Raw genomic sequence first — 72,089 nt, forward strand, 5'->3', positions numbered from 1 at the left:
GGTTTAGGTATACTTGAAATTGAGCACTTTACAGTCCTGGGTGGTACTTTACCTTCCTCAAAAGTGCCCCTGCTTTTTGTTCTCCTTTCTAATGTTCCCATCTTCCCTCTTTCTTTCCTATCCATATCCGAACATATAAAATCCCCTCCCCCCTTTCCTTTGGTTATGTAAAATTATTGTTTTATTCTCACCAAAAAGTGGGGGGGGCGGCAGCTTAAGTTTCACAGCACTACAAATATGGTCTATAAATGCTTAGGATCATTTTTTTGGAATATGGTTCCAATTCCAAATACATGTATATGCAGTCTGTACTAATACAGATGTACATTTAAAGCAGAACTAAAGTCTGGTGTAACATATTATTAAAATTCTGTCTACCAACTCCTATCCATCTAAAATTTGCCACAAAGTTATGTCATTCATGTAAAAATCATATTTCTCCCCACTTCACACAGATATACACTCAAAAAGGCAGCATACAATAAGCTACCATCTTGAAGAATAATGTAATATCCAGTTCAATCTGTAAGCATCACAGTTATTTTTTAGACAGCACAGCCACTGCACAGCTTTCTATCGTTGTGTGCATGCTTTATATTCTTTATTCAGCAGCCAAGAGAGTTTCTTGCTGTCTCAGTACTGAACAGCTCAGTGACTGACAGGGTCAACCTAAACCTAATAACACTTTCAGTGGAAATGCCCACTGTAGTTGCGTTCTTTTCTCCTGTGACTCGTGCATAGATTGGGGTATCCATTGTGGGAAGTAGGACTGGCATACAATAGCTCTGAGACCTTAAGAAAGCAATATCCATAGCTCTATTTTCCCAACGGTGTACTTCTCAAAATCAAAAATAGATGAAAAAAATACCATTTAATGTGATTTTTATATACTGCCCATTGTATACATTTGAGACTAGCACAATCTAAGGCCAAGTTAAAATACACAGTTAAAAAAAAGTCAGCCTGTTAGACAAAAAAAAATGTTCTTGGCATTACAAAACAAGGAAATCTCTGTTTTTACTTTCTGCAAACTTGGTCCCGGCAGATTAGGGACAGTCGTTATCTATGAAAGCACAACACCTGAAATGCATCGCCTTTGATGGATATGCCTAGGAAGATTCCCAGTTGTTTCTGAAAGAAAACAGAAGTATTTCAGAGTATTTGCATGATGTGCTGCCAAATGTAAACGTATTAGCAATTCATGAAGGTGAGCTTTGCGGTGTAACTTTTGCTGTTACTGAAATGCAGCTGGATAACTTCCCTAGATCCTTGACTCGCCACTCGGTCCTGGAAGTCTGACATACTTTTTTTCCTAGGGCGCTTCCACACAGCAATTTACTGCACAGGGCCTAATAGTCACAGCTCAGCAAAATTCAGCCATTGTCCTATTTGAAGGAAGTCAGCGTAAGTTGCAGCATTAAACCTTTCATGCAAAATTCATCTTTGTCCTAAATGCCCCTTCCCAATTTGAAATGTATGTGGCATTGAAATAATACACAGTGGGAATTGGCATACATTATTTCAGTCCTCTAATTTGCATTAAGTTTTACTTTAGACGGTATCTCAAACCAGAAGCGTCTGTATTGCCCTCCCTAGCAGCATATTGTTAAATAAAAGCTACTGTTAATGGAACAGGAGAAAAGAATGACTTTGACTTTGGGTTGCAAATTAATTGAACTTCAGTAAAAAGTTAGACATTTTCAGTACATTAGAGGTGAGATTCGATAAGAGCAGCAAAATCAACACAAATCTTAAAAAAAATGGAGGGCTACTTGATTCATGTTAGTCCACAGTGGAGTCGGCACCATCAAGTGTATCAAATACAATATTATATTACAATCTTATATATTCACAAATAAATCAACAGCAAGAATTTTATCAAACCCCCTCATATACAAGGTGTCAAATCGTATTCCTTATTTAGTAAATAAGGAATATATAAGATTGTAATATAATATTGTATTTATATTTTGCAGTTTTGCACATTATCAAGAGATCCAGAAGCTGGAAGGATTACATTGGTTGTCCCATAAAGAAGTTAATATCCCAAGCAAGGTGTAGTACCATTACCGTGCAGCAGGGGGCAGTTGGTGAGTCTTTTCCCTCAAGCCGCTTATCTATAAACATAGGACAACATGGTAGTGACGTTTAATGAGTATGATGCGTAGTTCTGTGGGCATGGATGCCGGAACTACACATACAAACGTCGCTATGGAGATGGGGGCGTCAATACTACACGCCCACTCGATGATGTCAAAAGTCATGTGACTGGTTAGTCACACGACTGTGTATGCATGTTAACACTGCGGCAAGACGGACAGAAGAAGAGGCAGCTGGGGGCGGAGACCACACGGCGGCTCCTTGCGATAAGGAAGCCTAATACACAGATGTATACTTAGTTAATGAAGAGTTTCCCATGCATTTTTATATGCGAAGGAGGGAAGTCTGTAAGATAGAAGGGCTTGAGTGACAGCGCTATGGGAGGTACTAAATTAGCATGTTAGGTGTTGCAGTTCCCCATCAGGTCCGTGGGACACCTTTGGAAGTCCTGATTGGCTGAAGGATCTTTGAATTGATTGGTGTTTTAAAGGTGGTTGGAGTATATAAGGAGGAAAGATTTTAGATGTCAGTAGATGTGATGCTGAACGGCTTGAGAAAGGTCGCATAGACCGAAACAGCAGGGCTGTCGCTGTTACAGATTGCTCATCATGCTGCTTTAAATAAAGAGCTTTGATACACTTGATGGTGCTGACTCCACTGTGGACTGGTAATTGGAATATCGGAGTGTGGAGATATTGGGAGTCTAGGGCACATCAATCAATTCTCTCCTGGGTGCTAGCCCCATACCGAAAAGTGCTTGATTCATGTTAGAATGTTTTATGATTCAAACATTAATTGGGATAGCAGAGGTGAAACAATAAGTGTATGTAGAAAAGTGTAGTCTTGGCACCCTAAGTCTTGTCATCCTAAGAAAAAAAGGACACACAGACAACAGGAGCCCAAATAGCGCAGCTCGTTTGCAGCTAATAGATGGTATATAAAGTAAAAAAAGGGTTTCTTACAAAGGTGGGTTGCAATACAGGCAACCAACCACTTGAGGCAGGTGGGGACAAGGAACCCGACTCCACTCGGGGTGTCCAAGCGGGACAGGATGCGTCCGCTCAACTGAATATCGCAATGGCGTCAACCATTTGAACCCCTCCAACCTTGCAGGGGTGGGGGGTAGAACATGAAAGAGGAGTTGCTAAATATGAAAGGGGAGGCTGAATATTGGGGAAAACACATGGAGCTGCTCATGGAATGGGAGCTGCTGCACATGAAAAGTGAGGCACAACATATTCGGTCTAGGGGCACAAAAAGTATAAATCTAACCTTGCATATGGGCTACAGATTGAAGGCAAAAGCAATAATAGCATTGAATTAGAAATTGACATCTGGATTCTTCTACTAAAGCAGAGTTAAAGAGAGCCCGAGGCGTGCCGCAGGCGGCCAGATGCGACACAGAGGCATGTTCTCCGCCTCATGTCATGCTTTTGTGTCCCCGCCGCTTTCTGCCCCCCCCCCCCACACACACCTCTGCGCTATAGCCCCCTGAAATAAGCGACAATATTTGTCGCTATCTCAGAGGGCAATGGGAGGAGAGGGATTCCCTGCTCAAAACACCCAATAGGGACATTGCTGCAGGCTTTCCAGAGCTGCCATTGGGCAGCTCTCTCTCCCTGGCTGTGCCCCCTGTATGCAATGCATGGATAATGTACATTGTGATTTTCCTGTTCTGTTCCTGCTTTTACATAGAATACAACGTCCATTGTGAACCTGTCCATACCCTTTAAAGGACTCACGAGTGAAAACCTAAATGTAGTTTTACTTACCTGGGGCTTTTTCCAGCCCCTAGATGTCATTTGGGTCCTATCACCACAGGCCTTTCCCGGGGTCCCGCTGGCAGCCTGTAAGGATCACCAACCCCCGAATGGCCGACACTTCTGCGTATGTCATGAGGCGTGCTCAGGCGCAGTACGCACCTGGAGACGTGGGCGCATTTCGTGCAGGGCGGGCGCACGCTCAGAAGGCATTGAGGGTCGGCGATCCTTACAGGCGGCCAGCGGAACCCCGGAGAGGACCGGAGCTGCGGCGAAGGACCCAAATGACATCCTGGAGCTGGTCCGAAGCCCCAATTAAGTAATACTGCATTTAGGTTTTCGCCTTGTGAATCTTGTGAGTTGAATAAATGTGCGCATCTACATAAAATTACATGAAAAGCCACGATTGTCTCTATAAGAAAAAAGGCCTTGGCAATCTTTTGGAACTAATGACATGATAAATAAAAGGTAAGTCTATAAGGCACGGAGATACCTCCCCCTCTTCCCAAAATAGAATGAATAAACAGAAGAGCACCGTGAGTAATATACACAACTACACAACTCCCATTCCCATTAACATGCAGGTGTCATTTTACAACTGTTTGCTTTTTTTAATCCCCTATATTTCAATAAAATAGGCAGTGCAGCTGTTTAAATGCATCGCTTAACTATTCTCATCTTCCCAAGATTTTCAGTCATCTACTAAATATACCAGTCCTCGGTTTTTTTTTCATATTTTTTTTTTTATTAGTGAATCTGTGGAATAAAATAACTACATCTGAAAATGCCGCAGTCTCTGGGGGAAAAAAAGCATTCCTTCCGAAGAGAATAAAATTTAATTCTTCAATCTCCAGCACTATTAAAGGTTGTATTTAAGATGCAAGCAGCATTAAAAAGACATCAAAATTAAAATAAACTCATAAATCTCTGGGTTTAAGGACTTCCTCATACTCAGGCGAACCCCGCAAACAGCTACCCTGTAGCCTAGAAAGTAGTAAATTATGGCCATTTTCTTTTCGCTTTTTTTTTTCTTGTTTTGTTGGTTTTTTGTTTGTTTTTGTTTCTTTGTTTTTTTGTTTTTTTTCTCTTTACATCTTCGTGAATGTTGAAAACATCTTCAAAGAAAAATTGTATTACTGCAGGGAAGCAACTGCCCCGGCATTATCCATTTCTGCACATTGTAAATTATTTTCATTAGGTCTCACAACAGAGAAGCGTTAAGAGCCTTCAAAATATCACCAGAGCAAATGATCATTTACATGGGGAAGGAGTAAGATGAATGCGGGCAGAAATGAGTTTTGTATGCAAAAACGATCAAATAAATCATGATGTCAGTTCCTTCCGCAATAACGATAACGGGCACTCCGCAAACTTGGTGACTCAGAGCACTACAGCCACTTTTTTTCTTCTTTTTTTTTTTTCCACACAGAAAGTCTTCTATTGCAAACCAGTAACAAGGGCTGAAGTGATCCATTGTCCGGCTATAAAACACAACGCAGGGTACGTTTCCACTAGAAGCATGCAATTTGCATGGGCAGCACAGTGGTGTAGTGGTTAGCACTCTTGCCTTGCAGCGCTGGGTCCCCGGTTTGAATCCCAGCAAAGGCACTCTCTGCATGGAGTTTCCATGCTCTCCTGTGGGTCTTTTCCAAGCACCCCAGTTTTCTCCCACATCCCCAAAACATACAGATAAGTTAATTGGTGTCCCCCTAAATTGGCTACGATACATACACTACATGATAGATACATAGACATATGACTATGGTAGGGATTAGAACAGGCATGGGCAAACTTGGCCCTCCAGCTGTTAAAGGACTTACGAGGCCTGTTTGCGCCCAAAAATATAAAAAAAGTGAGATACCTGTGTCAGTTTGTGAAGCACGGAGGAAACAGGAAACAGCCTGTTACGTGGATCGGGGGGTTGGCCTTAGAGCTGCGCAGCCGCACTCGCGGCTATGCGGACTGCGCAGCCGCGGCCAGCTCCGGCGGCCATCTTTGTGAAGGCTGAAGAGCCCGACCCGGGCCGTGCGGTCGAGGGACGTTCGGGGGGATACTGAGCAGCGGGGACCCGGCGGAACGGCACAGAGGGCGCGGACGGCGTCCTCCGTGCCTCCCAAACTGACACAGGTATCTCACTTTTTTTATTTTTTTGGGCGCAAACAGGCCTCGTAAGTCCTTTAAGGAACTACAAGTCCCACAATGCATTGCAGGAGTCTGACAGCCACAGTCATGACTCATAAATGCAAATGCATTGTGGGACTTGTAGTTCCGTAACAGCTGGAGGGCCGAGTTTGCCCATGCCTGGATTAGACTATGAGCTCTGCTGAGGCCCTGTTCACAGTGGTCAGTTGCCTTGCGGAATAAATCTACATGTCAACTCACTGCCCATACAATTCTATGGGCCTGTTCACAGTAAGGGATGAGGTTATTCTACCTTGCTGCATGTAGGCTTTGTATTACAGTCTATGGCCAATCTCCTTTGCAGTTCACACTCATTATAACGCGTGATATGCAACTGACCACTGTGACCCTAGCCTTAGGGACAGTTAAGTGACAAGACAATGTATACTCTGTTCAGCACTGCAAAAGATGCGGGCACTATATCAACACTAAATAATAATAATAATTTTTCAGATACAAAATGTGCATGCGAATTAGCATATGCATATATGCATTTTTATTTACTCCAGTCCAGACACCCAGGAAAATAGTAACACCAATATCCATTTGTTTTGTGGATGTGAATTTCATATCTAGTGGACACCAGTATATAGGAATTTATTGGTGTGCAAATTTGTGTGCTAAAAATGCACACATTTGCACCAAGTGGAAAAGGCCCCTTATACTTTATCTGAGAGAAAGAAAATCCTTAAAGGGGCACTATGGTGAAAAATTGTAAAATTTAAAATATGTGCAAACATAAACAAATAGGAAGAACGTTTTTTCCAGAGTAAAATGAGCCATAAATTACTTTTCTCCTATTATGCTGTCACTTACAGTAGGCAGTAGAAATCTGACAGAAGTGACAGGTTTTGGACTAGTCCATCTCTTCATAGGGGATTCTCAGCAAGGCTTTTATTTCTTAATAAAGATATTCCCTGAAAAGGATTTAGGGCCTGTTTCCACTACACACAGATTCTGGATGCAGAAAACTGACTCCAATTAAAGCCTATGGGAAATCTGCATCAGAAAATTTGCGTTTAGTGAAAACAGGCCCATAGGCTTTCACGAGTCCGTTTTTCTGCATCCAGAATCCGCGTGTAGTGGAAACAGGCCCTTAAACAATGATGCTGGTCAGCTTCCCTGTTCCCTACACAGTTTTTTGGCAGTTGGACAGAGCAACTGCCATTCACTAAATACTTTTGAAAATAAATATATCCCTGAGAATTGCCTATAAAGAGATGGACTAGTCCAAAGCCTGTCACTTCTTTTAGATTTCTACAACCTACTGTAAGTGACAGCAACATAGGAGAAAAGTAATTTATGGCTCATTTTACTCTGGAAAAAATCAACTTCTTATTTTTGTATGTTTGCACATATTTTAAATTTTACAGTTTTTCGCTGTAGTACCCCTTTAAAGAGGAACTCCAGTGAAAATAATGTAGTAAAAAAATGTAGTAAAGAAATCTTTCCTCTCCCTGATTTACATTCTGACATTTATTACATGGTGACATTTTTACTGTGGGCAGGTTATGTAGCTGCTCTTAGCTGTTTTGGCTGTTAGAGACAGCTGTAAACAGCCATTTCCTGTCTGTGAACATTGTTACATTGTGGTAGTTTGCCCATAGTACCGTGGTACTCAGAGCTTCTTGTGGGAGGGGTTTCAGCACAAAATCAGTCATACAGCGCCCCCTGATGGTCTGTTTGTGAAAAGCATTATATTTATCATGTAAAAGGGGGTATCAGCTACTGATTGGGATAAAGTTCAAATCTAGGTTGGAGTTTCTCTTTAACCAAAGTGGAAGTGTGCACCTGGTGGAAGGGGGGTTGACCTTAATGTCTGTTCACTACTTCTCATTGGAAAGGAATTTTGGAGTGAGGAGAATATGGAGGCTGTTATTATAATCTGTTGCTTACCTGAATTATATTGAATATATTTTTTTACAGTGTACCTGAATTCCAAATGCCTTTTTTTCTTTGATTGAAAGTTGTTTGTATTTCCTCCTCTGAAGCAGGATTATATACATGTCTTTACACTGTCACTGTGATGTCTCATTAGTCACTTCCTGTTTGCTGATTATCTCTCCACCCATACCCTCTGATCTCAGCCCGCCTCCTTCCTGTCACCTGATCTACACAGTGTTACCTCGGTGACACTAAAGCTATGTATGCATTTGCCATTGCTGGCACCTGAAATTTAGTGATTGTTTTGGGCATCAGTTTTGGACTGACAGGTGTACAGACATGTTATTAAATTCCCAGCCGAGATCCATTTTCTGTTATAAGAGGGGGGAATGGGAGGACATACAAGTAACCTATTATAGGAACTTCTTTTAAATAAATGCCATCAGAGAAAGGCAATCTATACTAGGTGAGCAGGCTAGCCACATAAGGGACTTCTACACACACTTGTTATACCTGAAAGAAGCTATCAGTAAATAAATTTTGCTGAGTAAAATCTAAAATGTAAACTAGAATCCTAATGACTATTTTGGAACTATAGTTTACTTTGGGGTTGCGGGGAGGTTAGAATATCTGCATCAAAACCACTTGGCACCTGAACAAACATAGATGATACAAAACGACCTCTGTGTAGTTTTGGGGCCGCTGTTTCGGCATTGAGGTACTACATACCTCTGTGCTTGGCACCTCATTGAAGTGAATGTCGTGCCAATGGTGAGTGACAAATCTTGCTCCAAATTGTCCAATACCAAATCCACCTGCTTTGTCCAAATGAAAGTGCCACAAGAAGTTAGGTTTAGCCATGCAACAGCTGCCTAAGCACAAAGTAGGAAAAAAGGGCGCAGGAGCCCTTTTGGTAAAAACGGCGCCGCCATAGACGCCTATAATTAAAGCCGCATTTTACGGCATGATAGGGAAATTTAGGCACAGGGGTCGGCCACTGGTGGGCACCTCAGGGCACTGAATTTTACCTTCTTTGCCTCACATCGCAGCTTTTAGAATAGCCGTGACACGTGGCTATGAAGGTAAATTTCAGTGCACGGAGGTGCCCGATTAGCGCCAAGAGGGGGCAATTTCAGCAGGCTTGCAGAAAAAAATTGGCTTGTGGATACCTACATTGCGGCATTTTTTACATGTATGCACACCACCCAAGTTGCATTGGTTTTGCATGAAGTGAGCTAGTCCATTCATACAGGGACAGGTCTAGGGAAGGGGGGGGGGGGTCAGGCGGGTCTCTTGCCCCAGGCGATTCATTCTGATGCCCAAAGCATTATCGCTTGCCCCACACTGCCGGAGTTTGCCTTCTCTGGACTTGCAAGTGCAAGCTCCTTTTTAATGCTGCTGCTTCCTCCGAAACTGCAGCAACCTGAGAATCAGGCCCATATTGACATCATAGGAGCCTATAGGTGTCCTCGCACCCTAGACTTTGCCCTCTATGAATCTTAAAAACCCCGGAAGTGCACAATAAGTGTGCTGGCTGGCCTAGCTGTTACTTCTCCCTTACTTCCCTTTCCTATCATAGGTAGATACAGGTGGATGTTAGCATTAGGTAGCCAGAGGTACCCTCAGTATTAATTAGCTAGAGGTGCCCCTGACTAAAGGGAGATCTCCAGTGGCGTTGCAATAGGGGGTGCAAGATTTTCTAAGTTGATTAAGCTTTAACAAAAGTGACTGTGGTTGCTGCGCTTGACTGCCGCCAGCCACTAGTGTAGGTTAAGTTCTCATTGTGGGCCCAGTTTATTTCACTTTTCTTTCTAAGTTTTCTCCCAGGAGCCATTTTTTCATCTTCAGTTTAAAATAATAATTGCACTCTGTAATTGAAAAAGTGCCCAAAAGTAGGTGAAAAAGTACTGGTAACATTATTATGAGTATTTTCTTGATTGCTGGTGGCTTAAAGGTATTTTATTTAGAACATGAAAATAATTTTGTGTATGAAAAAATTAAGGAGAAATATGAATTGAATGTGGGCCCATGTGCATTGCATAAGGTCTGTACTGCAACATGTACATATTCCAGTGTGCACTCTGCATGTCTTAACTTGGGCGTTACGGACGAGCTCAGCTCGTCCAGTAATGCCGCGGTGGATTGCTCAGGCCCTAGTGGGCCGATTTGCATATTTGAAAAAAAAACCCCACACAGCTAGCACTTTGCTAGCTGCGTGTTTTCCCACTCGCCGCCAATCCGCCGCTAGGATAGCTACATGAAAAAAAAAAGGTAAAAAAAAACTCCCGCAGCTGCGTGCAATCAAAACACCAGGGAGGTTAATGTGCTCATTATTTTTTTTAACATGAAAATTGTTCAATGGCACCGTGCACTGTAAAAAGGGTGCTAGGATAACGTGGCCCATTACAACCCAGAGATGTGAACATGCCCTTAAAGGGACCCTGAGCACTCACTGAAAATGAAAGAGTGACTTACCTGGGGCTTCCTCCAGCCCACCGTAGGCTGCCAGGTCCCCAGGGTTCCTCCTGGCTCCTCTCCTGGTGTCGGCTGGCGGCTCCCCATTATTGGACAACTTTTGCCTGAAGTCGTCCTGCCTGCTTCCTGCTTCCTCAATTTGTGACATCACGCCGGCCGACTACGCATCATCACGCCAGCCGATGTGGGAGTCCTGCACATGCATGGTTTTCTAATATTGAATCGCACATGCGCAGGACTCCCAAGCCGACCAGCATGACGACGTGTAGTCGGCCGGCGTGATGTCACGAATTGAGGAAGCGGGAAGCAGCCCTGACGACTACAGGCAGAAGTCATCCCATAACGGAGCCGCCAGTCGGGCCGGGAGAGGAGCTAGGAGGACGCCGGGGACCTTGCAGCCTACGGTGGGCTGGAGGAAGCCCCAAGTAAGTCACTTTTTCATTTTTAGTGAGTGCACAGGGTCCCTTTAAACTTTTATGAGCAGTGCGTTCAAATGGAGCAATGCGGCGCGCAGCAGTGTTACCCATCTATTCGTAGTTCCTACTGTGCTCAGACGTGATCCGAGCAAGGATCCCCAAATCTGCAGCATATTTATTGGGTCGTTTTTGTTCTCCAGTCTTAGTAAATCAATCATCCAATCGTATGCAGAAAAGTTCTAACATTTATTAAATGACTGGAGCGGAGTAGATTCTTACAGAAGATGAGGATGCTCTGTGACTTATCCGTTCTTCACAGAGCAGCGCATCTCCTTTAGGCCTCCGTCACACAAACAGCTGCAGCTTGTCACAGGAAGTAAAGGGGCGTCCGTCATACGGAGGCACATCTGGGCACGCCTGCAGCCGCTCTAAGACGTGACATAAGACGGTTTTTGCTTCTGTGTAACTGCACCGGATGTCAAATGCCAACACGCTTGTGGTTACAAATGCCTTATTAAATCAGCGTACATTTACTAAAGATGCACGTTCAAAAATAGTTTTAGATAATGCCGACAGTAGAATTTCAGTACTTTTAATAATATTCTACTTTCCCCGATACCAGATAGCAGAATATCCGTAATTATTCCGATATTCTACTATCGGTCTCGGCAACCTAATTCTTACATGAACCCTCTCCATCTATGCTTAACACTAACCTCCCCCGTTTATGCTTATCACTAAGCCAATAACTTGGCACTACTAAACTAACCCCTTACCTACTACTAACACTAACCTCCCCCTGTATATACCAAACACTAACCTGATAACCCGGTGCCACTATACTAACCTACCCCTAACACTAACCTCCTCTCTCTTTATATGCCTAGCACTAACCTCATAACCGAGGCCAGTGCACCTATACTAACCCGCTTACCTACTCCTAACACTAAACCCGCCCCCCCCCCTGTACATGCCAGACACTAGCCTGATAACCCGGTACCACAATACTAACCTACTTACCTACTCCTAACACTAACCTCCCCCCTGTATATGCCCAGCACTAACCTCATAACCGGGGCCAGCACACCTATACTAACCCCTTTACCCACTCCTAACACTCACCTCCCCCTGTACATACCAAACATTAGCTTGACAACCCAGTGCTGCTATGCTAACTTAACATCTCCTAACACTAACCTTCCCCCTGTTCATTCCAGACACTAGCCTGATAACCTGGTGTCACAATAATAACTTCTTACCTATTCCTAACACTAACCGTCCCCCATATATGCCTAACAATAACCCGATACCTCGGCACTACTAAACTAACCCCTGTTACCTACTCCTAACACTAAGTTCCCCTGTACTTGCCAAACACTAGCCTGATAACCCAGTGCCACTATACTAACCTGCTTATCTACTCCTAACACTAACCTAACCTGGTACATGCCAGACACTAGCCTGACAACCCAGTGTTGCTATACTTACTTACCATCTCCTAACACTAACCTGCCCCCTGTAAATGCCTAACACTAACCTCATAACCGGGGCCGGCCCCCCTATACTAACCCCCTTACCTACTCCTAACACTAACTTCCCCCTCTACATGCCAAACACTAACCCAATAACCCAGCCTGTGGTCAAAGCCACAGTCATTGCTCCTCTGGCTGAATTGCTGATAAAGTAATGCCACGCCCTTTTTACCTTGCGCTCTTAATTAGTTATCTTATTAAATAACCCCACAAAGTCTTGTGTCCTCCTTACACATTCTATATGACTTGGCTTCACAACTGCGGGAAAATACTTACTGAGAACAGTTCTGTCCGGAGCTGAGGCACTTCCCCACCATCAACAATGGTTTAACTTTTACTGAAGTTTGTGTATGTTTTACTGATTCTTTTTAATCTATTTGGAATAATTGGACAAAAACAGCCAAAAAAAAAAAACAAGGCTGCAGAAAGGTTAAAATGTTCTCCGAAAAACCCATTATCCTTCTCTGTTATTGTATCACTTACTATATTTTACTATATGTCATAACACTTCTATTGCCTGCTGTAACACACTTTCATAATAAATTCAATTTATTTTTATAGACGCCGTGCTCTGCTGCTCTGAAGAAATAAAATAATCAATGATTTGCCTTCTAAAAAAGAAATGTGGAAACAATAAGGTAATGTGTATACAAGAAGACCGCAGCTGCCGCTGGATTTTTTTTTTCCTTCCCCCTCTGAGTTTTATATATATACAGCATATAGATAATTTTTCATAAAAAGCCTACAGCTGCTTTTAATTCTGATTCTTCAGCCCTTTTCTGCAAATTCCAGACAGAAGGCAGAATGTTTGGCTTTGGCGCTGAAACGGCAGCCCAGCTTGTCTCCTGAAAAGGACACAAAACATTTAAAAAAAAACACAAGGCCAAAGGTATGTCTGAGCTTCCTCATTGAAAAATAAGCATGCCTGTTGTGGTGAGTTAGGATAAACGCTGTTAGCTCATCTGCAGATGAATGTGACCTATAGTCACATAGGGAAAGCACAGCAAACCTCCCAGCTGCTTGCACAAACAGCTGACGGTGGCAGCGCCAAGGGTCGCCCCTGCTGTGTCCACGTAACTGATCCATTTTTAGTGTGCAACAACACTTCAAAAACACAAATCTCTCTCTTATTATGTTAATGTACTTTGGATTTTTTTGCATCAAAGTAATTTTACAGCAATATCAGCAATGTCACGCAGCACATACCAAGTCGCCAAACCTCAGAAAAGGCATCTCACCCCCATTTTCACTATCCTATTAGTCTGGGAAAGGGATATAAAGGGAATATGTAGGTTGTCTGTTTGTTTGTACAGTATATTTTTATTTGCATTAGTAATGGAATTCAAGATGTTAAAAAATTATTTGTTTTTGTTTTTTTTATGAAAATAAAGCACAAGTTCAAAACATTATTTTACATGAATTGTTAACATAAACCTGAAGTGAAAATAAACTTATGAGATAATGGATTGTATGTCTGGTACGGATGATAAATATAACATTAGTAGTACAGGATAGAGTTTTTCAGTTTTATAACTTTATTTTTAAGATTGCAGCAGACTGTCAGGCAGGCACATAGGCTTTGGCATACTAAATTAAATATACTTGGTGCCCTGATCTCCGCCCCTTAAAACAGGTCACACCCCTCAAGTCATGTCCCTTTTTTTATTAAATAAAACCACATAAGGTAACAGAAATTATCTAAGACAAGTAGCCAGATGTGCACCTCTCCCATATAGGTAGCCAGATGTGCCCCCTCTATAGTCAGATGTGGCCCCTTACACCCATATAGATAGCCAGAAATGCTTCCCTTTCCTACCCTATGGATAGACAGATGTGGCCCCTTCCCCCCCATAGACTGATGTGTGTCCCAAAACCCCTTTAGATAGCCAAAAGTGCCTCCCTCCCCCTCCTCCCCTTTAGATAGCCAAAAGTGCCTCCCTCCCCCATATAGTAAGATGTACCGCCCGCATACATCAAATAAGGACGCCAGGAAAAAAAGGTAAATGAATTTCAAAACGATATTTAACGAAACACTAATTCTTAAAATGAAAAATTTGAGCTGGATAGGTCTGACGCCCTCTATTTATCACCCCACCCCCAAATTTATTCTTTGACACCTGATAGCCAATATATGAGGTGTCCGAATATTTCATTAGCCCCAGGCTCCCACATTTACTGATTCCATACCCCCTCCCCCTGTATAGTCAGGTGTTCCCTCCTCCCCCCCTATAGATGGTCAGGGGTGCCTCCCTCCCCCCATATATTCAGAAGTGCCCCCTATAAGTAGTCAGATGTGTCCCCCTTCTACCCTATAGTCAAGTGTATCCCCCCATATACACTTGCATATGCCACCCCTCTCCACCTACAAATATTCAGATGAGACCAGCCCAGTAAAGCAGTTAGTTCCCTCTCTCTCTCTCTGCAGAGTGGCAAGTGGAGCGTTAATGAGAAGAAACTCACCGGTTCCCAATGTTCTAATCTGACATCACTCCACAGCGGCACCACATGCCCAGCTTCATCTCCTTGGTAACAGTGGGGTCTGCCATGTGACACACACACATACTGACTCAAGCACATGCAGTACATGATGGCCTGTAAGATGCAAATAAATCTGACTTACATGCAAATTTTATGCAAATGGTATGCAGCCTAGACTTGAGCAAATCCAAATCGGTAAACAGTGCATTGTACTGGCCCAATTCCAAGCATTAAATTTGTACAGAAGCTGGGATTTCTTGCATCTCCCTGACGGTCTCTTATTATGACTAAAGGCTGACTGGGTGTGAGCAGAACAGATATATCTCTATTTCGTTTTACAAAACGTGCAATGCTATTTTACAAAAAGTTATATGCATAATAAATTTAAAATAATGTTCTATTAAATGTATATTAAAATCCATGCATAAACTATGCCTTTAAATATGAAATATTACCAATTTACTTATAAATCATTCTAACTCTTCATGTACCTAATATATCCATCGGATAGACTTCATTATTCATGGCAGCAAAGAGCGCTGGCAAAGTGCGCCAGGAAAAATCCGTCTGGATAACGAAATGGTGCCGGTGAATAACGAAATCTCAATAATGATAAACATTGTTAATAAAAATTGGTAAATGATAAATACCATTTTAAAACAGACGGGAGTTGATGACAAAAATATATTAACGTTAAAAATCGTTACGTAATTCAACAATACAGCTTAACCTAACTCCACTCTCACACAGAACCCTCCCCTGGTGGTGTCTAAAACTAACCACTCCCCTGGTGGTGCTAAACCCTAACCACCCCCGCTCCCCCGGTGGTGCTTAACCCTAACCAACACCCCCTGGTGTTGCCTAATCCTAACCACCCCCTGGGTGGTGCCTAACCCAAACCACCCCCTCCTGGTGGTGACTAACCCTAACCACTCCACCTGCAGAAACACCATACACATGGAAACGATAATATCTTTGATAACATAAAACCTGTACAGACAAACAGATAAAATAACAAAAACATTAACGTTACAAGCTTTTAAACTGATAACATACTTCAAAAACTTTAATGTTCTAATGTTGTTAACGATATTTATCGGGCTCCCTTTTTCTGTTTTTTTCGCCGTATTAACGATACTTGCATTAGAGGCTATGGAGGCGCCCTTTTCATCCACTAGGCGCTGGCACCCTTTTTTTATGCTACCAGCTAGATGGTTGCCTGTACGGTATATCTAGCATGGGCTGAGTCTGTTGGTGTGTGGTCACATGGAATGATTTGTCTTTCACTGCAAGGTACCCTGATCTCACCCTACAAGACAAAATATGACTATGGATTTTTGGGGGAATATGAGGTAAAGTAATAATTCCTCTTTCATTTTTGTACTGGAGAAAAATAACACTCTTTTTAACAAAAGTTATATGAACAATTTATTTTTTATAGGGATTTTCACAGATGATATTAGCACTTGAGTAAAGGATCATTCTGAGTGTACAGAGTTGTTTTAGCCCAGTAAAAAAAGTTTAGGAAAGATTACTTAATCAGAGATTAGCATGGGCTGTGTAGCTTTGGAATGCGGCAACAGGTACCTAGTGGTTGGCGACGCAAAGACAGAACAGAAAACCAGATGAAAAACTGATGCCCAATGTAACAAATTAATGAGTTTAGATCAGAAATGGATCAGCTTGGTTTTTATAGGATCAGTTTTTCACCCAGTACAGTGTGAATCCAGCTTTCTAGATAAGGACCAGAAGTGCCAATTTAGGTGTAACAAATGACTGGGCTTAAAAGACAAACAAAGACAAGACAAATAACATTTATATTGCGCTTTTCTCCTGGCAGACTCAAAGTGCCAGAGCTGCAGCCACTAGGACGCACCCTATAGGCAGTAGCAGTGTTAGAGAGACTTGCCTAAGGTCTCCTACTGAATAGGTGCTGACTTACTGAACAGGCAGAGCCGAGATTTAAACCCAGGTCTCCTATGTCAGAGGCAGAGCCCTTAACCATTACACTATCCAGCCACTAGATGGTACTAGATGCACCATAGGACTTTTTGCCTCATACTTTCATTACAGGTGACCAGCACCTGTGTATAATAATTCCATAAAGAACAGTGTGGTTGGCATGGTGCCACCTAGGGTACTTCACAATCATAAAAGACATTGACATTCAGATTTTTGCATTTGCAATTTTGCTTCTCCAATGACTAGTTTGTCTGGGCCCGGTGTCCCCAAAATGTTACCCTTCCTATATGAATTGCACATAGCATTAATTGTACACAGGAAAGGTAAACAAAGCAATCTGACTGTTCTCTGCACTTTTATTCCATGTGTATCAGGTGCTGTATTCTCAGCATTGCATGATTCTGGAGTACAGAAGGTACATGAGTTGTGGCTTTCCCGTGACTTCAGACAGGGACCTGGATGTGTTCCTAGAAGCTCTGGATCTCCCCGTTATCCTGGGTTATGGTCTGCCTAGGAATTCTCATCAAACAGTGATTTGTATGTTTTTGTGCAGCTTTTCTGACGTTGATCCAAGATCCATGCAGAGTTTTGAAACTGGGACAGTTGAATCTTCCCCTATGCGCCTGTGACATTTGGCAAGTGCGTAACTCAGTGCAAAGAGAAATCATTTTTAGAAACTCTTAACTCAGTACAAAGTAGAGAGGAGAGGTTGTTTCTCGGAATTTCAAAAAATTCTATGCAAGTCTATAAGAGTAACAAATAATGTTGATTTTTAACTGTTCATGGAACCAATAAGCAAAAGCACTCAGTTCACCTCTCTTCCCTACGGCTTAAAGGACAACTAAAGTGAGAAGAATATGAAGAATGTGGAGGCTGCCATATTTAGTTCTATTTTAAATTATACCAGTTGCCTGGCAGCCCTGCTGATCTATTTGGCTGCAGTAGTGTTTGAATAACACAAGAAATAAGCATGCAGATAATCTTGTCAGATCTGACAATAATATCAGAACCACCTGATCTGTTGCATGCTTGTTCAGGGTCTATGGCTAAAAGTATTAGTGGACAGTGTGGGACTGGGAGCTGGAAAAGCTGAGGAAATCCACTTGCTAGCCAAGCAGCAGTAATCAGGTGTTTCTGCTCAGTCAAAGTGAAGACTTGCTGTAGGTTTCTATTGGGAGTGATAACACAGGGTTACTGCTGCTTGGCCAGCAGGTTGATTTCCTCAACTTTCCCAGCTCCCAGTCCAACACTGTTACTGGCAGAGGATCAGCAGGATAGCCAAGCAACTGGTATTGTCTAAAAATAAATAAATATGGCAGCCTCCATATACCTCTCTCGCTTCAGCTGTCCTTTAATCTTAATTCACCCTTTTTCTCAGCATTAATTCATGATTGGTTTTTCTTCTAAATGACCATCATGGCTGAATATTTAGAGCAGAACACCAATGCAAACTTTCTTCTAGCTTTAGGCGTAGTGAGCAGAGATGGATCCTCCACAAGGGAAACATAGGCAGTAGACAGTTGCCTAGGGCCAGGGCCAAATCTTACTAAAGAAGCCAGGTGATCATCAGCGGGGGGCAAAAACTGCTATCTGGTGTCAGTTAAAAATGGCGCACAGTGCCAGGGGGATAAAAAGGGCGCTCCATAGACTTACATTATATAACGCTATTTAGCGTTATAAGCGTTACAAAATGGCGCAGGCAGTGTGCCTTACACTTATAACGCTAAATAGCGTTATAAGTGGTCAAAAATGCAGCGGGGGTCGGGGGAGGAGAGAGGCAGCGAACGCCGGAGGGCATAGGCATCGGGGGAGGATGTGCAGAAGCATACGTTACCTTGTCCCGGGACGGCGATCGCTCCTTCCCTCCGCTCCTTCACTTCTTCCATTCGTTTACTGTAGTCCTGCAGCCGGCCAATCACCATGTGGCTTCAGTCTCCGCATGCTGATTGGCCAGATGCAGGACTACAGCAAACTAATGGAAGGAGCGGAGGGAAGGAGCGATCGCCGGCCCAGGACAAGGTAACGTATGCCTCTGCATACATTCGCTGCCTGTGCCCTCTAGTGTCCCGCTGCCTCTCTCCCCCAGCCCCCTCCCCCCCCCCCCCGCTGCCTACACTAGCAGCCCCCGCTGCCTGTACTACCGACCCCAGCCCCCTGCATGGTTTTTCATGGCGCACCGCTCTGCAAAACGGTAAATAGCGTTTTATTTATCGGCAGAATGGTGCGCCATTTTTCTCCCTGCGCCATTTTCAGATGGACCCCTGCTATCTTGCCTAGGGCGCAATTTTTTATCATAATCCTTTTCTTCTAATGAGAAAAGTTAGAACTCCCGTCAAATGTGTATTGTTCTTCAGTATCTCACAGAAGTGAGTACATCTCACAAAAAAAATGTTATTGTATCTTTTCATAGAACAACACTGAAAATATGAGGCGTTAAAACAATATTAAGTAGTCAGTGTACAGCTTGTAAATTTGCTGTCCCATCAAAGTAATTCAACACACAGCCATTCATGTCTAAACCGCTTGCAACAAAGTGAGTAGCAGCTTGACTGTGGGCTAGACACATTTGTCTTTGTACTCCTCACCTGGTTGCCACCACAAACGCCTGACACCATCGGAATCAAATACAAGAGACCAATAGCGATAGAATCCCACAACCATTTGAACATCACCGTGGCAATCAATCAGAAATGATTGGTTGTGCCCAATACCCATTAGCAGCTGAATTTTCACCAACCAGACAGAATTGATCAGTTTTCAGATTGATCCCATTGACAGATCACATGGACAGATTATCATTCATAGTCACCAGTGTGTACAGAGCTATGAACAACTATTAAACACTGTTTCCGCAAAGTCTACAGCGCTTGTCGCACGTTATGCATAGTTTAACAACCATATCGGAAAATGATTTATTTAGCATTGCAGGTGCAGGTATCTAATGTCGTTCAAGTCAAATTGGTGCAATTTGCACTACATAAATCATGGAACGATCATTCATCATTCATTACCACAAATTGATCGTTTGGTGTCTATGTAGCTTAAAGAGAAACCGTAACCAAGAATTGAAGTTCATCCCAATCAGTAGCTGACACCCCCTTTCCCATGAGAAATCTTTTCCTTTTCACAAACGGTTCATCAGGGGGCTCTGTATGGCTGATATTGTGGTGAAAACCCTCCCACAATGTGATGTCAGGACCAGGCCCGTTTCTAGGGCCGTGCGGCCCGTGCGGGCGCCCTGGGCACTGAAGGAGTGTGGGCGCAGTAATGGAGGGGGGAGTCAGCCGCGGGGAGGGCAGCCCGACCTCTCCCTCCCTTCCTCTCCGGGCACCCTCTGTGCTCCCCCCTCCGAGTGTGACTGCACAGGAAGCGCTGTCTACAGAGCGCATTAGCGCAACTCACCTCCCTTCCTGGTTCTAATTGCCGCCGGTCTCCTCTTCTCTTCATAGCCGCTGATAGATACACACGCTGCTTCCTGTTTAGCCGGAAGCAGCGTGTGTAACTGTATCAGCGGCTGTGAGGAGAAGACAGAAGAGGAGACCGGCGGCGATTGGAACCAGGGAGGGAGGTGAGTTGCACTAATGCGCTCTGTAGACAGCGCTTCCTGTTCAGTCACACTCGGAGGGTGGAGCATGGAGGGCGCCCGGAGAGGAAGGAGGGAGAGATCAGGCTGCTCTCCCGGGGGCTGACTCCCCCCTCCATTACTGGGGGCGGGAAGCTACCTATCTAACCACACTGGGGGGCAGCTACCTTTCTAACCACACTGGGGGGCACCTACCTAATCTAACCTATACTGGGGGGCACCTACCTAATCTAACCTATACTGGGGGGCACCTACCTAATCTAACCTATACTGGGAGGCACCTACCTAATCTAACCTATACTGGGGGGCACCTACCTAATCTAACCACACTGGGGGGCACCTATGTAATCTAACCTATACTGGGGGGCACCTACCTATCTAACCTGTATTGGGGGCAACTATTATGACTCCCTATATTAGAGGCACCCACCCAGCTAACCGGTACTTGGGGCACCTACCTATCTAACCTATACTGGGGGCAACTATACCGGCTACCTATACTGGAGGCACCTACCTGGCTAAATGGGGGCAACTATACTGGGGCACCTATGCCTGGCTACCTATACTATGCCTGGCTACCTATACTGGGGGGACCTATAGCTGGCTACCTATACTGTGTGTAACTAGACCTGGCTAACCTATACAGCGGGCATGTATACCTGGCTCCGCGGGGGGTGCAATTTTAACACCCTTGCCCTGGGTGCATTTTAGCCTAGAAACTGCCCTGGTCAGGACCATGGTTCAGACATCACACTGTGGGAGCCTTGTTGCATTGTGGGAAGTAACAGTGTTTGCAGCTGTTTCCAACTGCCAAAAAAGCAAGCAGCATCTCCTTCCAGTGACCTCACCTGCCAGCAGTAAAAATGTCACCATGTGATAAATGTCAGAATGTAAATCAGGGAGAGGAAAGATTTTACAATGGGCAAACACTGACTAAATCATTTATACATAATTATTTTAAAAATGAAGCATTTTTTATTACATTATTTTCACTGGAGTTCCTCTTTAGGTTTACTTGTCCTCAGAAAACGGTTAAGTTTTTTCTTGTGCATCAACTTTAGAAGAGGCTTCCTTCTGGGATGACAGTCATGTAGACTAATTTGATGCAGTATGCAGCATATAGTCTGAGCACTGACAGTCTGACCCAGCACCCCTTCAACCTCCGCAGCAATGCTGCCAACACTCATATGTCTATTTACAAAAGATAACCTCTGGATATGAAGCTGAGCACATGCACTTAACTTATTGGGTTGACCATGGCAAAGCCCAGGGGCGTTTCTAGCCTTTTTGTCACTCCAGGCAAGAAATCCTGTGTCACCCCCCTCTCATCCCTGCCGGAAAAGAAACACTACACAGTAGAGAATATACTATAAACCATGTGCTGTATAGGGTGGATGCATAATACAGGGAGTCCCTGAGATACAAACAGCCCGTTGATCCTGTCGCATTCTGTTGCACACCCCCTACCTGCACTACCCCAGCTTAGTTTGTAACTGCAGAGTATAGCACAGCAGAAGCTGTGCGCTCACCTCTCCGCTGGATGCCAGTGCTGTGCATCTGCCTTTCTGCTCACCACTTGCTCTAGTGCCCAGCATCCTCTACTGCATGCAGCGTGAGAGCCAGCACTAGAGGGTGCAGAAAACAGACAGGATGGTCGTTGTACAGGTACAGCACTGGACTCCAAAGGGGGGACTGAGCACAGCTTCTGCTGCGCTATACTCTGCCTTCACACACTGGACTGGGGAAGCACAGGAGGGGGACGGGAACAGATAGTGGGACAAGGGAACCGAGGGAGGCACAAGGGGGACAGAAGGAGGCACAGTGGGACAAAGGGAGACACATACAGTGTTCTCCTTCTAGAGAATCAATTCTGAGGGTTTTAGTGGTACATCTTACTTGGTAGAAAAGGTCAAACATGGCTTTATCTCACTTTTGGGCAGCCTTACTGAGTCACTGACTGCTTTGGGCCTACACAGTATAAACAATCACAGCAGGAACAGAAAAAATAGAAGTCCTGGTAATTCTGGAAGCACTCTAATCATGGTTCTGGGTTTTGGGATTTGTGCATTGTACAGGCACAACAGACTCGCACCACACCCACGGGGTGACGTTCAGACGTAACATTTGGTAAACTGGTAAACAGCAACTCATAGTTTACTCATCTTCACTTCACTCTTTCTTTCCATCTGAACTTAGCTTAACTATTGTTGCTGTAGCTTCTCTTAGTGTAATGAAGCTTAGAGAATTTTCTTAAAGATGAACCTAAGTCAGGTAATAGGACTGGTTTAGATTGCAATGCAATGCCAAGATGTTATTCATATTCGTGCTTTGCTGATGTAACAAAGATTGCTGATGATTTTCGCACTTGTATTCCTGTAGAAGCCAAAGTTCCTTAATTACTTGAGTGGTCCACTTCAAAGTATCTGCCAAAGCTGTGAGAATGTCAAGCCGACAGGTGGTTACCCCTGGCATCCACTAAATCGCTTTCTTTCAGTCACCTGTAAGGTCTTAGATTTTCACCCAATCACAAAAGATTGTCTTGGACCTCTAAAATCTACCATCTCTACATAAACTTAATAAAGTAGGTTATACAGTATATGCTACAGATAATAGACTGGAATCACTAGCATGTGCACATGTTGAGCTGAAACCTCCACAAACCAACCTAGATGGGTGTCCAAGACTTTAAGGATGTGCAGAGGCACCAACCCAGGGGAGACAATACTACCTTGCGTATTCCATCTCTGAGCACATGGCTTTCACAGTCTAAGCAGGAAGAACCTAGTACCTGTAGTCTTTAAAGGACCACTATCGCAAAAAAGTAGGCAGTTCAAATCTGACAGAACCGACAGGTTTTAGGCCAGTCCATCTCCTCATGGGGGATTTAAGGGTTTTCTTTGTATTCAACAGCATTTCCTGAACAGTCATTGCAAAGTCTAATTGACAAAATAGTGTGCAAGTGAGTAGGGAGGCTGGCTGGTATCTTACTATTTTGGCAGTTAAACTGCTGTTCAGGAAATGCTGTTGAAACCCTGAGAATCCTCTATGAGAAGATGGACTGGCTCAAAACCTGTTGGTTCTGTCAGATTTTAACTGCCTACTTTTTTCATGGTAGTGGTCCTTTAATGACTCTATTCTGTATTAGGGACAGGTAAGGATCTGATGATGTTAGATAACCGACTAAAGTTTACAGAACACTGCTATTCTGAAGTCCAACAGCAACTAAAGAAACATGCAGTAATACCCAAACAGGCCATAATACCAGCACACTCATTCTAAAAGCTATTCTAGGGAAATGCCTTTCTATACTTCACCTGTGTATTTCAGCATCTGCATGTTTAACTTTTTTTGTTTGTTTGTTCCACATTTTCTACGCATTTGAAGTTTCCAAACAAAGCTCCATTTATTCAGGTCACATCGGATTGCATTTCATTTTGCCCCCTTTTTTATCACCCTCTGCCTCTTTTAAAAAGGAATAAAAAAAAAATTCAAAGAAAGAAAAACGTAATAGCAGCGTGGAACAAAGAGCAGGAATTAAAATTCATTCCCGTTTATTCCCGATTCCCAAGAGCTGTAGTGTTATGTGTAAATTTTACATAACATTAACAACGGTGAGGCTTTCAGGAGTTTTAATTGTCACATCCATCACTTAGACAGAGACAATTTGAAGCTAGGGTGACAAAGGAGAGGATTACTAAACTTGTGAAGCATACCGTATATTACTGAGAATATAGCACGGTCAGATTTACCAGGGTGTAATTATCTGTGTGCTTTGTGAGGAGTTTTAGCAAATGTAATTGTTATCACAATGGCCCTGCCAAAGCTTAAAGCACAGCAGTTAACTTGGAAATATAATCATCACCATGAAATGCGTTTTGTCGTGCATCACGGCTGCACTGTAGATGGACCCGTGGCATTTTTATGCTAAGATCTGCAGTGCTTGATTAGCTCTGTTCTGTATGGACACCCACGCATGCACGCAGGTGCCCTGCAGGGGGTGCAACTGAGCATTCCAGCCTGGTGACAGCAAAGTACGTCGGGTGTGGGCTGCTGCAGAAGGGGTTGACTCACCTATGTCACCCTCCTCTTGCCAACGCGCTGCTTGCCGCTCTCCCTCTCTCTGACTCTTCTGCTTTCACAACTGCAACTTCCCCTATGAAAGTAGAAGTGTCAGTAAAATGGAGAGTGATGTGCAATGTAATATCAAGAGGCAGATGTCATAGGTGAGTTAATAAGGTTAGCTGCTGCCAGGGGTGGTTAGGTTTAGGCATGAGGCAGGAGGAGCCAAAATAAGGCACAAGGTGGGGGAGAGGTTAATGTTAGGCACAAGGTGAAGGTCCTTTGCTGCAACATGTTGAGGTTCTCTGCCACAACACCATTGCGTGTCAAGCGCTGACACGTGCGGTGTTACAAACACTGCTATCCCGCTGCACCTTAATTGCACTTGAATGGTATTCGTGGGTGACTGCCAGGAGGCTTAATTGCCTGACAAGCACGCAGTTCAGCTTCTTCTCATCTGAAAGAGGCCTAAGTGTGCTGTCAGTGGAGTCACAGCAGAGTCAGAACAACCAATCTGTATACAGTAATTAGTACTATTAGTACTACTACTAATTCTGGGTCCCTAAGTTAGAATGTGTTAGACACACAAAATCAACACAACCACCAGGCAGGTCATTTTTCCTTAAAGTGTACCTGAGGCGACATGTGACATGATGAGATCAACATTTGTATGTACAGTGCTAAACTTATTAACCCTTTCGGGACCGCCCGCCTAACTTCCCTTAAGGACCAGGCGTTTTTGCTGAATGGGGGGGGGGGGGCGCGTTTGGGGGGGTCAGGCAGCCGGATACCCTCTGTGGTGTGGTGGGCTGTGTGTCCCCCCCTTTAGCCAGATGTCCTCCCTGCACGCAGCAGCCATCACTCACCTTCCAGGCTCCAGCAACGAGCCGCAGCGGACCCCTCTGTTCCGGCCAGCATCTCTGCTCCTACTGATGCTCAGTTCTGGGCCGCGGCTTGATGACGTCATCAAGCCGGGACCCGGCGCTGACGTCAGAAGGAGTAGAGATGCCGACAAGAGCGGTGGGGGGTGCCGATCGTCACGGGAATGGCAGGGAGGTGAGTGGATCCTCTTCTTTCCCCCCTGCCAGCGCAGTTGTCAAATTGATCACTACGATCCGACAGCGATCGTAGTGATCACATGATCAGCAGCCATACGCGATGGCTGCTGATCACTGAGGGGAGATGTCAGCTGTCATATGACAGCTTAATCTCCCCTCTCCGGTGCGCACGATCGCGTCGGGACAGTTCATTAGCGCAGACATTGAATCAACGTCCAGTCAGGACGGCAGCACCACCTGCTGGATGTAGATTCAAACTATGTCGGTCCCCAAAAGGTTAATAACCAGGCTGTTTTCCTTGTTTTATTTTGCTACCTGAAAGAGTTCATTTTTAGGCATAGAAGTAACAGCTTCTGTCTCGTTGGTCGGGAATCTAGTAAACCACACTGATAAGCACATTATGGACAAAAAGTTTTCCTGACAGATTACAACTACTGAGGGCGGGGAGAGATAGAAAAGGGTCAATAGTTCATGTATTTTAACTCTGAGACACTTCATATCCATTGAGCAAGGACAATAAAACATTAAATCTACTTTGTAAATGTTTAAATATAAAATAAAACCGTGGGCTACCTAAAACTCATCAGTTTATTTACACCTCGCATTCACTTTAAAGAATGTCGTATGTGGTACCATCTATATTCCTCTGTGTGTTTTTTTTTTTAAAAGGCTCTTTACGTTTCTTTTTTTAAAAGAAAATGATCATTGATACATATGTATTCTTAGATTTCATCAAATGGCAGCTGGGAAGACAAAAAAGAGCAGGCTGTAGCTGAGAGACTAGCGTCACTGTGGCACACAGGAAAGCCAATGTCTGTGATGTCATCAAAGCGTGCACATCACACCAGCGTGTCATTCATCATGTGCCACCACCAGCCCGGCGCTAGATTGATGTACCCGCCAAGGATCGCCCTGATTAGATAACAGATTTCCACATACAGAAAGCCATTTTTAATTCACTGTCTGCAGCTGCCAGCCTGCAGGGATAATTCCTTGCAGCAGAATACTTGAGATTATTATGGAGAAATCATATTTGCATAAAAGCATTTTATCTTGATTTGTATGTCAAATCTAACCAATGAATATTGTCACTCGGGTTTTGTGGAGTAAACGGTATTCATGGAGCCACTTCATGTATAGATCAATGTGAAATACATCTGTGAATAGAACGCTGCTGCCGGGAATGGGATTTCGCAGAGTTTCCATAGTTAAAGTATCAAAGAAATAGGCCAGAAGATCACAAATTTTCCAGTTAAAAAATGCAATCTGTCATGAAACGATTTCAGTCTGAACTATGTATGAATAAAGCCAGAAAAGACTCACAGCCTGATCTTTTCACTTGTAGAGCCCATTATAAAAGCTGATATGGGTATTTTTGGCAATTCATCTATGTGTGTTTGTCAAAGTTAAAGGGACACTCCACTTTTCCCAAGAGGGCTGAGGCAGGAGGAGGAGTTACAGATACACACAATTCTCATATTTATGTTTGTCTCATTGTTTCATTATCCTGCAGAAGGCAATAACTAAAATGTATAATCTTCCTTTTTGACCACCACAGTTTTGCTTGGTTTACTGTAGTGCTCAGTGGTGTAGCTAAGGAGCTTTGGGCCCTGATGCAAGTTTTACAATAGGCCCCTCCAAGCACTCTATACATAACAATTGATACAGCGCACCAAAACCTGCCAATGGCAACTACAGTATCAGAGGTGCAAGAAGGGGATGGGGAACACCTGCAACCCCTATTGCTACGCCCCTGGTAGTGCTGCCACCACTAGATTAGTTCCACTCAATACAGTGAAAAACAAGTTGTGACTGTTGTCATGTTTTTTTCTGATTAACTTTCAATAAATATAATTTAGTTTAGGCTGTACATTTTACCTGACTTTTTTTTATTAGATTAGATTTTATGCTGTAATGGAGATGCACAAGTTTTAAATTTCCTGTTTTCCTGGTCCCTCATGTCAACATATAGATACCAGCCTCTCTGAAGTTCATCACAGAGATTTCGCCCAGGAAAGGGCACAACATAGGTGGCTCAAAGTGATACTTAAGTGAAAACAAAGTGAAGACCTAAACAACTGTATCTATCCTCTATTGTATCTATATGTCTTCCTATCGGCCATCTCCTCCTGGATATCCGCTAGGTTCCTGAAACTAAACCTGGACAAAACGGAATTTATGATCTTCCCACCCTGGCCATCCCTGACCCAACCTACATTTCCAATCTTACTCAGAGGTACACACCTAGCCGCTCACTCCGCTCCTCCAATGAACTTTGCCTGACTGTCCCCTGCATCACTCAATCCCATGCACACCTCCAGGACTTCTGAAGAGCTGCTCCAACACTATGGAACTCCCTAACTCCCCCCATTAGGGGTTCTCCCTCCTTCAACATCTTCAATAATGCCCTCAAAACTTACCTTTTAACTCTGGCCTACTCCCCCTCACTGGAGCTCTAACCCAAGCTGAACTCTGGTCCCCTAGCTTTAAGTTCCCTACTTCTCCCTCTAGATTGTAAGCTTTTGGGCAGAATCCTCCTCCTTATGTCTCCTTCCCGTTCATGCACCTCCATTACTGTACACCCGTTATATGGATCTGAGTGAACCTAACTTGCCTAATCTCCATGCTCCCATCCAGTGACTGACTAAGCATTACCTTATGCTCATACTGTGCTGCATGATCTGGTTTGCATGTATTCATGTATTGTCATATTGCTGTATGTCACCCCTAAATATTGTCTGTAACCTTAACTAATGTCCAGCACTGCATAATATGTTGGCACTTTATAAATACAATAAATAAATCCTCCTACTCCTAAAAATGACTTTTAGATATCCCACAGTTTTATGTTATGTTTAAAGCCATTAAAAAAAGCATATTTATTGTTTTGTCTGAGCTGAATGTAGAAGTCTGTCTCTATGTCTCATAGTGCTCAAATATATGAACTATTGACCTTTTTTTTCTATCCTCTCCTGGCAGAGAACTGGGCTTCCAAAAACAAAATATTTTATAGCTGTAATTCCTTATCAATAGTCCAACTGGGTCCCGACTGGAAAAAAACTGTAATTTGCATAGTAGCATATTAACTCTTTCAGGCAGAGAAAGAAGAAAAGCAACACAGCATATTTATATTGGTGCTATGCACTATACATACATATGCCTATCTCATCATGTCACATGTCACTTAAGGTTTCCTTTAAATAGAAAAATAGGTTTACATTTGCCACAACAAAATGCCCTGAGGGAGGATCGACAAAAAGAATAGGCCACAGTAGTATATAATATACTGCATAATATATATATATATCATCATCATCCTATCAGGTTGGAGGGGTGGAACAACCCCACGCGTTATGCAGTCATGGAGTCACCAGTAAAATAGTATAGAGACTGCTTGTAAACACAAAATATCGCATTTCCAGTACACGTACTTTATCAGTTCAATTTTAATCTTTTAATTTCAAAAGCATTAAGGCACCAGCCATGACAGCGTTAATATACAAGACAAGACATAATATATAAAGGGCTTTTCTAAACTGCGGACAGCTGGACAATTGTACTTGAAACCAAACCTATAAAACATAGCTTAACTTTAATGTTTCCCCTACAGCCAAGAAAATATTATTTCTACAAATGGATAAATGTAATGAGGCAAATGCACATAAGGAAAAAAGCTTAAAGTAGCTCTTGTAATAATCATTCCACCTCTTTAGTTCATCATTTTTCACTAGCAGTGGAAAGTGCTATCTGCAGGGCTAATAGAGAACTAATAGAAAGCACGGCTGTATTCCAGCAATATTTTTTCAGGCCAGATTCCATTTAGAACGTTGTGCAGAATTTTGTGTTATACATGTTGGCAGTGTAAGCTCTGATCTGCAACATAACTGGAAGAGGTTTATTTATTTCCATTAGGTATATATCTCCAACATGCTATGTTATACTGCATTGCAAATTATAGAAACATTAAAGGCCAGGCATAGATCTAGAAATAAGATAAGTAAGATCTCAAATGTTATCTTTTAGTGTGAAACGAGATGTCTGCATCTAAAACTCCTGTCTTGACATTTTGATCATGTAACCACAGGCACAAGAATAAGCAGCTTCAGATTCTGTAGGCGGGGCTACTGTAACTGCCTTGATTGCATCAGCTCATTGTACAGATTGCAAGGGAGAAGTGCAAACAAGCATTGAAAAACACAGTAAAAAAAAAAAAGTAAGGTAGGTGTACGGTTTGATTATTAATATGAACAGATTTGCTATGATTGTGTGACAGCTTGCATGGTGTATTTTGTTACAAATGTGCAGTTATCATTCAAGACATTCCCTTGGCTTCTTTTGGGTCCAATTACCACTTGATCATTTCAAATTTAATTTGTACAAAGTTTTTATTTTAAGCTATCCAGGCTTCATAAATAGTTACTTTAAAGGGGCCCGGTACTCTTGCACAGCACACAATGAAAAGTTTTCATTACACATATAGATGCTGTAGAATCCACATATCTGTGTTATGTATTTTAAATATAAGATGAACGTGTCTAAAGCTCTCATCAGCAACTCTGAATAGACTGCAGGAGAGCGCTGCCTTGGGAACTCTGGCATTCTGTAAACACTGAGGCTTAACTCTTTCAGTGCTCCCTGCAAAAATGAAACCAAGTAAAACTTCAGAATTGTTTACATTTTTAATAAATTGTAATTCATTTTTTTACCATAAAGTTTATCATGCTCATTTGGATAATCTTAGTGCAGAGAGGAAGTTCTGAGTTTAGTTCCACTTTATAGTGAACCCAAGGTGAAAATAAACTGATGAGATAAAAATTGAATCTGTCCTCCTACTCCTAAAAATGACTTTTTTAGACATCTCATGGTTTTATTTTATGTATAAACATTTACAAAGTAGATTTATTGTTTTATTATTGCTGCTAAAATGCAGTATCTAAAGCCTGGTACACACCATGCAATTTTCTGTCAGATAGATGGGTCGAATAGATAATTTCTGACAGGTCCGATCTGATTTCTGATCTTTTTTTTGGTCGATTTGCATAGAAGTGATCAGAAGAAAAAAAAAACAATCGGAAATCCAATCAGATCTGTCAAAAATTATCGATCCACCCATCTATCTGATGGGAAATTGCATGGTGTGTACCAGGCATTAAGCACCCCAGAGCAAAAATACATGAACTATTGGCATGCATGAAAAAAGGGCGCAGTGAAAAAAGGGCCCGGCTGGATAACAAAATGGCACCAATGGATAATGAAATCTGATAACAATAAACATTGTTGTCAAACTTGGGTAACGATAAACACCATTGCAGACGAGAAATAATAACGAAAAGGTATTAACATTAAAAATCATTACGTATTCAGCAATACAGCTTAACCCAACGCTACTCTCACAAAGACAGAACCCTCCCCTGGTGGTGCCTAAAACTAACCACTCCCCTGGTGGTGCCTAACTCTAACCACAACCCCCCCCCCCCCCCCGTGGTGCCTAATCCTAACCCCAAACCCTGCCCCCCCCCCCGGTGATGCCTAACCCTAACCACCCCCCCACCCCTCCGTGTTGCCGAAAATGAACCGTCGCCAGGGTGGTGCCTTACCCTAACCACTCCCCCTGGTGTTGCCTAACCACTCCCTCTGCAGAAACACCCTTTTCCACATACTATAATATCTTTGATAACCAAAAATCTGTACATACAAACAAAATAATATGATAACAACTATAACATAACATATAACAACTAAAACTGTCAGTTCCATAGCTGGATATTAACTCTTTCAGGCATAGAAAAAAGAAAAAGGAGCATGGCATAGGTGTCTGTGTTCTTGCCACTGTATGTACACATGTCTATCTCATCACGTCAAGTCATCTCGAGTACACTTTAAAGGGACTCTGTAACAAAAATGTCATTGTGTTTTCTACCATCCTACAGGTTCCTAAACCTATTATAATGTGCTCTGGCTTACTGCAGCACTTTATACTATCACCATCTCTGTAATAAATTAGCTTATCTTTCCCTTGTCAGACTTGTCGGCCTCTGTCTGGAAGGCTGCCAACTCTTCAGTGTGATCTGCTATGCATGCCCCCACTGCAGGCCCCCTCTATGCACACTCCCCTGTGTGTGTGTGTTATTTACATAAGCCAGCTTTTCTCTGCTCTCTTATCTTTTACAAGCTGGATAAATCCTCTGTTCACATACTGATGAGTCACATACTGCAGAATTACAGACAACCAGGCAGAAACAATCAGCTTGTAACTCTTCAATCAGCTGCATAGGGAAACACACAAATGATCTCTTGAGATTCAAAAGGAAGGCTGTATACAGCCTGATTGTGTATGGATGTATTTTCTATGTGTGGACATACTGTACATCAACCTACTTCCTGCTTTGGTGGCCATTTTGTTTGTTTACAAACACACTTTTTAAAACTGTTTTTGACTGCTTTTAATGCGGCGGGGAGCGGCGAAATTGTGACAGAGGGGAATAGGAGATGTCCCCTAACACACTGGTATGTTTACTTTTGTGCGATTTTAACAATACAGATTCTCTTTAAAGTGAACCTCCAGACTAAAAATTGACTCGGCAGCACTGGAAAGGCCTGGTGTTTCTTTACCAGTTTCACAGCATCAGAACTTTGTTTCTCTTATACAAGCCTCATTTTTAGCTGCACAGAAGAAAACTGCCCGGGCATTTTTCCCCTGATGCTGTGCAAAGCATGATGGGATTTCTGATGTTGTTGTTCTCGTTCTGCTGTTTTGGTGCAATTTTTTTTTTTACATTTTGAATTGACATTTGAAGCCTAGCGTGTGCAGCTGGGAGGGGTTATTAGGACACTGGACAGTTGGAACTGTGTCTTCTGCTCCCTATCACCTCCTTTCAACCAAAAAGATGGCTGCCCCCATGACAAAGATGGCAGCCCCCATGAATCACAAACATTTGCCTGTTCTTTTAAAACGGGGTGGGTAAGAGATTATATTACCTATCTATTCTAATTAACATAACTAATGTAACTTAATGACAGTATGTTTGTTTAGGCTGAAGTTCCCCTTTAAGCCAGTTCCTTACAACTGTTTAATAAGCCATACAAAGTGGCAAATCATTATTTGTCTGCAAATAAGCTATGAAATGCCATTCTGGACTTTAGCACACTTGCAGTGTTAGTGTGTTAGTGATTGCTTTACTTATTGCTTAGAGTTGTTTGTTTGTTTTTTCAGTTTAAGTTGATCCGACCTTCAAGGCATTGAAAAAAAAAAAGTACCAGCAGCAGAAGAATGGCCTAAGTAACATAATGTCACATGCTTAGTGTGCAGATACAGGATGCACATCCTTCTGCCTCATTTACTCTCCTAGCACTATGTAGGTTGTACCAGAAGCAATCATGTACACTGAAAACTGCTTTCTGTGGGCTGTATGACATATGCCATGGCAAATTTCATTATTATACGCTCCATTTAGTCCCTCGTTGTATATTACATGTGTATTCCACAACCCATACGCTACATGGAATGCTCAAAATATTTCCTGAACCGCCATTGGGCTTGTTAGGCACAGGAGACAGAGGTCTACCCATCATAGGAAAGATGCCTTTAATGTGGTCTTATTCCATGTGTGGCTGAGAGATCTTCTAAAGCCTTGAAAGAGGAGATTACTCATTCTCCCCTGAGCTAGCTTCAGTGAAATGAAATCACAATTATGCAAATGGAACTATTTTCTCCAAAATTACTGCCAAACAAGCCTTTTCAGCGCTCTTTAAGGCATTCCATTCTAGCGGCAAACTTTGTTTATCATCATTTGGTATTTCTCTTAGTATAATGAGCAGCGTAATTAAGAGGAAAACAGAAGCATTTGAGTTTGCATATGTAATTGATGAGCTAATTGTTTGCATCTACAATCAATTTACAGTCATTCATACAATTGTGTGCATGAACGTAAGAGGAAAACCAACAGGAAATTCAGGGCCGTGCTGAATGTGCACTTCACAACTTCTCGTCTTCAGAGAGACTGGATGGGTTGTATGAAGCAGACTGGATTTAGTTCTGCAGTTTATGATACAGTGTACCCAAAGTGACATGTGACATGAAAAGATAAAATTGTATGTACAATATTTAGGCTGTTCCTTTTTCTTTTCCTGCCTGAGAGAGTTAACCTTTGGGCATACAAGCGACATCTGCTCTCTTGTTGGATTCTTGTAGGATTATAGCATAACCTACTCTGATAAGGAATCACAGCCATAAAACCTTTCCCTGCAGAGAACAGCTTCTGACTGCAGAGGATAGAAAACAAGGTCAATAGTCCATGTAATTTAGCTCTGAGACAATTAAAGTGGACACAAACTCAGAACTTGCTCTCTGCTCTAAAAGACAACAGCATTATAGCCTTTAGGCTAATTTCACACCAGGACGTTGCGTTAGAGGGGGCGTTAAGGTCGCATAACGTCCCCCTAACTCAACGCCTGGTGGTGCTGGATCTGGCCGTCAGAGTGAGCCGCGTTGTGCAGCTCACTCTGGCGTCAGTGATGCCGTGATGCGCACTCCTGTGCGCATGCGGCATCACGTGGTCCCGCCAGCCAATCGCCGCACAGAGCGGCTGCTCCAGGAAGTAAACACTGCACGTCATAACGTGCAGTGCATATTAATTAGCCATGTGCCTGGCTGCTCTCCGCTCCTCCCCAACATTACTGAGCATGTGCAAGCAGTCTAACGCGGCTCAGCCGCGTCCAAAGTACTGCATGCAGTACGTTGTCTTGTGACGCAGCGTTACAATGTAACGCAACGTCCGCACTGTGAACAGCCCCATTGATTTTTCATTACTGTGCGGTGGGCTGCGTTACAGGCTGCTCTAACGTGCGCCTGTAACGTCCCACTGTGAAACCAGCCTTAAAGAAAAACATTTCTTTGTTACAGCTGATACTAATCTTGCAATACATCTGCAGTGTTTCTACTTCCTGCTTTCATGGAAGCAGACATATTCTTAACATCCTGTGTTTCCAAATTAGCAGCTCTGCTGTGGCTGAGGAGATTCCTGGCCTGACACGGCTGAAATATCAAATTACAGTGATGATTAGCCACAGATGAGGGTAAATTAGAAAGTTTTCCTTCTGTCCTGTGCAAGAGTGCAGGTCCAAAAAACAATAGACAATAGAGCATTAAATGTACTTTGTAAAGGTTTAAAGGACAACTGTAGCGAGAGATAAGTGAGGGCTGCCATATTTATTTCCTTTTTAACAATACCAGTTACCTGGCAGCCCTGCTCATCTATTTGGCTGCAGTAGTGTCAGAATAACACCAGAACCAAGCATGCAGCTAATCTTGTCAGGTCTGACAATGTCAGAAACACCTAATATGCTGCATGCTTGTTTAGGGTCTATCCCTAAATGTATTAGAGGCAGAGGATCAGCAGGATAGCCAGGCAAATGGTGTTGCTTAACCACTTGCCAACCGCCCACAGCCGATGGGCGGCGGCAAAGTGGACGCCGAAAGGACCGCAATACGCCCAAGGGAGTTGCGTCCTTTCGGCATGCCGGGGGAGCGATCGCGTCATTGATGACGCGCGCTTCCCCCGGCAACTGGCTCCGCCCACCCGCGACGACAACCCGCCGGCCGCTCGGAAGCGCCGGCGGGTTGTTAACCCCGCGATCGCCGCTACAAAGTGTATAATACACTTTGTAATATATACAAAGTGTATTATACAGGCTGCCTCCTGCCCTGGTGGTCCCAGTGTCGGAGGGACCACCAGGGCAGGCTGCAGCCACCCTAGTCTGCACCCAAGCACACTGATTTCCCCCCCCCCCGCCCCCTGATCGCCCACAGCACCCCTCAGACCCCCCCCCCCCTGCCCACCCCCCAGACCACTGTTTGCACCCAATCACCCCCCTAATAACCCATCAATCACTCCATGTCACTATCTGTCAACGCTATTTTTTTTAAAAATTCCCTAAACTGCCCCCTGGGGACTCCTGATCACCCCCCCACCCCTCAGATTCTCCCCAGACCCCCTTCCGATCACCTCTCCAGTGCATTGATTGCATCTATTTTCCCCTCTAACCACCCCCTGAGACACCCATCAATCACCTCCTGTCACCCCCCCTAGCACTCCTATCCATCAGATCAGGCCCAATACAACCTGTCATCTAAAAGGCCACCCTGCTTATGACCGGTTCCACAAAATTTGTCCCCTCATAGACCACCTGTCATCAAAATTTGCAGATGCTTATACCCCTGAACAGTCATTTTGAGACATTTGGTTTCCAGACTACTCACGGTTTTGGGCCCGTAAAATGCCAGGGCAGTATAGGAACCCCACAAGTGACCCCTTTTTTAGAAAAGTGACACCCCAAGGTATTCTGTTAGATGTATGACGAGTTCATAGAAGATTTTATTTTTTGTCAAAAGTTAGCGGAAATTGATTTTTATAGTTTTTTCACAAAGTGTCATTTTTCACTAACTTGTGACAAAAAATAAAATCTTCTATGAACTCACCATACACCTAACGGAATACCTTGGGGTGTCTTCTTTCTAAAATGGGTTCACTTGTGGGGTTCCTATACTGCCCTGGCATTTTAGGGGCCCTAAACCGTGAGGAGTAGTCTAGAAAACAAATGCCTCAAGATGACCTGTGAATAGGATGTTGGGCCCCTTAGCGCACCTAGGCTGCAAAAAAGCGTCACACATGTGGTATCGCCGTACTCAGGAGAAGTAGTATAATGTGTTTTGGGGTATATTTTTACACATACCCATGCTGGGTGGGAGAAATCTCTCTGTAAATGGACAATTGTGTGTAAAAAAAATCAAACAATTGTCATTTACAGAGATATTTCTCCCACCCAGCATGGGTATGTGTAAAAATACACCACAAAACACATTATATTACTTCTCCTGAGTACAGTGGTACCACATGTGTGGCACTTTTTTGCACCCTAAGTGCGCTAAGGGGCCCAAAGTCCAATGAGTACCTTTAGGATTTCACAGGTCATTTTGCGACATTTGGTTTCAAGACTACTCCTCACGGTTTAGGGCCCCTAAAATGCCAGGGCAGTATAGGAACCCCACAAATGACCCCATTTTAGAAAGAAGACACCCAAAGGTATTCCGTTAGGAGTATGGTGAGTTCATAGAAGATTTTATTTTTTGTCACAAGTTAGCGGAAAATGCCACTTTGTGAAAAAAAAAAACAATTAAAATCAATTTCCGCTTACTTGTGACAAAAAATAAAATCTTCTATGAACTTACCATACTCCTAACGGAATACCTTGGGGTGTCTTCTTTCTAAAATGGGGTCACTTGTGGGGTTCCTATACTGCCCTGGCATTTTAGGGGCCCTAAACCGTGAGGAGTAGTCTAGAAAACAAATGCCTCAAAATGACCTGTGAATAGGACGTTGGGCCCCTTAGCGCACCTAGGCTGCAAAAAAGTGTCACACATGTGGTATCGCTGTACTCAGGAGAAGTAGTATAATGTGTTTTGGGGTGTATTTTTACACATACCCATGCTGGATGGGAGAAATCTCTCTGTAAATGGACAATTGTGTGTAAAAAAAATCGAAAATTGTCATTTACAGAGATATTTCTCCCACCCAGCATGGGTATGTGTAAAAATACACCACAAAACACATTATACTACTTCTCCTGAGTACATCGGTATCACATGTGTGGCACTTTTTTGCGCCCTAAGTGCGCTAAGGGGCCTAAAGTCCAATGAGTACCTTTAGGATTTCACAGGTCATTTTGCGACATATGGTTTCAAGACTACTCCTCACGGTTTAGGGCCCCTAAAATGCCAGGGCAGTATAGGAACCCCACAAATGACCCCATTTTAGAAAGAAGACACCCAAAGGTATTCCGTTAGGAGTATGGTGAGTTAATAGAAGATTTTATTTTTTGTCACAAGTTAGCGGAAAATGGCACTTTGTGAAAAAAGACAATAAAATCAATTTCCGCTTACTTGTGACAAAAAATAAAATCTTCTATGAACTCACCATACTCCTAACAGAATACCTTGGGGTGTCTTCTTTCTAAAATGGGGTCATTTGTGGGGTTCCTATACTGCCCTGGCATTTTAGGGGCCCTAAACCGTGAGGAGTAGTCTTGAAACCAAATGTCGCAAAATGACCTGTGAAATCCTAAAGATACTCATTGGACTTTGGGCCCCTTAGCGCAGTTAGGGTGCAAAAAAGTGCCACACATGTGGTATCGCCGTACTCAGGAGAAGTAGTATAATGTGTTTTGGGGTGTATTTTTACACATACCCATGCTGGGTGGGAGAAATCTCTCTGTAAATGGACAATTGTGTGTAAAAAAAAATCAAAAAATTGTCATTTACAGAGATATTTCTCCCACCCAGCATGGGTATGTGTAAAAATACACCACAAAACACATTATACTACTTCTCCTGAGTACAGTGGTACCACATGTGTGGCACTTTTTTGCACCCTAAGTGCGCTAAGGGGCCCAAAGTCCAATGAGTACCTTTAGGATTTCACAGGTCATTTTGCGACATTTGGTTTCAAGACTACTCCTCACGGTTTAGGGCCCCTAAAATGCCAGGGCAGTATAGGAACCCCACAAATGACCCCATTTTAGAAAGAAGACACCCAAAGGTATTCCATTAGGAGCATGGTGAGTTCATAGAAGATTTTATTTTTTGTCACAAGTTAGCGGAAAATGCCACTTTGTGAAAAAAAAACAATTAAAATCAATTTCCGCTTACTTGTGACAAAAAATAAAATCTTCTATGAACTCACCATACTCCTAACGGAATACCTTGGGGTGTCTTCTTTCTAAAATGGGGTCACTTGTGGGGTTCCTATACTGCCCTGGCATTTTAGGGGCCCTAAACCGTGAGGAGTAGTCTAGAAAACAAATGCCTCAAAATGACCTGTGAATAGGACGTTGGGCCCCTTAGCGCACCTAGGCTGCAAAAAAGTGTCACACATGTGGTATCGCTGTACTCAGGAGAAGTAGTATAATGTGTTTTGGGGTGTATTTGTACACATACCCATGCTGGGTGGGAGAAATCTCTCTGTAAATGGACAATTGTGTGTAAAAAAAATCAAAAATTGTCATTTACAGAGATATTTCTCCCACCCAGCATGGGTATGTGTAAAAATACACCACAAAACACATTATACTACTTCTCCTGAGTACATCGGTACCACATGTGTGGCACTTTTTTGCGCCCTAAGTGCGCTAAGGGGCCTAAAGTCCAATGAGTACCTTTAGGATTTCACAGGTCATTTTGCGACATATGGTTTCAAGACTACTCCTCACGGTTTAGGGCCCCTAAAATGCCAGGGCAGTATAGGAACCCCACAAATGACCCCATTTTAGAAAGAAGACACCCAAAGGTATTCCGTTAGGAGTATGGTGAGTTAATAGAAGATTTTATTTTTTGTCAAGTTAGCGGAAAATGGCACTTTGTGAAAAAAGACAATTAAAAACAATTTCCGCTTACTTGTGACAAAAAATAAAATCTTCTATGAACTCACCATACTCCTAACAGAATACCTTGGGGTGTCTTCTTTCTAAAATGGGGTCATTTGTGGGGTTCCTATACTGCCCTGGCATTTTAGGGGCCCTAAACCGTGAGGAGTAGTCTTGAAACCAAATGTCGCAAAATGACCTGTGAAATCCTAAAGATACTCATTGGACTTTGGGCCCCTTAGCGCAGTTAGGGTGCAAAAAAGTGCCACACATGTGGTATCGCCGTACTCAGGAGAAGTAGTATAATGTGTTTTGGGGTGTATTTTTACACATACCCATGCTGAGTGGGAGAAATATCTCTGTAAATGGACAATTGTGTGTAAAAAAAAATCAAAAAATTGTCATTTACAGAGATATTTCTCCCACCCAGCAAAGAGATATTTCTCCCACCAAAGTCCAATGAGCACCTTTAGGCTTTACAGGGGTGCTTACAATTTAGCACCCCCCAAAATGCTAGGACAGTAAACACACCCCACAAATGACCCCATTTTGGAAAGTAGACCCTTCAAGGTATTCAGAGAGGAGCATAGTGAGTCCGTAGCAGATTTCATTTTTTTTTTGGTCGCAAGTTAGAAGAGATGGAAACTTTTTTCCATTTTTTTTTTGGTCACAAAGTGTCATTTTCCGCTAACTTGTGACAAAAAATAAAATCTTCTATGAACTCACCATGCCTCTCAGTGGAAACTTTGGGATGTCTTCTTTCCAAAATGGGGTCATTTGGGGGGTATTTATACTATCTTTGAATTTTAGCACCTCATGAAACATGACAGGTGCTCAGAAAAGTCAGTGATGCTCCAAAATGGGAAAATTCACTTTGGGCACCATAGTTTGTAAACGCTATAACTTTTACCCAATCCAATAAATATACACTGGGGTTTTTTTTATCAAAGACATGTAGCAGAATAACTTTCGTGCTCAAATGTATAGGAAATTTTACTTTATTTGAAAAATGTCAGAACAGAAAGTTAAAAAAGTCATTGTTTTGACAAAATTCATGTCTTTTTTGATGAATATAATAAAAACTAAAACTCGCAGCAGCAATCAAATAGCACCAAAAGAAAGCTGTATTAGTGACAAGAAAAGGAGGTAAAATTCATTTAGGTGGTACGTTGTATGACTGAGCAATAAACCGTGAAAGCTGCAGTGGTCTGAATGGAGAAAAAGGCTCTGGTCCTTAAGGGGTAGAAAGACTGTGGTCCTCAAGTGGTTAAAAGTAAATAAATATGGCAGCCTCCATATCCCTCTCACTACAGTTGTCCTTTAAACATAAAATATAACATAAAATGGAATATCTAAAAGAGTCATTTTTAGGAGTAGGAGATAGATACAATTGTTGATCTTATTAGTTTATTTTCACCCCTGGTTCACTTTAACCTTCCTGGCGGTAACCCCGTAGTTCGGGGTTCGGGGTAAGCCGCGCAGGAGGTTTTCTCAGGCCCTGCTTGGCCAATTTGCTTAATTTTTTTTTGCTGCACGCAGCTAGCACTTTGCTAGCTGCGTCAGCACACTGATCGCCGCAACCCCGCGCTCGATCACCGCTATCCGTCGCGCCGCGCCCCCCCCCAGTCCCCGTGTGCTGCCTGGCCAATCAGTGTCAGGCAGCGCTGAGGGGTGGATTGGGACTCCCAATGACGTCACAATGTCGCTGACGTCATCCCGCCCCGTCGCCATGGCGGAAGCCCTCCAGGAAATCCCGTTCTTTGAAGCCCTGGGCTCGCTACATGATTAAAAAAAAAAAAAAAAAAACTGCTGCACTGCCTCCTGGCGGAATGAATTTATTAGACCGCCAGGAGGGTTAAAGCCTCGTACACAGCACTGGCAATCATACAAGTATGATCCGGCAGCTTGTAGAGACCACAGTCAATGACACTCATCAGTATCAGCAAGAAAAGAACAGCTATCCCAGAAAATCAAACTTAGCCCCACAGAGTAACATTTTAGCATCCACAGACATGTTGAAAGCCTACTTGATACACAAGGCAGACTTTATCTCTGGGCTCCTGCAATATCTTGATACACCCATGACTTGCACCAACCTCCACCCCTAAACAAGCTACTTAAAGGGAACCCGAAGCAAGGAAAATTATTTAAAATAAACACATGATGTAGCTGCAAATGAATCTTACATACTAACCTCACCGTCAGTTCCTCTCAGAAGCTCACCATTTTCTTATTACAGTGATCCCTTCCAGTTCTGACAATATTTTCTCAGAACTGCAATATACCAGTTGCTGTCAGTTATATATCAGCAGCTGTCAGTTACAACTGAATGTGGAAGGTAATGTCCATGTTTCCCTATGGCTCGAGTGGGCAATATTACAGTGTGCTGACCAGGAAGCTGTTATGGGGTAATGGCCATTTTTAAAATGGAGGACAGAGAATTCCATTGATCACAGTGGACAAATGGGATGCAGAGGAGAAAGAGATGAGGAGTAGACTACACAGGAAGTAATTATGACCCGTGTATGGTTATTTTGACTTTTTATTTTCAGTACAGGTTCTCTTTAAAATTGCATCTATGCACAATGTTCCCTTAAAGGATACCTGAAGTGACATGTAACATGATGAAATAGACATGTGTTTGTACAGTGCATAGCCCACAAATAACTATGCTGTGTTCCATTTTTTTCTTTCTCTGCCTTAAAGAGTTATATATCAGGTATGTATCAGGTAGGTATCAGTCCTGACACAGACAGGAAGTGACTACAGTGTGACCCTCACTGATAAGAAATTCCCCTTTTTATCTCTTTCTTGCTCACAGAAGCCATTTTCTGCTAGAAAAGTGTTTTATAGTTGGAATTTCAGTAAGGGTCACACTGTAGTCACTTCCTGTCTGAGTCAGGACTGAGTCAGCCAATTACATACCTGATATTTAACTTTTCAGGCAGAGGAAAACAAAAGGAACATAGCATATTATTTGTGTGCTAGGCACTGTACATACACATGTCTATCCCACATGTCACTTTGGGTATCCTTTAACCATATTAAAAATCCACTTTTTTATCAACCATACTATAGGAGACTAATGTTGGAAATCTATGAAGAGCCAGTGTGAACCTGCAAATCTAATGGATTCCATTATAACTTATCTGCTACTGGATGGAAAAGTCTGCAAAGCTCTCACTTGGGACATAACAAATCACAGTGAGGGCTGCCAAAAGGAGAGCGAATACATGGTTGTGCAGTTGCAGTAACATACACACACCTGTGGTGTGTGACACACATCCTGCATAGGGCTATAGCTGCATGACTGCTACAGAAGGGACCCCAGAGTTAGAGGATAGATAGACATTTGGCAGCCTCTGCATTGGTGCAGAGGCCAGTCTATAAAGCATTCACAAACAAAACAAGAGAAGTCTGGTTAAAGCGGGATGGTCTGCCACAAAATCAAATTCCATTTACTCACTGCTCTGGGTTTGTTATGTAGTCTACCTGCAGTCTGCATTGCAAGCATTCCAATATAATTATAAATGTTTCTGCTGCAATGAATCTTGTCTCAGTCAGCCTGACTCTATTCTGGTATCTGGTTATCTCCCCTCCCACATTCCTGCACCTTACTGATTGGCTGAGGGAAGTTCAGTGTGATACGATGCTGACAAGGGAAATAAACCCCACCACTCTGCAGAAGCTGCTGAAATCCAATCTAGGTGTTTACAAAGCAAGCTAGATATGACAGTGCAGTTTCTAGGGTAAAAAAAAAGGAGTAAGGGAGGAAATGACATCAGGATGAGCTTCAGTCAGAGGTAGTAAAGGTGAAAAAAATGCCTGGAATAGTTTTTTCTTTATTTACTAGTTATTACATAAAATTCACATAAATCAAAAAGTGAACAGTACAATATATATGTTATGTAAGTAGAACAAGTATTTATCTACTTAAAGAGGAACTTCAGCCTAAACAAACATACTGTCATTAAGTTACATTAGTTATGTTAATTAAAATAGATAGGTAATATAATCTCTTACCCACACTGTGGGCAAATGTTTGATTTCATGATGGCAGCCATCTTTTTGGTTGAAAGAAGGTGACAGGGAGCATGAGAAACCGTTCCAACTGTCCTTTTTTTCTTTGATGGGTGGAGCTTAGGTAAAAATGCAGCTAAAAATGATGCTTTGGTAAGAAAAACAACGTTCTGATGCTGTGAAACGGTTAAAGAAACACCAAGCCTTTTCAGTTCTGCTGAGCAGATTTTTAGTCCGGAGGTTCACTTTAAATATGTTTTTTTTTCCTGGGATAGCATGGCTGTCCCTTGTGCTTTAAAGAAGGCATAATTATGGTGGGAGGGAGAGTGGCTGGCTGTCCACAACAAGAAGTTCGAATTAAGGACGAACACAGTGAATCCAGCGCAGGAGACTTGAGCGCAGCCGGCGCCACCATAGGCTGTAATAGGAATTACAGATATAGCAGCGCACAGGGAGTAACTTTGGCGCCATCAGAAGACAGAGCTGAAGTTACTTTTAAAACACAATAATTCGGCTTTGCAGCAATTGCTGGAAGCCAAATTATTTCATTCCCCACCATCGATGGCGGTCTGGAGGGGGAATAGTATTTAACACGGCCGGGACTTGTGCAGCAGCAGGATCAGCCATATAACGGCTGTATCCTGCGCCCAAGTCTCCCGCGCTGATTCCTCTCGTACGCAATTAAGGGATCTACTTGTACTCAACATAGTTCCATTAGTACTAGTGGGGGAAGCTGCTGAGGTGATAAGCTTGCATAGCACACAGTATTTATACAGTACCTGTTATGTTAACAACAGTTGCTTTAAGGTCATCTCTTTTCTACGTTAAACCATTGAAGTAATAGCAATTTCTGCAGTATGTTGCTTGTTCTTGCAAGGCAGCCATTCAGCTCCTGCATAGAGGGACCAGGGATGCTGATTTGGATTCCGCTGAATTTAAATTTCTGCATTTCTGATCAGAAATTGACAGTTCACTAATGGAATTTGGAAATCGGAAAACGGAATTCTACAGAAATCCGATTTAACGCAACTCGGTAATTTTAGACCAACCACAGAACTCGGAAGCATTGGACCAATCAGAGAATGCAGAATTTTTCAGCAAAACTCAGATCACTGCAATAATTTTAGACCAATCACAAGACAATTGATTTTCCATTTTTCTAATTGCCGTTTTTCCAATTTTTTTTTTATTTTTTTTTGCATTCTCTGATGCAAAAATGACTAACACTAGTAAAAAAAATCGGAAAACGGAAAGTCTAAAAATGGAAAATCGGAAATCGGAAAAAACGGAAATTGGCATTGTCGAAATTTGGAAATGGGCATTTCTGAGTTCTGACCATCCCTAGGAGGGACTATCTCAGTAACAAGTGTACTTTTCTAAGTATTTTCTACAATATAGAAAACCTCATTAAACAATGGAATTTTACATCATTCCAGAGTGCCCCTTTAATAATCCCATGCATATGCATAAGTGAAAAGTCATCCCTGGGGACCATAAATGGGAAATCCAGCAACAGAGTATTAGAAAAAACGAGTATTTTCTGTGAATGCCTGACCCCTTTTGTTTACTGCAAATTATACAGTTCTTAATACCGCACTGTATTCCATAAACTCCAGGGAGGTGAACTATGAAAACATCATTCGAGTATCATTCCTCATCATTCAATAGTTTTCCAGCCCCTTCAAAATTACATTGAAAAATCCATATAATGTGCGCTCAGATTAATGAACTGTTTGAATTTGGATCAATAAGCACTCAGAGACTTGAACTGTTGACACTTGCTGGAATCAGTTACATGGTTGCTTTATTCACTTTAAAAGTGATGAGTACTCTGTAACTACAGGGGGACCACTTAATAAACACACCATCTAATATATGGCTGGGGAAGATTACGTCTGCTCTGCTGTGGAGTCAGTGAATAATCAAGACCTAGATTCTTCATCATTGCCCCTTAATGGCATGATCATTTCCCCATTAACACCTAGCGTTAAACATCCAAGGAAGTACTTACATTGCTATAGATAAAGTTGCAAATGGTGATCACTCTATCAGACAAAAGCATCAGCATATCATCCAAACACGGGGCAGATTATTGTATATACAGTACCGTCAGGGCTAATACTTGACCCTCACTATTTTGAAACTAGAGAGGCTCAAGTAGAAGTTTATAAGGAATCAAGTATGACAAGTAAAGCCCCCCTCCCCAGAAAAAAAAATAAAGCTCTGTCCCTCATAACAGTGCGTCCCAACCCTGTCCTGAAGGCCCAACAACACCACATGTTTTTTGAAAATCCACAGAGGTAACTAATTAATCACCCCACCTATGCATGTTTGCAGTTTTCTGAAAAATATGTACTGTTGGCGGATGGCCACTAGACACCAGGGAACTGTATAGGGGTGGGAGGAGGACCACTAGACACCAAAGAACTGTACAGGGGAGGGAGGATCTCTAAACACTAGGGAAATGTATATGGTTGGAAAGACCACTAGACACCAGGAACTATATAGAGGAGGGGGGTCACTACACACCAGAGAACTGTATAGGGGAGGGGGTGGGGTCACTACACACCAGAGAACTGTATAGGGGGAGGGTGGGGAGGTAATTAGACACTAGGGACCTTTATAAGGGAGGGAGGGGACCACTAGACATTGTGGTTGGCCTTGCGACTTGGTCCCAGTGTGCAGTTTTAGCCCACTTTGTATTTGAGTTTGACCCCCTGGTTTAGTTAAAACAGCCTTCAATAAGATAATTTAATTTGAACCAATTTGAATTTAATTTGAACCAATCCAGGATAAAATCTTAGGACCTCATAGTACAATGAATCAGAAGCAATCAGTATCCACTATCCACACCATTATTTGACAATATAGTCAAAATGTACTCATAGCACTGGGAATTCCAATCAGCAATGAACACTCACATTGTGCCTGCTACAGAATTTAAAGTTTCTAAATGATCTAAGAATTATAAGCACTTTGTTAATTTGATACTATTATTGATACAGGTGCAAGATGCAAAGATAATAGTATTAATAGTCATATATATGTATAACTGTCCTGGAATAATTCAAATTAGTAAAACAGTAATTTACTATTAATGATACAAAGTGTTAAGTGACAAAAATACTGTATGGTTGGGTACTTACTGGTGCAGAAAGCTCTGACTTTGTCAGTACTTCTGTATTCTGCGTCCAGCAGCCAGCTGTCCCTGTGTCCCAGGTTTTTTGTTACTGCGCATGTGCGCAGTAACGGACAGCTGGGACCAGGGAGCTGGAAGGACGAGCGAGGTGGGCGGGTGCGGGCGTGTACGGGTGGGAAAAAGACCAAGAGCCCGTTTTTAAACGGGCTTGGGTCTACTAGTATATTATAAAAGCCCTAAGAACAAGTGGCAAATAGGATGGAGGGCAGGAGTAATGCGAATAAAGAGACTGAGCTCCCTCTGTGCATCCCAAGTGACACAAAAAGAAGAAGGCATGTAATCTTGCCAAGAAAACAAATGATAAGACAAATGATAAGAGACTATTTTTGACAACCTTTGCAATCTACATAGTTACAGTACAGCAAAGGTCAGAGTCAGAACATTCAATTTCAAAAGGGCCCCTTTCATACACCATACAGTTTAATTTTCCTTTAAAGTGGACCCAAATTAAAAATACAAGATTTCCGAAATAAAATCTATTTTCTAAATGATTATAATAAATAGCAGCCTTTTTTCAGCTGCATGATAACAAATATAAAATATTTTACATCTATTGGAGGAACCCCTCCCTTCCTTTCATATTGCCGGGACAGAATCCGGCAAACTGGTGGAGGAGGTAAAAAACAAAACACAGGCTGCTACTGATGATGTCACAGGGAAGGTGATCTCAGCTTGTGTGAGATTTCACATAGATAACGCCCCTGTGAGGGAGGGTAGCTGATGACAAACACACCCATGATCTAAAACCTCCTACTAAGCTCAGAAGTAATGGCTGCCACCTGTATAACCCTAGTTATGAAAAGAGAAGGGTGAAAAGCATGCACTGAAATGCTCATAGGCTTCAAGGAGTGTTTATTTATCTTTGTATGTGTCAGAGTGGTGAAACTAAATATATTTAATTAAAAAAATGTTTGCTTTTGCCTTTGGGTCCGCTTTAAAGGACACATTAAGTAAGAGGGATCTGGAGGCTGACACTTATTTCCTTTTAAACAATGCCAGTTGCCTGTCTGTCCTGCTGAACCTGTGCCTTTAATACTTTTAGCCATAGACCCTGAACAAGCATACAGATCAAATATTCTGACTGAAGTCTGACTAGATTAGTCACACGCTTGTTTCAAGTGTATGATCAGATAGTACTGCAGCCAAATACAGTATATCAGCAGAACTGCCAGGCAACCGATAATGTTTAAAAGGAGATAAATATAGCAGCCATCATATGCCTATCAATTCACATGTACTATAATTTTTATTAAAGTAACGCTACTGACCACTTATGGTTTAAAATAATACTAACAATAATACTGGCCACAAATATCAAAAGTGCTATGGAAAAGCCAGACTGCAGAAAACTTGAATAGACAGTTTATAACAAAAATATGCTCATCCGCCTTTTATGCCTGTTTGTAATGGTTGTGACATCACTATAAGGAACTCATTCCATGCAACTAGCAGAGGGCAGCGTTGTGTGTGAATTGTGAGGCTTTTCTGGGGGAGGGGTATTTATGCGAAATAATAGGAAAAACAGGGGGTGTTCCTAGTACATATTGAGGAGAAGTTTGCCACTAATTGGTCCTTTAACAGTTCTCACAGCCCATTACACAGTATACTGACACCTCCAAAGTGTGTGAGAGATAGACACCGCACTGGGACACACATAACGACAAGTGAAACTTTGGCATCAGACGGCATTGACGCTAGAGCAGCATCCCGCCACCCTGCCCTCTCCTTCCCCCACGGCCACCGCTTATTGCCTTGTGAATATGTCAGGAGAGCGGTTCCCCTGGTAACTGCAATATACAGGAAGCAATGTGGAATGCATTGCCACAGGAAGTCGTTATGGCAAACTCTATACCTGCATTTAAAGGGGGCTTAGATGCTCTCCTTGCGTTGAAAGACATCCATGGCTACAATTACTAGGTAATGCCTAATGATGTTGATCCAGGGATTTTATCTGATTGCCATCTGGAGTCGGGAAGGAATTTTTCCCTTTAGGGGCTAATTGGACCATGCCTTGTAAGGGTTTTTTCGCCTTCCTCTGGATCAACAGGGATATGTGAGGGAGCAGGCTGGTGTTGTACTTTATAGTGGTTGAACTCGATGGACGTATGTCTTTTTTCAACCAAAATAACTATTAAACTATGTAACTATGTAACTATGTATGCGCCGCTACGCTATAGGAGCTTCTATCATGCCTCCTCTTCAAAGCAGCACTGCGGGTTGCCGCTGACTGATGTCTATTAGCCAGGGGAGGACTGGGACTCTCATAGAGGAGGATTACTGTCTACCTATATTGTGGGCACCTACCTGGCTAAACTATATAATGGGGGCAACTATACTGTCTACCTATAATGGGGGCAACTACCTGGATAACCTATATACTGGGGGCAACTATTATGTCTACATATACTGGGGACATCTACCTGGCTAACCTATATACTGGGGGCAACATTATTGTCTACCTATACTGGGGTCACCTACCTGGCTAACCTATATACACCGTCCTGCCCCCTATATGGGGACACCTATACCTGGCTACCTATCTACCTATACTACTGGGGGTGATTATTGTGGGTCACACTGCATCTATAGTGCAGGGCAAATTGTCGGGTGCTGTTCATTCCAAATCGGGGGTCGGGGGGGGGGGGGCGCCTCCTCACAGGTTTGCCTCAGACAGCAAAGTCTAGAACAAGCCCTGGATAGACAAGACTGCCACAGTTAACATACATTTCTCATTCACTCTTAAGATTTAATTCATGAATGAAGGCGCTGTTTATTTGCCCTGGTTCACTATCACTTTAAAATGAAAGTGAGGATTCCAAACAAACATTAACAATACTTACCTTGGTAGAGGGAAGCTTCTGGTTCCTCCAGAGGCTTTCCATATCCCCCCCAAAGATTGCGGGCATGTGGCCGCACAGCACCTGTGCGGTACCACGGACTCACTCGGGCCTTGGGTGGAAAAGGCAGAGCCTGATCAGGTCCATGCTACTGTGCAAGCGCTGTTGTTGACAGTTTTTGGTAGATGCAGCACAAGAATGGCCCAATGAAGGAGGACAAGGGAAGCCTCTGGATTATACACAGGCTTCCCTCTATTCTATGGGTACCCATTTGGGGTGTTTTTCCCCCTACAGTTACCCTTTAAAGAGAGACGGTAACCAAGAATTGAACTTTATTCCAATCAATAGCTGATACCCCCTTTCCCATGAGAAATCTATTCCTTTTCACAAATGGATCATCAGGGGGCTCTGTATGGCTGATTTTGTGGTAAAACCCCTCCCACAGTGTTATGTCAGCTCCTCACAGCACTGAGGTACTGACATCACCCTGTGGGAGCCTTGTTGCACTGTGGGAAATAACAGCTGATTCCAACTGCCAAAAATGCAAGCAGCATCTCCTTCCACAGACATCACCTGCCAGCAGTAAAAATGTCACCATGTGACTGTTAATGTCAGAATGTAAATCAGGGAGAGGAAAGTTTTTACAATGGGCAAATACTTACTAAATCATTTATACATAATTATTGTAAAAATTAAGCACTTTTTTATTACATTATTTTCACTGGAGTTCCTCTTTAAGCATATGCTATAAAATTAATAATTACGTTTAAGGTGTCTTTTTTTTTAGCTCTCCCCTATTGCAATAATGTTGGTTGGCTCAAAAAAGTAATTGAAAACAGCTAAACTGAAGAAGTGTAAAGTGCAGCCGCCCATACCAACTAGATTTTTGCTTATTGCAAGAAACTACTGAAGATTAAATTCTATCTGCTTTTTATTGGCTACTACACTTTGCATTTTTCCTTGTTGAACAGGTTTGTGTGTCTCGTATCTGCTATATGGGAGGTGCACTTTAAACAGACTGTATAGCTTGCTCTGTGTGGATAAGCACTGCAATTACTATGATGTTCAGCTCAGTAAAAATGAAGAGAAGGTTGATTTAAACACCATGTTCTCCTCCAGCCCATTTGTATTCAGTTGTGTTGTGCTGACTGGCATTTTAAGTTGAGTACTTATTTACTTGTGTATGCATGTGTTTATGAAGCATTATACCCTGAAGAAATGCATTCAAATGTGTCTCGTTTTCAAATATGTGGATATATTAGAGTGGTATCAGCGTTTTACACATTCAAAAGACGTACTCTGTTTTTTTAATAAAACTAGAGTCCCTGGTAGGAATATGTTAAAGAAAAATCTGTGAATAACCAAATCTGCAAAAATGTGGCAATTTACTATGAAGTAACATAGGCATGTTTGCCTTATTACTTATGCCTGACAGCGGATTCCTGCTGCCTGTTTTCACTCTGCATGCAGGAATGTCAGCACTGTGCATAACAGCTTTGCAAAACCCTGTACATTCTCTCTCTCTCTCTCTCTCTCTCTCTCTCTCTCTCTCTCTCTCTCTCTCTCTCTCTCTCTCTCTCTGCACTCTAATGTTACCTTTTTATTTGAAGCATCGGTTTCCACTTTCAACGCAGGTGGCCGTGGTGAATGATGCATGGCTCTGTGTTGCATCATGATTATATTAGAGGTGCCTGCGATCCTATTCATTTGCAGTGAATGGGATTCGTGTACCAACGTGCTGAAACGCATGCAACCATGCGTTGTGATTCCGCGGTGAATGGCAACGCATGTATGGAAACATCAGACAGAGCAGTCTAAGTACTTCTGATGTCCTTGCAATCGTGCATTACGATGTGTTTCCAAAATGTGGCTAAAATTGTCCAGATGGAAATGAGCCCCTAAGGTGCATACACACCTTCAACCAGTGTCACCCATAGGGATCATGTTTGAGCCTTAAAAGACCACTACCACAAAAAAATTGTCCCATAATAAAATGCATTATAAATTACCTTTTTCCTATGTCGCAGTCACTTACGGTAGGTTGTAAAAAATTGACAGATGTGATACGTTTTGGAGTAGTCCATCTCCTCATGTAGGATTCTCAGAGATTTCTTTTTTAACTACCTGGGGACTGCCTAACGCTGATGGGTGTGGCCACGGCGGCAGCCCCAGGACCGTCTAACGCCAATTGGCGTCAAGTCCTGGGGCTGCAGTTTCCCAGGGAATGGCCATGTGCATGCGCGACCGTTTCCTGCCACTTCACAGAACAGAGTTCCCGTGATTAGCCTGCTAGCCGCGATTGGCTGTTTCTAAACGAAAGGGGAAAGAAATTCCCTTTGTGTACATCCGTACAGGGCTGCAGTCTCCAGCAGCGCTGTACAAGATCAGTTAAAAAAAATGCTTACGGAATGGTAGTTGCTCAGTCAAACTGCCAAAATCTTTGAAAATAAGTATGGGACACCAGTCACCGTCTTTTTATGGATCTTTTCCAGGCTTTTGTAAACAAACAATAAATACTGAAAATACCCCATGAGGACACTGACTAGTCCAAAACCTATAAGATCAGTCAGATTTTTACAGCCACCTGTAAATGACAGAAATATAGGAGACAATTTGCATTATATTTCTATGCAAACAAGAATTACTAGCATCTTATTGACCATCTCTATTTTGCATTATTGACAGTACATGCACCAGCACCATGCACAGAACAAACACTACATGAAATCATCAGTACTTTAGACAGAACATGCAGCAGGCTTAGAATCAGCAGCATGCACAGCACAAATACTGCGCAAATTCAGCACCATGGACTGTGCATGCAGGAGACTTAGAAACAGCACCATGGACAGTACATGCAGGAGGCTAGGAATCAGCACCATGGACAGTACATGCAGCAGGCTTAGAATCAGCACTATGGACAGCAAAAATACTGTATGAAATCAGCACTATAGACAGTACATGCAGCAGGCTTAGTATCAGCACCACGGACAGTACATGCAGCAGGCTTAGAATCAGCACTATGGACAGTACATGCAGCAGGGTTAGTATCAGCACCATGGACAGTACATGCAGCAGCCTTAGAATCAGCAACATGCACAGCACAAATACAGCATGAAATCAGCACCATGGACAGTACATGCAGGGGGTTTAGAATCAGCACCATGGACAGTACATGCAGCAGGCTTAGAATCAGCACTATGGACAGTACATGCAGTAGGGTTAGTATCAGCACCATGGACAGTACATGCAGCAGGCTTATAATCAGAACCATGGACAGTACATGCAGCAGGCTTAGAATCAGCACCATGGACAGTACATGCAGCAGCCTTAGAATCAGCAACATGCACAGCACAAATACTTCATGAAATCAGCACCATGGACAGTGCATGCAGCAGGCTTAGAATCAGCACCATGGGCAGCACAAACGCTGCATGAAATCAGCACTATAGACAGTACATGCAGCAGGCTTAGATGTGATAGTTGTATGATGTGTGATCACAGTAAACTGAGAAGTGGCACGGTCCACTGGGGACACAAAAGGTTTGCTTTGCAAAGTGGACCTTATAATGGGCAGCTGCAAAAAAAAGTTTAAAAGGCAGTTCAACTGCACTAGTACTGCAGCTATGGCCTGCAGGCTGCATGGAATTAACTGTGGAGAATTTTGGGGGGTCACCAGAAGTGGCACAACTGGCCGCATTTTTGCCCCAGGTTGAATTTTGGACATGCCTGGTCTAGGAGCTATAGCTGAAAGAGGAACTATAACTTAGATTGAACTTCATCCCAATCAGTAGCTGATACCCCCTTTCCCACAAAAAAAATCCTTTCTCGAATAGTGCATCAGGGACATCTGTATGTCTGATATTGTGGGGAAACCCCACCCACAGTGTGATGTTGGGGCTCTGACAAGCAAGCAGCATCTCCCTCTGTGCATAGATCTCTCAGTAAAGAACAGTCAGATTTCAGAATGTAAATCAAGGGGAGGAAATATTTTGCAATGGGCAAACACTGACTAAATCATTTATAAATCAATATTGTAAAAAATAAGCAATGTTATTCATTATGTTATTTTCACTACATTTCCTCTTTAGCCTGTAACTCTTTGGTCCCATACATACAGCACAATTCCATCCTTCCATAAAGTAGCCAGAATTTTGGTATAATTCCGTAATGAACTGCTTAGATACAGCTTCCTCTGCCTAGTTTGCCTAAGCCTAAATGTTCCATTTCCTTTTGCTATAAATATAAACCAGTGAATTAGCACAAGAAATGATGGGATGCAACTACTCATCATAATGCTGTTCTAATAAAGAACAATTTATACAATTAGCTTAATAAGGTAACACTGTAGAAAACAATAGACAATAACATCATTATGTGCCAACAAGTTTCTTGGGTAAAATCAATCATTTAAAACCAGAATTCTTATTGGTTCCCTCATTTGCTGTCTAATAGGGATGAAATTCACTCTATAGTGCCGATGATGGCATATTTCCATCCCATAATTCCCAGCAGGACCTCTGAGCTGGCCAGTGAAGTTTGTGAAACTTTGTCCCAATGGTAATTCCTATAGTGAGTGGCATCACTATTGGCTAGGTGATTTCAGGTTAGAGGTCATGATAGGCATTATGGCAGAGGCGTAGCTATGGGTGGGCAAGGGGGGACATATGTCCCCAGGGCACAGCACTGTGATGGTGCTCAGCACGGCCGCTGCACCTCCACGTGTGTGAGAGGCGGCTTGCTGGTTGCCCGAATTGCCCCTGCTTCTCTCCCTGTCTCTGCAGAAGAGTGCAGAAGCATTAACAGCAGTAGAACAAGCGGGGGAACATCTGGCTATCTAAAGAGGGCCACATCTGGCTATCTAAAGTGGGGCACAATTGGCTATTTAAAAGGGGCACATCTGGCTATCTGAACAGGGGAAGGGTGCACATTTAGCTATCTAAATGGGGGAAGGGGGCACATATAGATATCGATAGGGGGGAAGGGGGCATATCTTGCTATCTAAACAGCATTTGTACATTTGACTCCACCATGACCACAACCCTACATTCTGATGTGTGGCCACCTCCATTTTGTCTGGGGGAGTTGCAAAAAAACCTGTCTTTGTAGCCAGGTGCTGAAAACCCTAGCTATGCCTCTGCATTATGGGGTGGAAGTTCACAAAGGTGTACCTATGCTCTGGCAAATTCCATCCCTACTGCCTGAATCTAGACCTTGAAGAATGACTGTGTGTTTTCTGATCATGAGCCTTACTGGCATGAGGACCGTAGAATGGCTTTACCATTTACTATGGGGAATTATGTCATCTGGCCTCATAGTTCAGGTACCTTCAGCAGACATTTTTTATTTAAAAAAGGTATATTTTGATGCTTGATGGTTACCGGTAAACTGTTTGGTTACTGTAAAGTGTCCGTAAAAGTAAAGTAGAGTGAGAAAGACCAGGAGCCCAATGGTGCAGAATCAGTGGACGAATTAATATATAAGGTAATGTGTATAAGTAATATACTCACATGGCTAGGTTGCAAAAACTTGCAACCACTGTCTGAGCCTGCAAGGATATAACCGTCCCCGCTCTGTGTCCCAGGTTTGACGGTGTAGATGCTAGTTGGTGACTTTCCTTTTATAGTTGTGAGGACAGCAGGATCCTCATGGCTATGACCCACTGGGGGTGTGGTCTATGCTAAAAACACTGGTGGACGAGCGTGAGCACCTGTAATACTACCTCAAGTCAATAAAAGCGCCTGTACAGCTTTCAGTCATGAGCGTGAGCGCCTTTAATTCAAGGTGCACACAATCATGTCTGAAAGCCTAACAGGCACTTTTTAAAGCTCTGATGAGGCAGGCCAAAACCCATGAAATGTGTTGTCTATTGTGCATGAATAAACATACCTTTTACATTAACTTTTGGTTTGTCCTTCTGAGAAGGTAAGATGTTACACTTCCCATCTGTATTATAGTTTACAGTGAACAATCATCAAGGGCTCCTCCACCAGTGTCTTTAGCATGGTAAAAAAGTAGTATCTATAAATATAAAGATTACACAAGGAAAACTTAAAAAGTTTTCAGAGTAGTGAGAGAAACGCATGTTCTGCAAGGAGCCGGATTGTAATAAATATTGTATAGCAGAAGGCACAGAGTAAGATGCAGGTAGAGTGGAATATATTGTGCGGTCAGACTGTACGGCAGCCTCACCTGTGTGCACTCACAGATGCCGGGAAAAACTACAAAATGTCTTGGCCTGCGGCGCAGCAGAACATGTAGAGATTGGAAAGTGCCTGGGGGATTCTCTGACAGGCTGCAGGGATTTAGGTGGAGGAATAGGAGGAGAAACTCTGCAATATTAAATCGACAGACCCATATGCCAAAAAGGTGAAAAAGAAAAGCCAGAAAAAAGCAATACATCTGGAGGGGTTTTGGAAGAGGAAAGAAAAGAAAGCACGGAAGTCTCCTAAGAAATAGAAATTCTGCTATAGGAGGCACAAAGCAGATTGTCAAACTTTCCCAAGGTACGTTCATTTTAAGCTCTCTAGAAAGAAAATCATTTTACATGTATAAAAGAGATACTGAGTGCAGAACCTAAAGAGATACTGAGTGCAGAAAGATAATCAGTGGGTTACTCCTTGCACTCTTGTGTGTTGTGTCTAAAGCAGGCCATACACTGGTCGATTTTAGCCATCGATCGACAGCCGATTAGACCGTTTTGATCGAATTGGCTAGAAATCGATGCAGCAGAAAGCATGATCGATCAACAGATCGATCGATTTCTAGGAGATTTCAATCGATTTGATCGATCGGTCTGGACAGAAAATCTGGGTCGGCAGCCGATCAAAGGCCCATAGGGTTGCATTGGATCGAATGACGCAACACTGCATCAAATTTCAATCGATTTCATTCTGAAATCTATTGAAATTCGATTCCTACTGTGTGGCACACATCAGATACATTCCTGTCAGATTCGACCTGATAGGCATCTGACAGAAAGCTATCTGATGGTCGAATCTGCTGCAAATCTATAAGTGTATGGCCACAATGTTGTTTACTTATACAATGTTATATACACTTGTTATATACACTTGTTATATACTTATACAATGTTATATACACTTGTTATATACTTATACAATGTTATATACACTTGTTATATACTTATACAATGTTATATACACTTGTTATATACTCTGATAGGGGCTATATATGCTGACAGTTATGTGGGGCAGGGGCACTGTATATGTTTGATGCACAGCACTGTATATAAGTATTCACTCCGGACGAAGGCATTTAGCCAAAACATGTCGAGTTATTTGTAATTTTGTACACTGTTTGCATGGTGTGATCCCCTACTGTCCATTATACCTGTGTTTGGTGCAAGAGGGTGTGATCAGCAGGTCCTATTTGTGCATGTACTAGCTGTGCATAGGTACTGGAGATGAGAGCCCTTTCCTCTCCACGACACATGCACATAGATGTACAATCTTTATCTACCTGAAAGTGATCCATCCCAGTGATATGATACATATGTGACACAATAGTGTCAAACACCAACGCAGCTGTTTATGTTTTATAAATGCTGTACCTTTGATATACCTGATTTTAATAGAACTAATAAAAGTTATGTTTTAGTGCGCTAGGGGCCTAACCCTGTTCAGGGAACACGTATCATATACGTATACAATGTTGTTTACTTATCTTGGCTGGTGGGCAGATTACATTAACCTTGGTTAGGACTGTAACAGGCTGGACAGTCAAAACCAGGGGTGTTGCTAGAGATCCGGGGCACTTTTGGGCACTCCAGACAGAAAATGGGTGTGGCCACACACCAGAATGTGGGTGTGGTCATGGGTGGGGCCAAGTTTACATGAACTTAACAGCGGTCTAAGTAGGCCTGCCCCCCCCCCCCCCCCCAATGCAGCATAACACATAAATAGGCAGTGACACTCAACCATATGGGACATGCTGGGTGCTGTGTGGTGCCATGCTGGGCATTGTGGTACCTCTATGGGGCATGCTGGGTGCTGTGGTGACATGCTGTAAGCTGTGGTGTCTTGAGCCTCCATAGGGAGCATGCATCGTATGTGTCCTCACTGTTCCTCCCCCTAACCCTCCCCCCAGCAGAGTAGCACAGCAGGAGGAACTACTCATCTCTACCATCTGGTCTCCAAGTTTGGAGACATCCTCTTTCACTGGCAATTCTTCCCCTTGTATTCAAGAATCAGACAGCCACAGGTGAGTACTGCCGCCCACTGCCTAGGGACATCCGGGACACCCTAGAGTATATCCAGGGCATGTGCCACTGATTTGTGGGGCTAGCAATGCCCCTGGTCAAACCAGATGAATCCAATCTTGCAGCAAAACGCTGCTGACACTGAGGCTGTAGTGAAGAGGAGGCAAGAAGACCCGGCACCGCTAGAGTAGGAATGCATCTTCCGTTGCGCATCTCCGCATGTTTGGATGGGTGAGAGAGGGGGATTATTATACTAGTCACACTTACTGGGGAGGGGAGGGGGGGTAATAAACGGAGGGGGTATTATAATTGTCACTAGGCACACTTACTGGGGGATTATTAAACTGAGGGGGGTATTATAATTGTCACTAGGCACACTTACTGTAGGAGAGGGATTATTAAACTGAGGGGTAGGGGAGGAGGGATCATTTTACTACTAGCCACATTTACTGGGGGAGTTATATTGAATACATATCACTAGGAGAGTGGGGGGATTATTACACTAGCCACACTTATTGGGGGTGAGGGGGTTGTCTAGGGGCCACAGTGTGATCACAATCTCTGCATCTGCCATTGTTATACCACTGCTGCAAACAGAGGAGTCGGGACTGAGGCATTATTGCTGAGTTAACAGTAGCAGGAGATAAGGTTATATTTTAGAAGATAATCAAAATCAGGTTTTATTATAGAAGAGAAGCAAAATAAGTAATACAAGTGTACTGTGCTATTGATAGGAGCCTCATTTAAAGAGAACCTGAGCGAAAGCTCTGGTTCAGAAACACATAACTACCTAAGGAGAGGGAAGCCTCTGGATTATTATGATTGCTGCGGACACTCCAGACGATTAAGGCCATGGTCCTCTTCTGGCCCGAGCAGCCCCAGCCTACTGCACAGATGCGGAACACATGAGGAAGCACGTCGGGGACAACTGAATGGTCAAACTTTGGTCCTAGGTGAGATTTATAGATGTTTTATTTTATTTATACATTTTGGGCTATATCTACATGCTGGACACAGATTATTCACCATTCAGAGGCAGATTATCTGGTTAGATTGACAGCTGGTGTGGATTTCCATAGGAATTGGAGATTTGTACAATCCTTTGACTTTTGCGTGAATACTTGGCCAGATTTATCAAAGCATTAACAACAGTTTTTTCTTCTTAAACAGTTCTAACCAGCAGGGAGAACTGTTCTGCATTATCATAAGAAACTTCTTAAATCCTACGTAAAAGCGGCAGTTTAGTGTGAGTTTCTAGAGCTGCACTACAGTTAAGAAAACTGCAAATCTATCCCCTAAACTGTCACAGATTAAGAAGTGCTTAATAGCAGTTCTAGAGATAGTGCAGCAGTGCAGGCTAGGCATCATTTGTAAAGGGCTCCTCCCCCCTGCTGAATTCCTCACTCAGAGCCTGCCAGTATCAATAAAGCAGATGACCTTAGCAACTGCAATATCCCTCACACACTGCACTGTCTGCGAGACCTTCCTGGTTCCTCCTATTTTACAACAGTTACAGTAGTAAACTGCACTATTTAGTGATTTCTTAAGATGTCTAAGACAGTTCTGCATGGATTTCTAAAAACCTAACAATATTTTGTCTCAGACACTTTTGATAAATGTCCCCCAGTGAAATTTGTTTATACTTTTATATCAGCATAAATTGGATGTATATTTAATTTTGTATTTACAGCTTGCCTGTCTAACTTCACGCATCTTGGGGGTTTTTATTGTTTTTAATATAGTGGTATTTATTAAATATGTTTGACATTTGCAAGAATTGGCATTCATTTTTTCCTTAAAGGACTTACGAGGCCAAGTCCATCAAAAAAAATAAAAAAAGTTAGCTACCTTGCTCAGCTTGTAAGGCACGGAGGACGCCGTCCGCGCCCTCCATGCCGTTCCGCCTGGTCCCCGCCGCTGCACAGCCCCCCGAACGGTCCCCCGAACGGTCCGGGTCGGGCTCCCCAGCCCTTACCAAGATGGCCGGCGGAGCTGGCCGCGGCTGCGCAGTCCGCATAGCCGCCAGTGCGGCTGCGCAGCTCTAAGGCCAACCCCCCGATCCACGCAACAGTAGCGGCTATGCGGACTGCGCAGCCGCGGCCAGCTCCGCCGGCCATCTTGGTAAGGGCTGGGGAGCCCGACCCGGGCCGCGCGGTCGGGGACCATTCGGGGGGCTGTGCAGCGGCGGGGACCAGGCGGAACGGCACGGAGGGCGCGGACGGCGTCCTCCGTGCCTTACAAGCTGAGCAAGGTAGCTAACTTTTTTTTATTTTTTTTGATGGACTTGGCCTCGTAAGTCCTTTAATGGATAGTTTTTTCATTTTTGAATGTATGTCGCTTGTACATCCATGATGGCACTTCTCATGGTGTTTATGTAAATAAAATTGGCTCGTTTTTGTGTTAGCCGAGGGAACAGACAATGTGATCATAACAAGGCCAAGCAGGATATGCATCCAGTTTTTCTAAGTGACAGGTCTGCTTGCCTAACCTAGCATCGGGTTTATAAGCTAGTCATCTGATGAGATGGGAGCTGGAGATGCTGGGCCTGTCTTGGGTACCGCTCACAACCTCGTACTTATGCTAATCTCCTCATACTCCGTCAGTTTTATGTACTAAAGTTAAACTATTAATAAAGCAGCTGCAGGCTCTGATTTGCAATATACACAGACTACAATTCCACCGTCTCCTACAAGTGATTGCCTCTCTGCCAAGCTCTTTTACCCCAGTGACTTTATCGCTGGCATCCCACTTTGCAGACTTGTTCTGAATTAGATCCACCTCACATCCTCTGGCAGTCTGGCTGAGGGATATGATTGTCTAGCTGGAGAAGAAAAAAAAAGTGCTCAAATCCAAATGGCAATTTGTAAATCTTTAAACCTTACTGGGGCTGCTAGCTGTCTGTCATCTCAGCGGCAGGCTCTGATTCTGCTGTAATTTCACAATAAACTTGAAGGATGAGGCTGCCAAAGCTGAACTTGTCACCAGTGGGGGGAAAACATTCCTGAAAACAGTTAATTAAGTACCAATGTCTGAGCTCTAAGCTGCAAACAGCTAAGCATTGTTTCACAAATCTATTTAGATGATTACACCAAGACAGCAAGGAAAGAGCTTGCTTGACACCCAGTAAAACATATCACATAATTTGAACATAAAGGGACTCATTTAGCAAAGGAGTCATTTTTTCACTGCAGTCTGCAATTACTTTACATCTCCTGTCAGATTTGGGAGAATTAAAGCCTACTTTCAGGCATCTTTTTTTTATTATTCTATTTCATGCAAAGGCAGTTATTAAGAATGTGCATTTAAAATTATGATGCAAAAATGTTTAGTTTTTGCACTATAACAATGTCAGTTTTTGGCTGCAAGCTGTAAGTCATCAAGAGGAAGACAACATCCTCTCTCAGTAATCATCCCCAGTACTGAGAGTGACATCATAATGGGTGTGGCCCGAAGGCATCTTTGCCAAAGCCATGCCTCTCTAGAGAATGACAACAACCAATAAATAAGCTGTCCAGCACTTGGGAGGTGCTGGGTCCACCTCTGACCCTCTACTGGAAACAAGTGAACATCAAGCTCAGGAAGTCAGAAGTAGAAGGAGCAGGGTGAACAACCAGCAGGTTTTTGGTGTGGCAGATGCTACCATCTTTGACAGCGTGCAGCCTAAGCTTTAGGTTTATACACTCCCAAACACTTAAAGTGAACCCGAGGTGAGCGTGGTATGGAGGCTGCCATATTTGTTTCCTTTTAAACAACAATACCAGTTGACTGGCAGGCCTGCTGATCTATTTGGCTGCAGTAGTATTTGAATAACACCAGAAAGAAGCATGCAGCTAACCTTGTCAGTTCTGACAAACATCTGATCCATGTATGCTTGTTCATGATCTATGGCTGAAAATATTAGCAGGACAGCAGGCAACTGGTATTGCTTAAATGGAAATAAATATGCCAGCCTCCATATCACTCTCGCCTCGGGTTCACTTTAAAGGACATCCGAGGTGAAAAGAGAGTGATGAGAAAAACAACTGTATCTATCCTCCCTCTCCTAAAAATTATTTTTTTTAGACATCCCACAGTTTTATTTTAAATTGAAATCTAGTTTTTAAGTTTTTACTCTTTCATTGTCTCTGCTCAATGACACTTTCATTGAAGTATGCAAAAAAACAAATCTATGAATTACTGACCCTTTGTATCTCTTTCCTGCTCTCAGAAGCCATTTACTGACAGGAAAGTGTTTTGTGGCTGTAATTACTTATCAGTGAGGGTTATGCTATAGTCTGACCCAGCCCAACCCGGTCCCGACCCGGACAGAGACTGTCACTTGCATACCTGATGTTTAACTCTTTCAGGCAGTGAAAGAAAAAAAAAGGAGCACAGCCTAGTTATTTGCGTGCTTGGCACTGTACATACACATGTCTATATCAAGGACTGCAGTCTTAAAACTCCTTTAGGATCAGACACTTTTTTTCCATTCAGACCACCGTAGATTTAATGATTTATTGCTCGATCATACAACCTACCACCTAAATGAATTTTACCTCCTTTTCTTGTCACTAATACAGCTTTCTTTTAGTGCTATTTGATTGCTGCTGTGGTTTTTAGTTTTCATTATATTCATCAAAAAAGACATAAATTTTGTCAAAAAAAAATCATTTTTTTTAATTTCTGTGCTGACATTTTTTTAAATAAAGTAAAATTTCTATATACATTTTTGTCCAAATTTATTGTGCTACATGTCTGATAAAAAAAAAATCCAATAAGTGTATATTGATTTTTGGGTAAAAGTTATAGCGTTTACAAACTATGGTGTAAAAAGTGAATTTTCCCATTTTGAAGCATCTCTGACTTTTCTGAGCACCTGTCATGTTTCATGATGTGCTAGAATTCCAAGATAGTATAAATATCCCCCAAATGACCCCATTTTGGAAATAAGACATCCCAAAGTATTCACTAAGAGGTATGGTGAGTTCATAGAAGATTTTATTTTTTGTCACAAGTTAGCAGAAAATGACACTTTGTGACCAAAAAAATAAATAAAAAAAGTTTCTATTTTTGCTTGTGACAACAAAAAATGAAATCTGCCACAGACTCACCATGCCCCTCTCTGAATACTTTGGGGTGTCTACTTTCCAAAATTGGGTCATTTGTGGGGTGTGTTTACTATCCTGGTATTTTGGGGGGTGCTAAATTGTGAGCACCCCTGTAAAGCCTAAAGGTGCTCATAGGACTTTGGGCCCCTTAGCGCACCTAGGGTGCAAAAAAGTGTCACACATGTGGTATCGCCGTACTCAGGAGAAATTGTATAATGTGTTTTGGGGTGTATTTTTATACATACCCATGCTGGGTGGGAGAAATATCTCTGTAAATGACAATTTTTTTATTTTTTTACACACAATTGTCCATTTACAAAGATATTTCTCTCACCCAGCATGGGTATGTGTAAAAATACACCTCAAAACACATTATACTACTTCTTCTGAGTGCGGTGATACCACATGTGTGACACATTTTTGCAGCCTAGGTGCGCTAAGGGGCCCAACGTCCTATGAGTACCTTTAGGATTTCACAGGTCATTTTGAGGCATTTGGTTTCCAGACTACTCCTCACAGTTTAGGGCCCCTAAAATGCCAGGGCAGTTTAGGAACCCCACAAGTGACCCCATTTTAGAAAGAAGACACCCAAAGGTATTCTGTTAGGAGTATGGTGAGTTCATAGAAGATTTTATTTTTGTCATAAGTTAGCGGAAATTGATTTTTATTGTTTTTTTTTTTCACAAAGTGTCAATTTGCACTAACTTGTGATAAAAAATAAAATCTTCTATGAACTCATCATACTCCTAACAGAATACCTTGGGATGTCTTCTTTCTAAAATTGGGTCACTCGTGGGGTTCCTATACTGCCCTGGCATTTTAGGGGCCCAAAACCGTGAGGCGTAGTCTGGAAACCAAATGCCTCAAAATGACTGTTCAGGGGTATAAGCATCTGCAAATTTTGATGACAGGTGGTCTATGAGGGGCCGAATTTTGTGGAACCGGTCATAAGCAGGGTGGCCTCTTAGATGACAGGTTGTATTGGCACTGAAGTGCAGGAAGCGCAGGATGTTCTCAAATCGTGACCTGGACATGGCAGCAGAGAACATGTGATGGATTGGGTGCGTAGACCAATAAGACCGCAATACATTCTTTTTGACTAGATACATGTTAAGGAGAAGGCCCCAAAAAATGTTACGTTCAGAAACTTGGAGTGGTTTCCACCGAAAAGGCTGGGCATGGTAGCTTCTTGGATTGGCGGTTGCGTATTGTGTGGCATAAGGGTTGGTCTCAGCCACAATTAAGTCATAGAGACCAGCAGTGATCAGAAAAAAAAATTATGTCACTGCGGTGGGGCGGGTGAGGGTTTGGCCGGGTGATCTGAAGCCCGCAGGGGGCAGATTAGGGCCTGATCTGATGGATAAAAGTGCTAGGGGGTGACAGGAGGGGATTGATGGGTGTCTCAGGGGGTGATTAGAGGGGAGAATAGATGCAATCAATGCACTGGGGAGGTGATCAGAAGGGGGTTTGAAAGGATTGGCCGAGTGATCAGGAGCCCACACGGGGCAAATTAGGGCCTAATCTGATGGGTAGGTGTGCTAGGGGGTGACAGGTGGTGACAGGAGATGATTGATGGGTGTCTCAGGGTGTGATTAGAGGGGGGAATAGATGCAAGCAATGCACTGGGAAGGTGATCGGGGGGGGGGGGGGGGGTCTGAGGGCAATCTGAGGGTGTGGGCGGGTAATTGGGTACCCGCAAGGGGCAGATTAGGGTCTGATCTGATGGGTATCAGTGACAGGTGGTGACAGGGGGTGATTAAAGGGTGATCAGTGGGTGATTAGAGGGGAGAACAGATGTAAATAATGCACTGGGGAGGTGATCAGGGGGGGTCTGAGGGCGATCTGAGGGTGAGGGCGGGTGTTTGGGTGCCCGTAAGGGGCAGATTAGGGTCTGATCTAATGGGTAGCAGTGACAAGTGGTGATTGATACATGAGCAGGGTGTGATTAGAGGGGAGAATAGATGCAAGCAATGCACTGACGAGGTGATTGGGGGGTCTGAGGGCGATCTGAGAGTAGGGCAGATGATTGGGTGCCCGCAAGGGGCAGATGAGGGTCTGATCTGATGGGTATGATGGGTAACAGTGACAGGTGGTGACAGGGGGTGATTAGAGGGGAGAATAGATGCAATCAATGCACTGGGGAGGTGATCGGAAGGGGGTTTGAGGGGAATCTGAGGGTTTGGCCGAGTGATCAGGAGCCCACACGGGGCAAATTAGGGTCTGATCTAATGGGTAGGTGTGCTAGGGGGTGACAGGTGGTGACAGGAGGTGATTGATGGGTGTCTCAGGGTGTGATTAGAGGGGGGAATAGATACAAGCAATGCACTGGAGAGGTGATCGGGGGGGGTCTGAGGGTGATCTGAGGGTGTGGGTGGGTGATTGGGTGCCCGCAAAGGGGCAGATGAGGGTCTGATCTGACGGGTAGCAATGACAGGTGGTGATTGATAATTAATCAAGGTGTGATTAGAGAGGAGAATAGATGCAAGCAATGCACTGGCGAGGGGATCGGGGGGGGGGGGGGGGGTCTGAGGGCGATCTGAAGGTGTGGGCGGGCGATTGGGTGCCTGCAAGGGGCAGATGAGTGTCTGATCTGATGGGTATGATGGGTAGCAGTGACAGGTGGTGACAGGGGGTGACGGGTTGATTGATAGGCGATCAGGGTGTGATTAGAGGGGAGAATAGATGCAAGCAATGCACTGGCGAGGTGATCAGGGGGGGGGGGTCTGAGGGTGATCAGAGGGTGTGGGCGGGTAATTGGGTGGGCAGATTAGGGTCTGATCTGATGGGTAGCTGTGACAGTGGGTGATTGATGGGTGATCAGTGTGCGATTAGAGGGGAGAACAGATGTAAACAATGCACTTGGGAGGTGATCTGAGGGTGGGTCTGCGGGTGATCTGAGGTTATGGGCGGGTGATCAGGTGCCCGCAAGGGGCAGATTAGGGTCTGATCTGATGGGTGGCAGTGACAGGTGGTGACAGGGGGTGATTGATGGGTGATTGACAGGTGAGTGACAGGTGATCAGTGGGTGATTACAGGGGAGAATAGATGTATACAGTACACAGGGGGAGGGGTCTGGGGGGGGGTCTGGGGAGGATCTGAGGGTGTGGGGGGTGATCAGAAGCCCCCAGGGGGCAGTTTAGGACCTGATCTAAAATATAGCGTTAACAGATAGTGACAGGGAGTGATTGATGGGTGATTGGGTGCAAACAGTGGTCTGAGGGGGTGAACAGGGAGGGGGTCTGAGGGGTGCTGTGGGCGATCAGGGGGCAGTGGGGGCAGGATCAGTGTTTGTGTGCTTTTACTGCATGGGCTGCCTCCTGTCCTGGTGGTCCCTTGATCACTGGGACAACCAGGGCAGGAGGCAGCCTGTATAATACGCTTTGTATACATTACAAACCGTATTATACGCTTTGAACGCAGCAGATCGGGGGTTAACAACCCTCCAGCGCTGCTAATTGGCCGGCGGGTTGACGTCGTGGATGGGGGAGCCTAATGCCGGTGGATCCCCGGCTATTCAGTCTCCCAGGTATTGCTGCCGATCGGCGTTACGCGCTCCTGGGGGTGCCACTTTGCCGCCACCAATAGGTAGTGGGTGGTCGGCAAGTGGTTAAAGGCAATCTGGAAAGAAAGACGTGCCCCTGTGGGGTACTTACCTCGGGAGGGGGGAGCCTCTGGAAACTAAAGATGCTCCTCCCATCCTTTTTAGACTTAGGAATCCAGCAATGTCAACCCCCAAAAATCTGCCAACAAGCTTGTAGACGGGCGGCGTAGGCACATTAAGGGGCTTCAGCACAAACCAATATTTGTAATTGATATGCAGTGTTGCGCCTTATAGATATTGCAGCTGCTCAGCCTAGAATGGAGTTATCCCAGACCCCTAAAAATTAGATCAATCAATAAATGGTACTAGGTTGGCGCTCAGGACAATTTTGCAAATGAATTTAATAAACACTGAATAATAAAACAGTAAATCTGAACATGTGTATCCTTTCACACAAATAGTAGCACCATACACACACAAAACCACATCCACTGCCCTCCAGTCTCTCCTATCTAGCCGCCGGCCGGGGCTGACAGGATCGAGCGGCTCCAACGCACCACGCTGGAATACCTACGGAGGTTGTGAGTTTCTACATCCTTTTCCTATCATCTATATGTGAGACAATCTGAATGTTTACAGACACTAAACAAACATTGCGACCACCACTGTTTGACGAACTTTAATTCTGGCATTGGATTAGTATAAGAGCTAACCAACGAAAAGGATACTATAACATCACTTGCCATTGTGACGAATAGTTCAACTTTCTCTGTCACTTTCTCAACATTTGAATTTTGCATTTTTTAATCTTTTAGATTTTTTAGATTTATATATTTTTTAGATTTTTCTGCTGCAGCAGGGCAGTGGATGTGGTTTTGTGTGTGTATGGTGCTACTATTTGTGTGAAAGGATACACATGTTCAGATTTACTGTTTTATTATTCAGTGTTTATTAAATTCATTTGCAAAATTGTCCTGAGCGCCAACCTAGTACCATTTATTGACAAACCAATATTTGCCAAGCCACGCTCCAGCGTAGCGCAATACAACCTTCCCCTCCGGCTCCAGCAAAAATAGCTGAGCCTGTTTGGGTCCGCTCTACTGTGCAGGCTAAGGCGACTGTAGAGCAGACCCAATCAGCCTTGGCTATTTCCACCAGAACCCGAAGGGAAGCTTGTACTGCACTGCACAGGAGCGTTGCTTGGTACATATAGCTGCACGCTGTTTGGAGGCTGCCAGCTCCGGACCCCTGAGTCTGAAGAGCATGGGGAAGCATCATTAGGATCCAGAAGCTTTCTCCTCCCGAGGTAAGTACTCCATAGGGGCACATTTTTCCTTACAGATTCTCTTTAAAGTACCTCTGAATTGGGGCCCACAAAAATGACTGAAGCCCATGGTGGGGTAGATTACCTTTGCAGAAGTGTGGTGGTTCTGCTCATTGTCCACAGGGTCCCCCATTGCCTGGTGGTCTTTATAATCAACAGAATCCTCTAGTTGAATATGAAACCAAAAAGCTACCCTTAGCGATGGCGCATGAATGAGAACTGTGCAGGCACACGTTCATTCATGAGTGCTTTCTTTCACTGCGTAGGCACAGCTGGAAACTTGCACCTCCGTACTTTAGAATAGCTCTGTGCTGCTCTGAGAAGCCTGCAAGAGCCTGCAGAGAAAAGATGGGGAAAAGAGGGAGACCTCCAGGAAAACGAGCAGTGATAGCACATTTCTCCAGAGGTAATCAAGCCTACAATCTAGGTCCCTATCTTACAAACAGGTTCCATTTGTAAGATGAGTTTGTTTGCAAGTTGAGTCCTGTGTTAAACATGGCGAAACATTTTTTACAATTCAAGCCACTGCGGCTTTAAGGGCTCGCTGCAGGGCCATACAACTCAGCACACAAGTGATTCCCCTCATTTTCTGCCCACCAGCAGAGCTGCTGCTGTTTGTTTATTTTGTGTGTTTTGTTTTTTTTTCTTATAAATGTACGTATTTTTTATTTATTTATTTCACCTCCCTTCCTCCTTCCACCAGCCAATGACAGCGATCGGCAGTCATAGGCATTAGCCTATGAGAGCTGATCGCGCTTGTGTCTCCCCAGGGGACAGGCGAGTGACACGGCTGCCCCAGGACAGCGCTGCCATAGATCGCAGCGCTGTACAATGTAAATAGACAGCAGTTTCGCCATCTAACAGTCTGCTAGCAGCGATCACGGAGCTCCGTCATTCAAGCAGAGATGCGTGTGCATGGGCACGTGCGATCTCCTGCAAAACCCGCCTCCAGGACATAACGCCAATTGGGGGAGCCACCACGTTCATGCCAATTGGCGTGAGGCAGTCGGCAACAAGTTAAAGAGGAACTGTAACCTAGGATTAAACTTCACACCAATCAGTATCTGATACCCCCTTTCCCACAAGAAATCTTTAGCTTTTCTCAAATAGATCATCAGGAAAGTCTATATGACTGATATTGTGGCAAAATCCCTCCCACAGTGTGATGTCATTACCATGGTCCTGACAGTTTGCTGGCTGTGAACCGTTGCGTTGTGGGAAATAATGGCTTTTTCCATCTGTCAAGTAAGCAGTGACTCCCTCTGAGCATAGAACTCTCAATAACGAACATTCTGTACAGATCACTTAGCAGGGCTAAAGACTATACATTTCAGAAGAAAAATAAAGGAGAGGAAACAGTGACTAAATAATCTATGCATGAATATTGTAAAAAATAACCAATTGTATTCATTATGTTATTTTCACTACAGTTCCTCATTAAACTACTTATAACAGTTATACAATAGTGTAACATTTAACAACAAAAATCCTATCTTATCTAATAATATCCCTGTGTCCCTGCGTCATCCTGTTCCTGTGTCTGTGTGTTGCGCTACTGTGCATGTGCAGGACAGACAGCCGTTGGGACAGGAGGACGGGGCCAGGGAGCCGGGCAGACGGGTGCGCACAGCGACAGGTGTGCGCATGCGCACTGACTGGCGGAGGCGGTGGCGGCATTAAAAAGACCTAGAGCCCGTTTTTAAACTGGCTTAGGTCAACTAGTAGGTAATAAAAGCACAGGATTGTATATTTTGTACATAAAGACCACTTGTCTCTGAATCATTATTATGAGTAGGGGACTGTCTGTACTGCATATTGCAGAAAATGCTACATTTATTTGAAGCCTGCTTTCTGCAAAGGTCTGATTTAAGATAAAGGAGATTTTTCTCCCCCTTTTTTGTATTATAATGCTGAAATGGTAAAAGAGAATGCTTAAAATGTGAGCGTCCGTGCTGTCCAAGAGCATCAGTTATGCCTCACTTCTGGCCGACCTGGGGTCACCCGGCAACATCCAACCACCGGCGTCACTTTCATAATAACAATTTTTACTGATATGGTTTCTATTACATGATGTTTCTGCCATTACATGGTAATTAGAACAAATGCTGGCCGCCGCTCCTTGTTCATTTGCAATGGTCCGAGTTTTGATGAGCTGAAACTTTTAGCAGAACTGAAACTCGGTTTGAATCCCAACCTCTGCAATACCACACGCCGAAAGAGTAATCATCTTCATTTGCAAATGGCTTAGCATCAGCCTTTGAATTTGCATGTGGAGAAGATTTGTTTCTTGTAATTTAGCGCGCTCCCCCACCCTCGGCCAAATAAATCAACATCCTTCATCTGCATTTATCAGCAGGTTTATTAATACACTGTACCATAAATATATTATTGCAGTATTTTTCAAAAGTGAACGGTACATAATCATTAACTTTCCTGGTAAATGAATTGCCGATTGGACAAACATTCATTACAGTGGCTAATCATTAATAGCACTCTACAATTACACGATGTAAAATACAACTACCGATCACGCATATTGGCAAAATCGCAATGACAGGCAAGCGGGACAACGGCAAAAGTCCTATTTAACAAAGTAAATTAGTTGATTGTTTTACATGCAGTCATCTATTTTTACAGCAATGATATTCTACATTTCCTCTACTAAAATTAAAGAGGAACTTTAGCGAAAAGGGGAAAAAATAAGTCAATACATTGCAAAGCGAAAAGTTCAAAAATAGAAGAGACATCAAGAAATGATTTATATTTTTGGCATGTTATTTGTTCATATTGTTTGATCCACAATCAGCCTGCAAATACTGTATATACTCACATAAAAGCCGACCCGCCTATAAGTTGAGGTACCCACTTTTCCATCAGAAACTAGGAAAAAGTGATAGACTCGAATATAAGCCCCCTTCCAAGTATAGCCCCCTTCACAGTAGCCAGATGTGCCCCCAGTACAAGACAGCCTCTTTCCCCACAGCCAGATGTGCCCCAAGGATAATACAGCTGTGTCTCAAGACACCACTAGATGGCATCATAGATATTAGACACAACAATTGCCACACAAGAAGAAACCCTGATTATTGCAAAGCTGACTTATTGCCTCCACAAGCCAGGGGACACAGGTAATCTTGAGAAGCACACTCTGCATACCATGTTGCAGGGAATGGGGGGCACGGACACAGCAGGGAGCCAGTTAACAGAAGAGCAAGATCACTAGTGCATGATCCTTTCACTCCTCTGCCAGTAAAAAAAACCTGCTCCACCATCCGTTCTGCTGCACTGACTCAGATAAAAGCTTAGGGGGTAGCTTTTCACATTTTGTTTGTGCTGAAAAATTAGGCTTATACACGAGTATATAAGGTAATCATCTTTACTACTGGTAGACATGAAAAAAAGCTGACATCACCAACTGTCATTATCTATAACCACGCCCACTAACAATGTGATAGGCTGAACGATTGTTTTTATAGATATACATATATACAGATGGAGTTACTGACACCGCACTGTGGGAGGGGTTCCACCACAATATCAGCCATACAGACCCCCCTGAGGATCTTTTGAGAAAAGGTACTTATTTCTCATGGAAAAGGGGGGCATCCCCTACTGATTGGGATAAAGTTCAAACCTTGGTTACAGATCCTCTTTAAGAAAAGTCTGCACTACACAGAGCCTAGCTTCAAACCAACACATGGCACATGTGTGCTTCATGTTCCCCAGGGGGTAAATGCAATGTGTTCAGGGGGTACTTGAACTTGCCACAGATAATACAATGTACCATATATCACAGCGAATAGGCTGACTTTTGGACACCCAAAAGGGGTGTCAGCCTATCTGCAGGTGATATATACAGGGAGCAGAGTGTAAGCACCTGTCCTCGCTCTGGCTTGCTTCCTCTAGTGTCCCGTGCAGCTTTCAGAACTGGCCACTAGAGCTCCAGGCTCACTGTGGTCACATGACAGTGAGACTGAAGCTCTAGTGGACAGTTCAGGAGCAACCGCTGTGCTCAGTTGCAACTCCATGGGGTGCTCAGTTGCAACTCCGTGGGGGGGCACTTGTCCACCATTCATGCTGATTGCTAGAAAGTGCCTTGTAGACGGGAGCAGCTGACAAGCTGAGAATTCCCTACCTGTCAGCTGCTCATGGAAAAGAGGCCTAACAAAGCCTGTTTTATGTGACCAGTGAAGAGAAAATCTGAGAATTGTTTTGGATTTTGCTCAGTGTTGCATTCACTCAGTGGCGTAGCAATTGGGGGTGCAGAGGTTGCATCCACACCTGGGCCCTAGGGCCAGAGGGACCCTCCCTCAACTGCAGTATTAACTGTTAATTGGTCCGGTGCCAGAAATAATCACTTCAATAGAAACTGTTCCTCATCCCCTTCTGACACTGTGGTTGTCCTTGGGTGGGAGAGCTGATATGTCTACACCACTAATAGAAATCTTCTTCTTGAGTCTAGCTTTTCTGCAATTTACATATTTGTTTCCTTTACTTTGAATACTTGAGCAAGTCAGCAGTAGAGATGCCACCATTCACATCTGGTAGTTTCCCTCACTTCTTGAAACTAATTGAGGGCTGCTGCACACCTGGAACGCTTCTGAGCGTTTTTCAAAATGCCAGCGCTTAGAAAAGTGCTTGGCTAATGTATTTGAATGGGATGGATCACACCAGAGCAATGTGTTTTATTCCCCAAACGCAAACACAGGTCCTGCAGCATTTCTGAGGTGATTCAGCTTAATGATAAGTGTAGGACAGTGGAAAAACGCTCTAAAAAGCGCTAGAACAGAGCAATTTTCCAAGCTGTACATTTCCAGCCCTACTGTATAAAAATTAAAAAATTGCTACACCAAATCACTCCACAAATCGCTAGGCATAACTAGAAAATCACTAGGCACATGCTTAGAATCGCTTAGAAAAATCACTTCTAAAAATACTTAGCGTTTGCGATTAGGC

The 72,089-nt window shown here is 43.3% G+C and overlaps 1 long non-coding RNA gene across 2 annotated transcripts; it reads left to right on the plus strand.

Annotated features, from left to right (window-relative positions):
- Positions 1 to 7,239: 7,239 nt before the first annotated feature.
- Positions 7,240 to 58,079, plus strand: LOC137545989 (uncharacterized). 2 transcript variants are annotated; one of them, XR_011026144.1, is made up of 4 exons: positions 7,240 to 7,310; positions 12,910 to 12,986; positions 29,573 to 29,706; positions 57,916 to 58,079. It is a non-coding gene; the product is annotated as an uncharacterized lncRNA (long non-coding RNA). The 2 variants fall into 2 exon arrangements; XR_011026143.1 differs by lacking the exon at positions 7,240 to 7,310 and adding an exon at positions 8,314 to 8,391.
- The last annotated feature ends 14,010 nt before the right edge of the window (positions 58,080 to 72,089 follow it).

The sequence above is a fragment of the Hyperolius riggenbachi genome, chromosome 1 (assembly GCF_040937935.1).
Source record: "Hyperolius riggenbachi isolate aHypRig1 chromosome 1, aHypRig1.pri, whole genome shotgun sequence".
Classification (NCBI taxonomy): Eukaryota; Metazoa; Chordata; class Amphibia; order Anura; family Hyperoliidae; genus Hyperolius; species Hyperolius riggenbachi.